This window comes from Lithobates pipiens, unplaced genomic scaffold (genome assembly GCF_037356315.1).
Source record: "Lithobates pipiens isolate NorthernLeopardFrog02 unplaced genomic scaffold, aLitPip1_a1.2 Scaffold_19, whole genome shotgun sequence".
Lineage (NCBI taxonomy): Eukaryota > Metazoa > Chordata > Amphibia > Anura > Ranidae > Lithobates > Lithobates pipiens.
The window spans coordinates 47,517,042-47,589,130 of NW_027507764.1; the positions used below are offsets into that span (position 1 = coordinate 47,517,042).

At 46.5% G+C, this 72,089-nt stretch overlaps 1 protein-coding gene across 2 annotated transcripts; it reads right to left on the bottom strand.

Moving 5' to 3' along the window:
• Nucleotides 1–12,383: 12,383 nt before the first annotated feature.
• Nucleotides 12,384–52,233, bottom strand: CUNH7orf78 (chromosome unknown C7orf78 homolog). 2 transcript variants are annotated; one of them, XM_077490716.1, is made up of 6 exons: nt 52,066–52,233; nt 46,991–47,378; nt 37,848–37,932; nt 26,058–26,200; nt 19,635–19,712; nt 12,384–13,102 (listed from the first exon to the last, which is right to left on the bottom strand). In XM_077490716.1, the coding sequence occupies exons 2-6, from the start codon at nt 47,285–47,287 to the stop codon at nt 13,049–13,051; spliced, it is 657 nt and encodes a 218-aa protein (XP_077346842.1). In that variant the 5' UTR covers nt 47,288–47,378; nt 52,066–52,233; the 3' UTR covers nt 12,384–13,048. The 2 variants fall into 2 exon arrangements, with proteins under 2 accessions (XP_077346842.1, XP_077346841.1); XM_077490715.1 differs by having other exon boundaries at nt 46,991–47,447.
• Between the last annotated feature and the right edge of the window lie 19,856 nt (nt 52,234–72,089).

A 72,089-nucleotide genomic window follows, 5' to 3' on the forward strand; every position in this document is an offset into this window, starting at 1 on the left:
GATCTCCTTCCGGCATTCCATGTTGTGGGTGAGCCCATGCCATTCTCCAGTACAAAGCAGGACTGTTGGCCCTGCATTGGACCTAATGACATCAGAGAGCTGTGACCAGTCGTGCAGCAAAGTGAAGCTGCAGGGGTGCGATCCCACAAAAAGGGGGAAGCTTTTTTATTTATTCCTATGGATTCATTTAACCCATGCAGGGGGGGGGGGGGGGCACTGTATAGGTACATATATAATTCAGCTGCTCCTTTGGGGGTAGCACTTACCCCCAAAGGAGCAGCTGAATTTTTCTGGGCTTACCGATTACCTCCACCAGCTCGTAATTTGTTGTCCTTGTCTAGGGGTTCCCAGGGTTGATGACCCAGTAACTGTAGAGACCGACACTTGGATTCCTTGTTAGGATTTTTATTTTGCATAAAACAGTTGAACAAACTCAGTCTCTAAGTTGGGAATAGAGGGTATCAGGATAAAGTTTAGCTCAGGTGCTTGGAACTGCTGACTTCAATAAAAGTCTCTCTCTGTACACAATCCAGGGAATAGCCACTCGCAACTGGATTCTTTAACTGTTGGATAAATCCTTGACCTTGGATCTAGCAGCCAACAAGTAATTCTAGCAAAGTCTCTCACACAGACTTGGTTGAAAAACTTAGTTGTAACCGGAAGGAAAGAGGTAGGAACTTTTATTACTGTACCAGAATCTTGCAGCCGGTGCGGCGATACCATAAGAAATGTGGATCCAATCAATGTCCATGGCAGCTTAGCTTCAAGGCTCTTACCGAGCAGCCAGCCTTGTGTGTGGCCCTCTTACTGAAGAGTCCTCCCCTGGTTGCATGTAGAGTTGCTGGGCCTCTCCAAACCCGGCAACGGAACACCTTAGAATCCTCCTTACAGTTACTGTCCCTTTGACTAGCCAGTTCCGAGGCTCGGAAATGGATGGATCCGCACCCCAGGCCTCTGGGGGCTGGTCAGGAGGACCAGGACCACGGAGTCAGCAACAACTTCTGGACCAGGACCCAGAACCACGTGACTTCAGCACCTTAAGTACCCCCTCCCAGAATACACAACGAGACAAACGCCCACTGAATGGCTCCGGGAGAGAGATTGGTACCCAATGCATCCAACCAGACTGCGTTCCAAGGCCTCTCACAGGTGAGAACCCCACCTATGACCAGGCAGAACCTTAATACAGCCCAGCCAAACTGATGCCAAAGCATCATTTAGAACAATTAACCCCAAAACTTAACTATAGTTTTGGACAAAATCTAAATTTCACAGACACAGCGCGTACTCATTAGGTGTACCGGCGCTACATACAGGATTTATATAGCGCCAACAGTTTGCACAGCGCTTTACAATATAAAGGAAGACAATACAATAAAATACAAGAGAGTTAGGGGGCCCCTGTTAATAAGAGCTTACAATCTAATTGATCTCATTTTGAATTTGTTACATTTGCACAACTGGTTACATGTTATAAGGAGCGCTAAACTGTCTTCTTATCTTATTTATTGGAAAGCTCTGTGATAGTGTATCTGTCCTTTCATTCATACTGCTGCCTGGGTGTGATGAGACTTTGATCTGATGTTATCTTGTTGTCTGACTATGCATATTACAGAGAATATATAGGGATAATATTGATAACCAGCTACAGTAGGAGGTTTGGGGATTTATTGTGCTACATTTTTTGGGGGTTTTCGATAGAGTGGAGAGGGATTAGATCCAGGGACATGCAATCAGGGGAGGCAGGTAAGGCAGCATTGGTGGGCACAGGGAGGCTGCATTGGTGGGCACAGGGAGGCTGCATTCATGGGCATGTTAAAGCTGCATTTGATGGGGACTGTGAGGCTGCAATGATGGGCACGGCGAGGCTGCATTGGTGGGCACAGTGAGGCTGCATTGATGGGCATGGCGAGGCTGCATTGGTGGGCTCAGGGAGGCTGCATTCATGGGCATGTTAAAGCTGCATTTGATGGGGACCGTGAGGCTGCAATGATGGGCACGCCGAAGCTGCATTGATGGGCACGGCGAGGCTGCATTGATGGGCACAGCAAAGTCGCTTTGATGGGCACTGCGAGGCTGCATTGATGGGCACAGTGAGGCTGCATTGATGGGCACAGTGAGGCTGCATTTGATGGACACTGATGAGGCTGCATTGATCTCTTGTATCATGTCTGCAGTCTCTGGCCATCTCTTGTACTATGTCTGCAGTGTCTGGCCATCTCTTGTACTATGTTTGCAGTCTCTGACCATCTTTAGTATGATGTCCTCAGTCTCTAACCTTCTCCTGTACCATTCCCGCAGCCTCCGACTCCTCCTGTATCATGTCTGCAGCCTCTTACCATCTCTGGTATCATGTCCGCAGTGTCTACCCATCTCTTGTATCATGTCCTCAGTCTCCAGCCATCTCTTGTATTCTGTCCTCAGTCTCTAAACATCTCTTGTACCATGTCCGCAACCTCTGACCATCTCTTGTCTTATTTCATGTCTGCAGTCTCTGATGGGGAGTCTGGAGAGGAGTTAAGAGTGGGAGGGCTGCCAGGATGGGGGTCATGGGAGAAGTCAGATGTGTGTGGACTGTGGAGAGGAGACTATAGGATAAAACCAGAACCATCATGCCTGTTCTACTGCGAATAGAACCAGGGGCCTTTGGCTCATCCCTACATACAGAGCGGCCAGTTTAAATACAAGCTGGCACACTCTGTTTGCAGCAGACTGAGAGGATGAGCTGACAGTGCCTCTCCTCACTTCTTGTCAGAAGCACTGAACTCAATGGATAGCTTGGAGCCTGGGCCAATGGTAAAGCACCATTGGAACAAGCTGTCCAATAAAAGAAAAAAAAAGATTCAGTGGAGGCTGTCCTAAAAGATACATGCTCCCTTCCAGCACAGCCCTCTTAACTAGAAGGAAAAAGCATGGGTTAAAGGGTATAAGATTTACCCATAATCCCATGTTTTTCTCACACAGTTAAGAGGAAGAATGAGAATGAAAATATACTGTTTTAATTAAGACAAAATAATATTTATTATGCTATATGAGGGGCGGAAGTGTAAGGGTCGCAGAAGTTGTCATTGCGACTGGGCCCCATGCTGCAGGAAGCTAGTGCGCCCCCCCTCCCCGATCGGTGGCTGCATATGGGACTCCCTGATCCTCAGCCGATGTGTAAATCAGCAGTACAGGAGCTCGCTCACGCTGTGTTTACTCTGAAAGTGAAAGCAAGGGAGAGGTGTCTATCACAGTGTGTGCTGTGCTCTCTGCCTCCCCCTACAGTGCAGTACTCGGCATGGAGAGTGAAGGAACAGCGCTGCAGCTGCCTATTTTTAAAAAGGTGATCTATATCTGTTTGTATGCATGTGTGTGTGTTTATATGTGTGTGTCTGCGTGTTTGGGTGTGTGTTTTATATGTGTGTGTATGTTTATTTGTGCACATGTGTATATGTTTATGTGTGTGTGTGTGTGTGTGTGTGTGTGTGTGTGTGTGCATTTATGTGTGTTTATGCATTTAGGTGTGTGCATGTATGTATATATGTTTGTGTGTGTGCTCATGTGTGTGTGTTTTATGTGTGTGTGTATGTGTGTGCGTTTATGTGTGTGCATGTGTGCTTATGCATTTAGGTGTGTGCATGTGTGTATGTATGTTTGTGTGTGTGCTCGTGTGTGTATGTGCATACATGTGTGTTTACATGTGTGTGTGTATGTATACACATTACTTTTAATCCTGACCCCCTTTTTATTTACGATCAGAACTGATTTTATTTTAGGGCGGGTTCATGATACCAAAAATAAAATACCATTTCACATGCAGTGAAGAGGCAATATGTTGCGCCTTGACTGGTAAAATGTTGAGAAACACTGATACAGAGAATCCGATCTCTCTATTTTCCTTGTGCAGCTGCTGAAAGCCTGCGGGAGGGAGAGGAGAAGTGGGAGAAATGGAAACATCAGTTCCTCTATATGCAGCCGCCCCCATCGCTCCTCCTATGCAGATTCTTTCTGCTGCCCTCCTGTGTGCTCTTCAGCCCCCCTGAACTTTTTCCCTGCCCCCCCAGTGCTCTCTCCTTTGTCCCCACAGCTCCGCAGAGTTTCCCTCTCCCCTCTCCTGCCGGTTGCTGCAGGGTATCTGTCAGGATGAAGCCTTTTCTGAACGGAGAGTCAGTGATCCATACCAATCACGGACTCAGTCCATTCATAACTGAAACATAGTAGACTGGATTTACTATGCTTCAATTTACGAATAAAGGGGCAGCTCCGTACAGATCTATTCCTGTCCATTCATTATGTGCAGCTGAAGCTGTGTTCTCAATTTCCTTTCTCCGTCTCAAAGGTGAAACACCAGAGGTCTGCTTAGACCCCTGATATCTCACCAAAGCCCCCCCCCCCCCCCAACGGGGCTCTTAAACTACCAGGGTCACAAACGTTGCACCTGCGACTGGGCCTTGGCGTTTCCGCCACCGGGCGAGGAGAGAAGGGCCCGTGCTGGAGGTCAGGGGGGCCCTTCATGCTTTCTTGCACCGGGGTCCTGAAGGTTCCAGTTACGCCTCTGTGCTATGTGTTATAACATATTCATTTTTATAATTATCTATTTACTGTAAAATTACTGGTTAGAAGTTATAACTTCAAACTTTAGTAATTCGTCCGTTAAGCCACCTGCTTGAGTGCAGTTTTTGAACATATAGTAAATTACCTTAAAAACAACCTTACACCTCCTCATGAATTGGTCATAACTTGGCTTCAAACCCTCATCACTTTGAGGTAGAAACCAATACTTGGGGACACTTGCCATTTATGGAGGTGCATTCATATATATATATATGCTATATTGTTTCTTTATATGTAACGCAAATTTCTTCTGTGAATGTCGTAACACTATTTAGTTGATATGTATGTTTATTTGCTCAGTAGATGAGATTCCACGTTTTTCCTGAAGAAGCCTTAGGCGAAACATGTAGAATATAAGCGTGGAAACAACAACATAACATCATAAGATGTGTCTCCTTTTACATAACTCTATGCGGATGTACTGTATGAAATGTTTTTAAGTTATTTCTATGTAATTTAATAAAATCATATATTCTTTTATATTAATTGTGTTATGTGCATTTATATTGAGTGCACCTTTAAAGTCCCATACCTCCCAATTTTGTTCCCTGCTTACATATAAGGGATGTTGGTGTCATAGATATATATTTTGATTGATTCTGGCTTTGACCACACAATCTTCCAAATACCCGGTATATAATAATTATTTGTATTACTTATGGTAAATAACCCCTTGCCACCCAGGCCAATTCTGACACTTCTCTACTACATGTAAAAATCATAATTTTTTTGCTAGAAAATTACTCAGAGCCCCCAAACTTTATATATATTTTGTTTTAGCAGACTCCCTAGGGAATAAAATGGTGGTTGTTGCAACTTTTTATGTTACACGGTAATTGCGCAGCAACTTTTCAAACACTTTTTTTTTTTTAAACTGTTTCATGAATATATATATATATATATATATAAAAAAAAAAAAAAAACACTAAAGTTATCCTGATTTGTTTGGGATAATATGAAAGATGATATTACACCAAGTAAACAGATACCTAACATGTCACGCTTTAAAATTGCGCACACTTGTTGAATGGTGCCAAACTTCGGTACTTAAAAATCTCTGTAGGCAACGCTTTAACCACTTCCCGACCAGCGCACACAGATGTACGTCGGCAGAATGGCATGGACAGGCAAATGGGCATACAGGTACGTCCCTTTAAATTTGCGCCGTGCCATCGCGCGCGTTTGCCGGTCAGGACCTCCGTGAGTCGGATCGCGGGTTCTGCGGACTTGATCGCCCTGGGGATACCCGCCATCGTCTCACAGGGTGGGAGAATGGGGAGATGCTAAAGTAAGCAAGCATCTCCCCATTCTGCCTAGCAACAGTGTCACTGATCTCTGCTCCCTGTGATTGGAGCAGAGATCAGTGATGTGTAAAACAGCCACGCTGTTAGCAACACGCCCCTAGGACACACTTAACCCCTACACTGCCACCTAGTGGTTAACCCCTTCACTGCCAGTGTCATTTACACAGGAGTCAGTGCATTTGTATAGCAGTGATTGCTGTATAAATGCAAATGGCCCCAAAAATGTCCGATGTGTCCGCCATAAAATTGACGCTCTTTTTTTGTTTATAGCGCAAAAAATAAAAAACAAAGGTAAAGGCAATGATGGGGCACTATAACTCCGACTGAAACCAATGATAGAGCTCTATTCCTCCCACTGATACCAATGATGGGGCACTGTTCCTTCCACTGAAACCAATGATGGGGCACTGTTCTTCCCACTGACACCAATGATGGGGCACTATTCCTCCCACTGACACCAATGATGGAGCTTTATTCCTCCCACTGACACCAATGATGGGGCACTATTCCTCCCACTGATACCAAAGATGGGTCACTATTCCTTTCACTGATACCAATGATGGGGCACTATCCCTCCCACTGACACCAATGATAGGGCACTGTTCCTTCCACTGACACCAACAATGGGGCACTGTTCTTCCCAATGACACCAATAATGGGGCACTATTCCTTCCACTGCCACCAAGGATGGGGCACTATTCCTCCCAATGATACCAATAATGGGGCACTATTCCTACCACTGATACCAATGATAGGGCACTGTTCCTACCACTGAAATCAGTGGTGGGGCACTGTTCTTTCCACTACCATCAAGGATGGGGCACTATATCTACCACGGATACCAATATTGGGGCACTATTCCTCTCACTGATACCAATATTGGGACACTATTCATGCCACTGACACCAATGATGGGGCATTATTCTTACCACTGATACCAATAATGGGGCACTATTCCTTCCACTGCCACCAAGGATGGGGGAACTATTCCTCCCACTGATACCAATAATGGGGTACTATTCCTCCCACCGACACCAATGATAGGGCACTGTTCCTTCCACTGAAACCAATGATGGGGCACTATTCCTTCCACTGCCACCAAGGATGGGGCACTATTCATCCCACTGACTCCAATGACGGGGCATTATTCTTCCCACTGACACCAAGTATGGGGCACTATTCCTCCTCCTATTGACCACCAAGGCTGATACATTGTCTAATCCTACTGATACTGGGGCATTTTCCACTCCTACTGGCCAAACTTCAGCCCTCCTAAACTCTGAAGGACCGTAAACTGGCCCTTTGTTAAGGGACATCTGCCATAGAGGAACATCAGACTGTAAGTTCTATTGTAGACAACAATTCATCTGAATGCAGCAGATTATGTTTACTTAAAAATAATAATAATAAATAAAATCAATTTAAATTCATATAATTGTTGTTTTTATAAAATCCTTAGCTTATACAGCTATTGCTTTCTTTGTCAATGCCTGCGGGGCTGTTTATTGAAATAACTAAGGAATGGAGTCCTATTAAGGTTTACACTTTTATTAGGGATCTTCATAACACAATAGAAGAAACAACTATCAACATACATTTTACTGTACATAACACACCAAAGTAATATACACAAACAAACAAAAAACTAAACTGACACAGATACAACACAGCCCTGATGGGCTTTCACTTTCATGATTTAAACTGTATTATCTTTGAAAAAGAAAACAATTCTAGAAACACATAAATGAAAAAGGTTGGAGTGAATTGAGATCAGATTAAAAAGATTGTAAAGGTATTTTTTTTTTCTTTTTTCAATTAACAAACATCTCTATATTTACCTGCACCAGAGTAGCCCCAAACCTCCTCTTCTCGGGTCCCCTGCCGGCCCTTCCTCTCTGTCCAGTGCCCCTATGGGAAGCCGCTCCTCATAGGGGTACTCGTGCGGGCTCGCTCTTGAGCCCCGCTGCCCCATCTATTAACCACTTGCTGACCAGCTCACAGCAGAGGGACTAGATGCACGTGGCTGGCAGCCACGATGTCCGCCGGCCACCCGCGATCACGGGAATGAGAACCACAATGGGAATCTGTGTGTGTGTATACACACAGATCCCTGTTCTGGGGAGGAGAGACAGATCTGCTGTTCCTAGTAATTAGGAACAATGATCTGTCTCCTCCTCCAGTCAGTCCCATCCCAGTATCACAGTTAGAAACACCCATGAGGGAACACATTTAACCCCGTGATCGCCCTCTAATGTTAACCCCTTCCCTGCCAGTGACATTTACACAGTAATCAGTACATTTTTATAGCACTGATCGCTGTATAAATGTCAATGGTCCCAAAAAAGTGTCAAAAGTATTTGATCTGTCTGCCACAATGACGCAGTCCCGCTAAAAATCTCAGATCGCCACCATTACTAGTAAAAAAAAATAAAAAAATAATTATAAAAATGGCATAAATCTATCCCCTATTTTGTAGACGCTATAACTTTTGCGCAAACCAATCAGTAAACGCTCATTGCGATTTTATTTACCAAAAATATGTAGAAGAATACATATCGGCCTAAACTGATGAAGAAATTAGTTTTGTTTTTTTAAACAAATTGGGGGATATTTTTATTATAGCAAAAAGCAAAAAATATTACTTTTTTTTCAAAATTGTCGCACTTTTTTGTTTATAGTGCAAAAAATAAAAAACGCAGAGGTGATCAAATACCACCAAAAGAAAGCTCTAATTGTGTGAAAAAAAAGGACGTCAATTTTGTTTGGGTACAGCGCCGCATGACTGCGCAATTGTCAGTTAAAGCGACGCAGTGCCGTATCACAAAAAAATGGCCTGGTCATTAAGGGGTCAAATCCTTTTGGGACTGAAGTGGTTAGCACAGACAGCGTGAGTCGGCCCCGCCCCCCACTCTCTCTCGTCATTGGCTTTGATTGACAGCAGCAGGAGCTAAAGGCTCCCAGTGCCCCAGCAAAGCCAGTGAAACCCGGAAGTGAAGGGTGAGAAGACATGCACAGCACTGGATCGAATAAGGGCTCTAGTCGGTAAAAGGGGGAGGTGAGGGGGGATGCCCAAACATTTTTTACCTTAATGCATGGAATGCATTAGGTTAAAAAAATGTTTACGCTTTAGAACCACTTTAAAGTTTCCCCACAGGCTCTGAGGGTGGCTCCAGAGGTGAGTACCGGAGTCATTCCAGCTAAACTGATTTGGCTGAAAAATTGGCAAAACCAAAAGGCCTCAGGCCTCATGCACACAGGACAGCAAAAACTCTCCTTTTAAAGGTATTTGGGATTTTTTACAACTCCAAATGCCCCTCTATGTTAGCTTATGTGCTCATGCACACATGTACATGTTGAGAAGCAGGAGCATTTAAAGGCAATCCCCCCCCCCCCCCACACACACACACACACACACACATGCACACTTGCATGTTCAAAAGAGGAGCATAAAAGCACATTAACACTAGATGTGTTAATACCTTCTAATGACAATAAGGCCGCGTACACACGCGCGGACTGTTTGCCCAACCTTGTTCGTCAAACAGTTTGGGCAAACAGTCCGCTCAAAATTAGCATGAGCGGACTTGCCCACACACGAGCGGACTGTTTGACGAACAAGGTTGGGCAAACAGTTCGCTCAACTTTTGAAATGAACGGACTCGCCCACGTAAGGCGGAGACAAGTCCGCCCATTTCGAGCGCGTGTACAGGTAGGCGGGGCCCGCGAAGGAGACGTCGCGGGCTCCGCCGCCTGGAATGGGCTTAAAGGGGAACCCCAACGCCGAAAAAAAATCGGCGTGGGGGTCCCCCCCAAGTCCACACCAGACCCTTGTCCGAGCACGCTACCCGGCCGGCCAGGAAAGGGGGGCGAGCGAGCGCGCCCCCCCTCCTGAGCCATACCAGGCCGCGTGCCCTCAACATGGGGGGGGGTGCCTCGGGGAAGGGGGGGCCGCGCGGCCCCCCCACCCCAAAGCACCTTGTCCCCATGTTGATGAGGACAAGGGCCTCTTCCCGACAACCCTGGCCGTTGGTTGTCGGGGTCTGCGGGCGGGGGGCTTATCGGAATCCGGGAGCCCCCTTTAAGAAGGGGGCCCCCGGATACCGGCCCCCCACCCTATGTGAATGAGTATGGGGTACAATGTACCCCTACCCATTCACCTGTGAAATAAAGTACAATAAAACACACAACACAGAGAAAAAGTATTTTATTGCACAGCCGGGGGTCTTCCGTCTTCGGGGGTCTTCTCGCCGGACTCCTCCGCTATGTGTGTGTAGCTCTTTTACTAGCGGAGGAGTCCGGCTTTCTTCCTCCCCGCCGCCGGCCTCTTCTCCCGACTTCGGGGGTCTTGTCCCCCTCTTCGGTTCTTCTGCCGGGCCACCGCGCCTGGTCCGGTGGCCCGGTCTTCTGTCGCCGTCTTCTGTCGCCGCCTTCGGTTCTTCTGCCGGGCCACCGCGCCTTCTTGTAGCTCTTTTACAGGCGGTGGCCCGGTCTTCTGTCGCCGCTGTCGTCGCCGTCGCCGCCGCCGCCGCCGCCTTCCGTTCTTGTTCTTCTTCTTGTTCTTCTTCTTCTTCTCCTGGAGATGTTGACTCGACGATCTCTCCGGCCGGAATGCCAGGGACACGCTCCGCTGCCACTTATATAGTGACAATGGGGCGGTGTCACATGGTATATGTCACATGGGTTGGTCACATGGGTTGATGTCACATGGGGACTATGACATCGTAAGGGGGCGGGGTCACCATGTGACCAACCCATGTGACATATACCATGTGACACCGCCCCATTGTCACTATATAAGTGACCGCACAGCGCGGCTCTGGCATTCCGGCCGGAGAGATCGTCGAGTCAACATCTCCAGGAGAAGAAGAAGAAGAACAAGAAGAAGAACAAGAACGGAAGGCGGCGGCGGCGGCGGCGACGGCGACGACAGCGACGACAGCGGCGACAGAAGACCGGGCCACCGCCTGTAAAAGAGCTACAAGAAGGCGCGGTGGCCCGGCAGAAGAACCGAAGGCGGCGACAGAAGACGGCGACAGAAGACCGGGCCACCGGACCAGGCGCGGTGGCCCGGCAGAAGAACCGAAGAGGGGGACAAGACCCCCGAAGTCGGGAGAAGAGGCCGGCGGCGGGGAGGAAGAAAGCCGGACTCCTCCGCTGGCAAAAGAGCTACACACACATAGCGGAGGAGTCCGGCGAGAAGACCCCCGAAGACGGAAGACCCCCGGCTGTGCAATAAAATACTTTTTCTCTGTGTTGTGTGTTTTATTGTACTTTATTTCACAGGTGAATGGGTAGGGGTACATTGTACCCCATACTCATTCACATAGGGTGGGGGGCCGGTATCCGGGGGCCCCCTTCTTAAAGGGGGCTCCCGGATTCCGATAAGCCCCCCGCCCGCAGACCCCGACAACCAACGGCCAGGGTTGTCGGGAAGAGGCCCTTGTCCTCATCAACATGGGGACAAGGTGCTTTGGGGTGGGGGGGCCGCGCGGCCCCCCCTTCCCCGAGGCACCCCCCCATGTTGAGGGCACGCGGCCTGGTACGGCTCAGGAGGGGGGGCGCGCTCGCTCGCCCCCCTTTCCTGGCCGGCCGGGTAGCGTGCTCGGACAAGGGTCTGGTGTGGACTTGGGGGGGACCCCCACGCCGATTTTTTTTCGGCGTTGGGGTTCCCCTTTAAGCCCATTCCAGGCGGCGGAGCCCGCGACGTCTCCTTCGCGGGCCCCGCCTACCTGTACACGCGCTCGAAATGGGCGGACTTTCCGAGCGGGAACAGTCCGCTCATTTCGAAAGTACAGCGGACAAGCCCACACACGGGCGGACTGTTCGCTCAAACACAGTTTCAGCGGACAGTTTTTCGGAATTTCCGAAAGACCTTGTCCGTCCAACTGTCCGCTGAAACTGTCCGCTGAAAGCCCACACACGAGCGGACTGTCCGCCCAAACACTGTTCAGCGGACAAGGTTGGGCGAACAGTCCGCCCGTGTGTACGCGGCCTAATAAATGAATATTCTGGCCATGGAATGCATTAACGCGAATGTGAACAAGCATGAACGCAAATAAGCATGCAAGCAAAATGCAGCTTTGACCTCTCTGAGTAAGCCCCTGGGGCAGGGATGAAATGCGTTGGGGCGTGGCTTAGATGGAGCTGGCTGAGGCTGCTATTAATCATGTAACTGACAGCTTTTTATGGCATGCAGCGATTGAGGTATTCTCTCATTTTCATAGTTTACAGTTTGCGTTAAGACTGACTTTCCCCCAGCCTGCACCCACAGTGGAATCTGCTGGACAGAATCACGGAGGCCTAAGCAGGGACCCAAAGCTTTATACAGGTTCAGGTGCTTTTTTTTAAGCTGCGTTTGGAGGAGCAGGCCATTCAGGAGAGGTAAAAAAAAAAAAGCCCTGTGTACCTGAGATCTCAATTTCACTTTTTGAGCTGCTTAAGAAAATATGCTTTAAAAAAAAAAAAAAAAAAAGACTAGCCTTCTTTTTCTTTTTCTAGATTTGCGTTCTGGTGCAATTAAATGTAAATTGCATGTATAATGCAGTATACTGAGAGCACCGTACCGAACCACAAACATATACAATGCATTGTGGTGCTCCGAGTTGTAAAAAATGGTCATGTGCATTTTTCTGTCTGTTGGAGTTTGTTCCTGATCCAACGAGACATTGCTTGTGCGGCCGCACACTGAAAGGGAGGATTCATACTTTTGCATCCAAGAGTAACATGCTTTGCATTAAGGAAGCCCATAAAGTGCATTAAGATGGTCAGATTGTTAGAGCGTGTGGCCACACAGTCAATGTCTTGTTGGATCAGGAACAGGTGAGCATAAAGGTGCAGGTACACTTTATGTTTTGCTGCACATAATTGGGTATCCTAAGTAATCACAGCTTTATTTTATGCTCTAAATTCATTGACTATTCTCTTCTCCTTATTATAAGGTCATTTGAGTCATTGACCACCAACACATAATCAGGCAAAGGGTTCTCACTTCAATATAAGGTTTCAAAAAAAATTTATTTAAGTGGACCATGCACCAAAGTCCTGTCCATCCATGTAATCTAAGGTCTCCTTGTATAAATTGTATTCCATGGATCCAGTGCTTGGTTACCCATGGACTGTACAGAGCTGAAGTAATATGTTCTGTCAATTCAGGAAACTTCCTTTAGTCTTGGACCAACTCTCACTGGGCTTAATGAAAAATTCTGAAAACAAAAAGTTATTGTTAGTTTGAAAATCTGAAGGGAACGCATTGAGTATCTAACAGTACAGTATCTAAAAGAGAACATGTTTGTGTAGCTTGTGGCAGCCAAAGATGACATTTTAATGGTTCATCTGGCAAGCATGGTTAGAGGCATAAGGAATGGGGTTTGAATGAATCCATACGGGTTGCTTGTCTCAAAGTCCTGATTTACAGAACACGGAGGGACACTGCAGTAGGCATATTATTCTGTTGGGCTCAACAAATATCCACCACATGCAAGTATCGGCTGGTTATATTCAAGGTTACTTTTGAATCCATTTTCAGTACTGATCTCTTCATTTCTCCAACATGCATTGAGAATATGTGTTATAAGCAACAACAAAAATTCCTCTTATGAACTAATCACAAAAAACAGGGTCCTATATTGTCTCAACCAGGGTTCCTCCAGAGGTTGCTAGCGGTTCTTGAGCAATGAGCAGTTTCTGCCTCTCAGATAAGTTTCCACTGACACCATTGATCTTTTTAGCTCTCTGTAAGGGGGTAATTCTGTAAGGACTAAGAAGCATTCTTCCAAATGACCATCAGACTAAAGTATCATGAGTTGTGGATATAGTCATTTTTAGCAGGAGTTCCCTGAGCATGTGACAAAAAATGTAGCGCTGAAATATCAAAAATATAACAAATGTAAATATCACTTAAACCCTATTAATTCGATAATGTTGTGCTACCTAGTAGGAGAGAAAACAATCTATGTGTAAACAAGTGCAAAAAGTCCAACTAAAACAAAGTGTGCAATAAGTCCAGATATTCCGTTGACGCAAGCCGTGGACAGCCTTCAGTCAATAACCAAGATTTTTGCAGAAAAAGGTGGGTACTCTTTCCGGAGGTGATGGACACAAAGTATTCTACAGTAAATGTGTCATACAGGCTTATATGCGTCACAAATGATTCGTGCACGCTGTATTATAGGTCACCAACAGAGCAGCCAGGTGTCCTCTCGGTTAGCCGACTTCTGGATCGATGTACCAAGGTATGGGATTCCACAGGACACAAAGAATTCCTCGCTGTATCTCAGAGATTTCAGTGTAAAGTAGCTCCAAACCGTTTCACCGAAAACCAAAAAGTATAAACACAATGCCTCGCATTGTGAAATTCCACCGTTTGAAGGTTTATTTATAAAAAAATCGAATTTACATAAAAAATGACATCCAAGAATCACGTGATCCAATAAAAAGTAAATGAAAAGCAATATAGGGAGCAGGAAACGCTAGCCATATTGCTTTTCATTGCTTTTCATTTACTTTTATTGGATCACGTGATTCTTGGATGTCATTTTTTATGTAAATTCGATTTTTTATAAATAAACCTTCAAACGGTGGAATTTCACTATGCGAGGCATTGTGTTTATACTTTTTGGTTTTCGGTGAAACGGTTTGGAGCTACTTTATATTTCAGCGCTACATTTTTTGTCACATATTGTTATTTGGACTTGGTTTGTTTGTATGTTAGCTGCTGGTTTGTGTGACTTCACAATTTTTACCATTTTTGTAGGGAGCGCAGTGTTTTCCCCCTTTTGCTTTGTGTTCCCTGAGCATGGAAAGTTAATTCAGTGGTTCCTCCGTATTAAAAAGGCGAATAAAGGCTGATCTAAACTAATCTGGAAGTTCTAAGTTTCCTCAGATAAAGTTAAGTGTCTAAACTTTGTGAATGTCTGACCATCGCTTTTGCTTGCTGGATTCCAAAACTACGGGCATAAATTTACATGTCCCTCCTTTGCAGATGCAACAGCTTCTACCATTCTGGGAATGTTTTCCACAAGAACCTGTGTAAATTTGTGACCATTCAGCCAAAAGAACATTTGTGAGGCTCGGTACTGATATTAGTTGAGAAGGCCTGGCTCACAATCATCATTACAATTCATCCTAAAGGTATTCAGGTTGAATTCAGGGCTTTGTGCAGGATATTGGCATTCCTCCACAGCAAACTCATCAAAATCTGCCTTTATGGAGCTGACTTTGTGTATGTGAACTCACTAGAAAAGTTCTAAAGAAACCCACTAAATAGATTTCTTGGTTGAACTGCTTGTGTCCCCAGCCTTTGATTATATATTATTCCGATGGCAGTGACAAGTACAGTAGTCCAGCTGAAAAGCCAGTGAAGGCCTTGAACTCTGTCTGCTTCAGTCCACTCAAAAAATAGTTTTGCATGTAGTCTATGCATGTTGTATTTGAGGCTCACAATGCAAACACTGCTCCTTCAAGACTGGGGAAATTTGGTTTTGTACACATAAATGAATTTTTTAAGAACATCAAAGGCTAGAGATGACTGGTATAATTTGTCACATAGTCACATTTTGCAGTAAATCTGTCCTTGGTTTATTGTGAGTTAGGGTTTGTTGGGTAGAAATCAGTCTTCATTTAAGAGCCTGTTTTCCAAAGTGAATGGCAAAGTGCTTTGATACCACCTTTTTTTCCAGTTTGCTATTACCACTGGACAAAAATAAATATTCACCCAGGAGGGTAAATAATGCAATTATAGTTGTGCTCATAAGTTTACATACCCTCACAGAATTTATGATTTCTTGGCCATTTTTCAGAGAATATGAATGATAACACAAAAACTTTTCTTTCACTCATGGTTAGTATTTGGCTGAAGCCATTTATTATCAATCAACTGTGTTTACTCTAAATAACTTTATTACTAATTACTTTAAATAATAATGGCAACAAAAACTACCCAAACAACCCTGATCAAAAGTTTACATACACCAGTTCTTAATACTGTGTATTGCCCCCTTTAACATCAATGACAGCTGGAAGTCTTTTGTGGTATTTGTGGATGAGGCTCTTTATCTTCTCAGATGGTAAAGCTGCCCATTCCTCTTGGCAAAAAGCCTCCAGTTCCTGTAAATTCTTGGGCTGTCTTGCATGAACGGCACGTTTGAGATCTCCCCAGACTGGCTCAATGCTAGACTTGTGCACAACGGAAAATTTTGTTTAGTTTCGGTTCGTTGTCATTCGTAAAATACATAATTTTGTTTTGTTATATTCGTTATGTTATGTTAATACGTTTTCGGATAATTCGTTATTATTCGTAGAGTGTCGAATTCATTCGTTCGTATTCGTTGAAATTCGCTATTTATGTATGTATAGACATTCGTGATAATGATTCGTAGTTTGGAAAGTCGTTTGTTTATTGAATTTTTTAACACACACAATGACAACGTCTCTTCTCCTCGGCTCAAATACAATACAACACCCTTCTAACTCAGTTCTCAGGAATGCACTTTGCCAGTAATCCATCCTCCGGCACAAAATTAATTAGCTGATTGGACTATAAGATTTACTTTGAGCTGACCTTTTGTTTCATTAGATCTTTAAAGAATTACCGAATCATGTCGAATTCATTCGAATTCATTTGTTAACTTTCTTTTGTATTCGTTGTAATTCGTTATTTTTTTATTCAGACATTGGGATACATCCGAATGTCCGAAAGATGCAAAATTCGGCCGAATTTCGATTCGTTACGAAACGAATTGCACAAGCCTACTCAACGATATTGAGGTCAGGAGACTGAGATGGCCCTCCAGAACCTTCACTTTATTCTGCTGTAGCCAATGACAGGTGGACTTGGCCTTGTGTTTTGGATCATTTTCATGTTGGAATGTCCAAGTAAGTCCCATCAGCTTCCTGGCTGATGAATGCAAATGTTCCTCCAGTATTTTTTGATAACATACTGCATTAATCTTGCCATCAATTTTGACCAAATTTCCTTTGTCTTTTGTAGCTCACACATCCCCAAAACATCAGTGATCCACCTCCATGTTTCACAGTAGGAATGGTGGACCTTTCATCATAGGCCTTGTTGACTCCTCTCCAAATGTAGTGTTTATGGTTGTGGCCAAAAAGCTAAATTTTGGTCACATCACTCCAAATGACTTTGTGCCAGAAGGTTTGAGGCTTGTCTCTGTGCTGTTTGGTGTATTGTAAGCGGGAAAACTTTGTGGCATTTGTGTAGTAATGGCTTTCTTCTGGCTACTTGACCATGCAGCCCATCTTTCTTCAAGTGCCTCCTTATTGTGCATCTTGAAACAGCCACACAACATGTTTTCAGAGTCCTGTATTTCACCTGAAGTTCTTTGTGGGTTTTTCCTGGCAGTTGTGGTAAAATTTTAGTTGGGCTACCAAGCCGTGGTTTGGTTTCAAAAGAACTTCTCATTTTCCACTTCTAGAGTTTAAACACTGCTGATCGACATTTTCAATTTCTTGGATATCTTTTTACATCTTTTTTTTGTTTTATACAGTTCAACTACCTTTTCCCGCAGATCCTTTGACAATTCTTTTGCTTTCCCCATGACTCAGAATCCAGAAACATCAGTGCAGCACTGGATGAAAGATGCAAGGGTCTGTCAGGAGTCCAGAAACTCATTGATCTTTTATGTACACACTAATTACAAGCAAACAGATCACAGGTGAGGATGGTTACCTTTATTAGCCATTCAAGCCTATTTGTGTCAACTTGTGTGCATGTTATCAGGCCAAAATCACCAGGGTATGTGAACTTTTGATCAGGGTCATTCGGGGAGTTTCTGTTGCCATTATGGTGTAAAAATAGTAAACACATTTGATTGATAATAAATGGCTTCAGCCAAACACTAACCATGAGTGAAAGAAAAGTTTTTTGTGTTATCATTTATATTCACTGAAAAATGGTCAAGCAATCATAAATTCTGCCAGGGTATGTAAACTTATGAGCACAACTGTATCTTTGAAGAATGATCAAATTTACTATTATCCAAGTCGTGTCTACCGAAGGTGTACTCCTGTAAGTCCTGGTGGTGCAGAAAATTTAATTTATTGGCTTAGGAACATCTTATGCCGCATACACATGATCAAACTATCCGGCGGACTTGTGGGCTCCGGCGGACTTTTTTTTCCCAAAAGTCCGGCGGACTTAGAAAGTAGTTTTGACTCAAAAATTGTCCGCCGGACTCGCCGTATGTGTGCTAGTCCGCCGGACTTTTGAAATGAACGGATTTTCCCGCACACGTAGAAAAGTCTGTTCATTTTGAATGCGGCTTCAGGTAGCCGGGACTAGCATAGGAGGTCAATGTCGGCGGCGAGATTGACACGTCGCTGGCCACGTCACCTGGTATGGGCTTAAAGGGACTTAAAGACGGAAGAAGACCCCTGGAGCTGTGCAATAAATTATTTTAAACCCTTGTGTGTTGTGTTTTTTTTTTTTTTATCACAGGTGAATGGGTAGGGGTACATTGTACCCCATACTCATTCACATAGGGTGAGGGGCCGGTATCTGGGTGCCCCCTTATTAAAGGGGGCTCCCGGATTCAGATAAGCCCCCCGCCCGCAGACCCGACAACCAACGACCAGGGTTGTCAGGAAGAGGCCCTTGTCCTCATCAACATGGGGACAAGGTGCTTTGGGGTGGGGGGGCCGCGCGGCCCCCCTTCCGCAAATAACCCCCCCATGTTGAGGGCACGCGGCCTGGTATGGCTCAGAAAGGGGCGCTCGCTCGTCCCCACCTCCTTTCTTGACCGGCCGGGCTGCGTGCTCCGATAAGGGTCTGATATGGACTCTGGGGGGGACCCCCACGCCGTTTTTTCAGCGTAGGGCTTCCCCTTTAAGTCCATACCAGGTGACGGGGCCAGCGATGTGCCAATCTCGCTGCCAAAGGCGGTGACATTGACCTCCCTCGCTAGTCCCGTCTACCTGGAGCCGCGTTCAAAATGAACAGACTTTCCTCCGTGTGTGGGCAAGTCCGTTCATTTTCAAAAGTACGGCAGACCTAGTCCGCTAGAAAAGTCCGGTTGTGTGTGGGCAGGTCTGCTCGTTCGGAAAGTCCGGCGGACCTCCGCTTCAAAGTCCGGCGGTTTGTCCGCCGGACAGTCTGATAGTGTGTACATGGCATTAGGAACATCTTAAAGGGGTTCTAAAGTTATTTTTTTTATTTATTTTTTTAATAACAAACATGTTATACTTACCTCCACTGTGCAGCTCGTTTTGCACAGAGTGGCCCTGAACCTGGTCTTCTGGGGTCCCTCGGCGGCTGTCTCTGTGCTTCCTCCCGCAAGTACTTCTCACGTTCATGCAAGCTCCCTCGCATGGTGAGAAGCACCTGCGGGTGCACTCCCGTGATACAGCCAGCGGCTATAGCCCCGGCGAGCCGCGTCATTGGATGTGATTGATAATGGCTGCGCTGCTTTCAATCCATCCACTCCAGCCAATCAGCGGCCAGGCTGAGCGGCGAAGAGGATGTTGGTGGGGCGAGCGCGGGACTTTCGAAGGGTCAGGTAAGTAAAACGGGGGGACTGAAGGTGAAAAAATATTTACCTTTACAACCCCTTTAACAAAACGATTTTCTTTGACATCTAGTGCTGAGATGGTGAAGGGTCATTAACTTTTTTTTCTTCAGGAGCCCTAAATCTTTATGGGGGGGGGGGGGGGTGCTTAGAACAACCTCTTGCTCCCTCAACAGCTGTATCCCTATAGATACATATGATGTAGACCACTTACCTCCTGGTTACTGGCGGTGAACTTTTCTTCAACTCGATCCATAAATGCGCTATAGACACCCCGATGTCGTCTATGTCTCTAAACACAACATAGTATTAAGACATTAAAGATCTGCTGCATTTAATAGGTAAATCTACCTTTATGAGAAAATCGAGAGTTGGCCAGCCCCATTCAGCCTCCATTTGCTTCTTATTAGTTATTGAGACTTCATCAAAGGCCACCATTGCAGGGGAGCATTGTGCAGCAATTTCTTCTTAAAGTGGTTGAAAACCCTTACATATACCCAGTGAAGTGACTGTCCTAAGTTATACCTGTTTATCTGCAGTCTTTTCTTCTCTACCTCCGTTCAAAGTCCAGAATTTATATAGCTTGCCTGAGCTGCCAGAAAAAGGGGATGGAGAGCTGAAGTTACACTCTGCAGAGCTCAATGAAGAAAGCTCTGAGAGCTGATTGGATGGAAGGGACACACCGCTTTTCACACAGCTCTGATGAAGAGCTTTCTTCATCAGAGCTGAGGCTGTCAATCAGCTGGAGGTCTCACCCCTGTCACCTTTTTTCTCTTGGTGTCAAGAAAACTTGTCAGAAGTGATTCATGCTGATAGCAGAGGAAGGAGGCAGCAGACAGAAATTATACTGGAATGAGACAAGTACACACTAGGGAGGGATATGCTTTGTTCATATTTCATGTCTGAGGTTTACAACCACTTTAAAGTGAACTATGCACACCTCCTACACATAGCACTTCCATGGGAAGGGGGACAACTAATTGATGTCACAATGCCCCTGTCTGGTCTGTATCTATTGCTGGCTGTGAATGGCCATGAACTTGCAGGAGGTGAGAGGGGCCAGGCTAGAAAATTTTTACATTGTGGAAAAACAGGATTTTTATAACAGCTTACCTGTAAAATCCTTTTCTTTGATGTACATCAGGGAACACAGAGCCATAGTACTTACTATGTGGGTTATAGGGCCACTGATAGCTTATGGACACTGGCACGCCGTAAGGCAAGAAGTGTACTCCCTCTATAACCCCTCCCACTACTGAGAGTCCTCAGTTTTGTAGCCAAGAAATACAAGTGTATACCAAGAAGGGAGGGACCTCCGTGTCCCCTGATGTACATCAAAGAAAAGGATTTTACAGGTAAGCTGTTATAAAAATCCAGTTTTCTTTTCTTACATCAGGGGACACAGAGTCATAGTACTTATGATGTGGGATGTCCCATAGCAATGGCAACTGAAGGGAGGGAAACACAACAAAAAAGTAGGGTAAAAGGAGGCCAGAGGACTCATACTGCAGCCTGCAGTATACTGTGCCCATGACCTTTAATATCGATTTGATAAAATCTGATAAACGTATGAACCGAAGACCTTACAGATCTGAGCCATAGAAGCCTGATGATGCACCACCCAAGAGGCACTAATCACCCTGGATGAGTGCGCTCTAACATGGCAAGAAAGAATTTTTCTTCTTTAAGCTGAAGCTTGAACAATCACTTGACGAACCCATTTGGAAAATGGTGGATTTTGACGCTGCCTGTCCACATTTTGGACCCTCTGGCAGTACAAACAAAACATGTGTTTTGTGAACCTGAGTGATCGTCTTTAAATAGACTCCGATCGCTCTTACTACATCAAGGGAATGTAGTGCCTTCTCTTCCCTAGATTGAGACTCTGGGGAGAAAGAAGGAAGAATAATATCTCGGTTTAAATGAAACCTGTTACCACTGTTGGTAGGAATTCAGGATGAGGACATAAAACTACCTCATCCTTATGCATGATCAAATATGGCTCTTTACAAGACAGAGCCGCTAGTTCCGATACTCAAGCAGAAGAAATGGCAACCAGAAAGATTATCTTTCTTGTCAAAAGAACCAAGGGAATTTCTCGTAAAGTTTCAATCGGCTGATTCAGCAAAGACAATAAGACCAAATTTAAATCCCAAGGATTTAGAGGTGTCTTGATAGGGGGAATAATCTGTGTTACCCCCTGAATAAGCTACGCAACAAGATTGGGAAGCAAGAGGCCATTGAAAAAACACTGACAAGGCTGGGATCTGGCCCTTGATAGAAGTCAAGGCCAGCTCCATTTCAGATCCCATTTGCAGGAAATCAGGGATCCTGCCTATGACATACTTCCTGGGGTGCCAACCCCGGGATCCACACCAAGAAACCTATGCCTTCCAGACTCTATAGTAAATGATTCTGGAAGCCGGATTTCTGGCATTAATCAAAGTAGCAACTACAGAAGGAGATCACCCACGATCCTTTATACAGTGGGATTCAACAGTCAAACCTGTAAAAATTTTCATCCGTAAGGTAGGATGGAATACCGAACCTTGTGTGAGAAGGTCTGGCTATAATGGCAGAGTCCGAAGGACTCCTACTGCCATCTTTATGATCTCTGTAAATCAAGGTCTTCTGGGACCCACTGGGGCCACCAGAATCACCTCCTTTCATTCCTGCTTGATCCTGCGGAGAAGACACGGAAGTAGCAGAACTGGAGGAAATGCATAGATCAGTAAAAAACTGATACCATGGGAAAACAAATGCGTCTGTTCCGCCTGCTAGCGGATCCATCGTTCTCGACACAAAGTTGTCAACTTTATTGTTGAATCTGGATGGGAATAGGTCCATGTCCGGAATACCCCATCTCTGACATATCACTAGGAAGATGTCAGAGTGAAGAGACCATTCTCCCGGAAATAATTGTTGGCGACTCAAATAATCTGCCTGACAATTCTCTATTCCTGGAATGAAAATTGCCCATAGGCAAGGAATGCTGTGTTCTGCCTAAGCTAGAACATTATTCACCTCTTTTTGGACTGCACGACTTCTCGTGCCCCCCCTGGTGATTGATCTAAGCCACAGCCGTGGCCTTGTTGGACTGAATCCTGACAGGACAGTGCTGTAGTCTGACCGTCCAAGATTATAGGGCCAGACGTAGTGCCTGAATCTTCCAAAATGTTGATAGGCAAGGTCCTCTAACCTGGACCATCTCCCCTGGACAGAATCTTCTTCCAGGGCTGCTCCCCAGCCTAGAAGTCTGGCATCTGTTGTTAACACTTTGCAGGATACAGGTAGAAAAGATTTTCCCTTTTGCTGGAACAACAACAACCAATTTAGGCTCTGACTTGCGTTGGGAGCCAAGCGTATTGGAAAAAACCAAGGCCTGAATCTTTTTATTCCAGACCGACAGGATGGTGTTTTGAAACAGTCTTGAGTGAAAACTGCGCGTAAGGGACGGCCTCGAAGGAGGCCACGATTTCCCCTAACAATCTCATGCACAGCCGAATGGAAGGATTTTTCTTTGTTTTGATAAGTTGAATTAGTCCTACAATGGAACTGATTCTTGTCTGGGGTAAGAATATTTTTCTAGGTTGAGTGTCCAACCCAGAGATTCCAGGTAGTTTACAGCTATGATCAGACTCTGGTTTAGACCTGAGACTGAATGATCTACTTAAGGTACATCATCTTAATAGGCTAGGACCGTTATGCCTTGAGCCCTTAATTTGGCTAAAGGAGGTGCCAGAATCTTTCAGAACACCCATGGTGCTGTGGCTAAACCGAATGGCAGGGCCACAACTGAAAATTATGATTTTATATTTCAAAGCGCAGAAATTTCTGGTGAGCGGGAAATATTGGCACATGGAGATATGCACCTTTGTTTTAGATTGAAGCCAAAAACTTCCCTCCTTGCAGGATGGACACAAGCGATTGGATTGACTCCATGCGAAAGGATCGGATGTTTAAGTGTCAAATCAGATCTTTGAGATCTAGAATGGGTCTTACCTCTCCATTTGCTTCTGGAACCGTGAAAGGTTTGAATCAAAACCTGTGCCCTGTTCCTCTAAGGGAACCTCTGATATCACAGACTGGGATAATAGATGATCCAGAGACAGAAAGAGAGACTTCTTTTTCTCTGGATCCTTGGGAACATTTGCCCTTAGAATAAACGAGGAGACGGAAACTCTCGGAACTCTAGTTGTAACCTAGAGAAAACTGCAGAAGCCACCCATCTGTCTTGACATTGTTTCTGACAGATCTTTGAGAAATGGGCGGCACAGTGGTGTAGTGGTTAGCACTCTCACCTGACACTAAGAAGGGTCACTGGTTCGAAACCCAACCACGACACTACCTGCCTGGAGTTTGCATGTTCTCCCTGTGCCTGCATGGGTTTCCTCCGGGTACTCCGGTTTCCTCCCACACTCCAAAGACATGCAGGTAGGTTAATTGGCTTCTGTCCAAAAAATTGGCCCTAGTATATGAATGGGGACCTTGAATTGTGGGCTCCTTGAGGGTAGGGACTGATGTGAGTGTGCAATATACAGGGATAGGGTCAATTGTAGACACTCACTCAGGTTGAACTGGATGGACTGGTGTGTTTATTCAACCTTACTAACTATGTAACTATGTAACTAAATGCAGGAGCCTTCCCCCCACCTGAGCGAGTGAGGGCGCCCCTTCATGAAGAGGCTTTAGCATCCTGCTTTGTGGGCTTTCTGCCCCAAGATCTCTTCTGACCCTGGTGCTGCCCTTGGGGTCTTCCCCTTGAACCTGATTGTTGAGGCTGTCAAGACTGCCTAGAGGCTGATGCCCCTGGCACAGAAGAGGCAGCACACTTAAAGGAGAAATATCTGAACTTCTTCTTTACTGGTAAAAGAGAGCTTTTTACAGGGTGCTTCAGCTGACCAATTTTTCAGCCATAAAACTCTGCAAGAATGCACTAGTCCAAGCATAAGCCGTGAGGCTTAAATGATAGAATCTTTCATAGCATCTACTGTGAAACATAGTGCGTTGCTGACCTGCTGATCAGGCAGAATCTTAAGTATCTGCATAAACTGCTCCTTAATGGACTGGGATACACCAATTGCAGCAAGAACCGGCTGCGCTACTGAACATGCTAAAGACATATCCCTTTTCGAAAGAAGTTCCAACTTTTCATCTGTTGGATCCTTTAACATCAGCGCATTATCCACTGGACATGTGAGATTCTTGCTCACTGAGGCGATTGCAGCATCAGTTGCTGGACCCCCCCATTTTTTTTTTCTTTCATGGAAATACTCTTCCATAGGATAAAGTGTGGAGAATTTCTTAGGAGGATAATATTGTTTATCCGGACATTCCCATTCAGAATACATAAGCCTTTTTAGCCATGCATGAATAGGAAAAAACATCCCCAGATGGGGGAGGTTCTAATGAACCTAAATTACAGGTGGGTTCCTCAACAGCCTGCGCTGCAGGCAGCAAAAAGTTTGAACGAAACCAATTTAGTAAGGGAGTGCACAAGCAACCTATCTTGTGATGCTACTCCTTCAATATTAGGATCCTCGGAAGAGGATAAATAAGTAGCTTCCAAATATTTGGGAAGATCTACCTGATCCCCAGCTTCCTCAATAACAGGGTCCTGAGCACTAGATGGGAATTTGCTATGTTTAGCCCCACTATGGAGAGATATCATAGCATTAATCTTCTTTCCAATTTACAAATGGTAGAAGAAAAAATACCAGCCACATCCCTCTCAGAGGAGGATGACATTCTTTTGGAAATGGATTTAGTTTATTGTGAAACCATTGTCATTACCACTCATAGCCTGAAGCATAAAGCAGAGGTACTACAAGCAAAAGAATGTACACTGCTAGGCTATAGTCCAGCGCTATTAGCTGCTATTAATCCTAGCCTGGTAAAGTACAATGTGTCAAAGGGAAATGCCTGTGTCACCAACCTGAAACAAGCCATCCTCCTGTGGCCGAAGGAGAGGAGAAATTAAGGCTTCTGCGCTGTTTCCAGCATCAGGTCGATGAGTGCTCAATACAGTGCCCCCAGTGGTGACACATAGGCATGACAGCATTATACAAAGAAGGAGAAATTCCTGAGAAAATCTCCCTTACCTTTCCTCGCAGCAGGGTTATCTGAGATAAACTCAATCTTCACCCTTCACGGGGGGCTCCGAAACCTTCAGGAAACCTTCAGGAACAGGGGAACCTCAGGTTACCCACAATCCTGGGCCTGCGACAGCACTCTGCCAGTAAAAAACACTTCATGGCCTCACTACCAAAAAGTACTGGATCCTAGGGTCCAGCTCTCTAAAAGAGAAGCGTTAGCGAGCAAAACCTAGTTTCTGAAATTTGGGGTTCATGAAGCGCTCAAGATGCTCAGCAGAGGTACAACATGTACATGAATCTGTCATTAACAAAAATGTGTTTCGCTTGTTTCATTTGATGGTCCATGTTAATAGTTGTGATTCTGTTGACACAGCCTTGTAATCCAGGGAACCTCTGCCACACAGCACCTCCAGGTACAGTCCAGTAAGCAGTACAGTTCATGTCGACAGCGCAGGATGGATGGAATCCTGAATGGCCGAGATTCCTTCTTCATGCTTGGAAATAAAATAATAATAATACAAATATAGATAATATACACTAACCGTATAGGAGGCAGATTTTGGTGGCCAGGGAATTTTCGGTAAAATTAGTTTTGAATCCCATGAAGGCTCTGCAGGCTTATGTAACTCAAAATGCTTCACTTTGCTTCTCTTCTTTCTTTCTTCTAATGGTGGAAGCTCATATGCTTGAAAAAGGACAGCGATACCGTATGTAAGCATGGAAAAAAAGCAAAAGAAAAACTACAAGGCATAGTAAAGTAAAGCTTTAGCTACTTACAATGCCTCTCAACAGTAACTAACAACTATGAATATATCGTACTACACTATATTGTCAAAAGTATCGGGACGCCTGCCTTTACATGCACATACATTTTAATAGCATCCCAGTATTAGTCTGTAGGGTTCAATATTGAGTTGGCCCGCCCTTTGCAGCTATAACAGCTTCAACTCTTCTGGGAAGGCCGTCCACAAGGTTTAGGAGTGTGTCTATGGGAATGTTTGAGCATTCTTCCAGAAGTGCATTTGTGAGGTCAGGCACTGATTTTGGACGAGAAGGCCTGGCTCGCAGTCTGCACTCAAATTCATTCCAAAGGTGTTCTATCAGGTTGAAATCAGGAGTGCACGTCAGTCAAAGTTCCTCCACCCCAAATTCGCTCATCCATGTCTTTATGGACCTTGCTTTGTGCACTGGTCCAAATCGTTTGGTGGAGGGGGGATTATGGTGTGGGGTTGTTTTTCAGGGGTTGGGCTTGGCCCCTTAGTTCCAGTGAAGGGAAGTCTTAAGGCGTCAGCATACCAAGACATTTTGGACAATTTCATGCTCCCATCTTTGTGGGAACAGTTTGGGGATACAACATATTTACCGGACCCTTTCCCCACTCTCAATCCTGAAGGATCCTATTGCGTGCTTGTAGCTGCCGGTGGGATGGGGGGAGGGAACCCGACAGCATTGCAAATGTAAGTGGGGCACACAGGGGGACCTGGGCAGCAGGGGGAAACATATGGTACACATGGAGGGTGATTGGTGTGGCAGGGGAGCAATTACTGGAACAGATCCTTTGTATGGCTCTCTCTGCAGCAACTAAAAGGCAACGGGAGGGAGAGGAGAAGAAGCCAGCTTTCAGCTGCTGCAGAGAGAGACATACAGGGGATAGGGTCCACTAATTGCCCCCACCACACCGATCACCCTCCCTGCCCACATCCGATTCACCCTGCTGCCTGGGCCCCCCTGCTGGCCTGGGCCCCATACAAGAGGACAGGGGGTACCCTCTTATCTACGGGTCTGGTTGATGCTACATCAGACATTTCTACTTTTATTAAGTGGTTATACAGCTGACGGATCACTTTTACAGGTGGTGGAAGAGGGTCCCCCTCCCATCGCCTTTCTAGGGCTCTCCCATCTGATCGGAGTGCCCAGGACCACTGTGACCAGCAGTATTCTGTGCACTGACATTGTTCCTCCTTCTCTGTTCTATGAGTGTGCACAATTTTAAAGCAAGACATGTTTGGTACCTTTTTACTTGGCCTAACATAATTGTTTATGTTATACCAAAAAATGGGAATTATATTGTGTTTGTTTGTACTAAAATTAATTAAAGTGTATTTTTTCACAAAACAATTTAAAAAAACGCAACGCAGCTATCGTGTGACAATTTTTTTTCTCCAGGGTCTTTGCTTAAAAATAAATAAATATATATATATATATATATATATATATAAATAAATAAATATATATATATATATATATATATATATATATATAATGCTTGGGAATTTAAAGTAATTTACTAGCAAAAAAATTCAGATTTTTACATGTATTACAGAAATGTCAGAATTGGCCTGGGGGTTAAAGAGGAACTGCAATCTGCTCACATAATTTGTAATAAAAACATCTTTGCCATTCTGAAGCTTCCCTCCAACCACTTTATATATTATTTTATATCTACTGCGATTCTGTACTTGCCAAATATGCTGCAGAAATCTCCCTCCACTGAGTCTGGCTGCAGCCATTTTAACTGTGGGCAGCTGAAGCTGCTGCCTGTTCACTTCCTGGATTTACACAGACACACAGATGCACACCTCCAGCTCTGCAGCCCTGCAGCTCTCATTGGCCCTCGTATGACTCACCCCCCCCCCCCCCCCCCTTCCTGGCAAACTCTCATGAAAGTGGGAGAGAGAGGGAGCTGTGCATGATATGATAAGCCTGGGCTAATGACCAGACAAGAAACAGGAAGTGGGCTGTATAAGGTATTTACTGACTGATAAAACAACAAGGGCAGAAGATTTAATAGATGGAAATTTGAAAAAATGACTGAAGGTCATTTAAGTAATTAAATGTTCGTAAAATGAAGATTTCATACAAAAATTATACATTGTTTACTTAGAATATCAGTTTAAAATATTACGATTGTAACAGCCATAAAATAATTCTCTTTCCAGTTAAACAGAAACAGGCTAACTATGTAGCATATACCAAAAAATGGAAATATCATTTTTGGGTAGACTGCCCCTTTAAGATCCTGCAAGCGATCCCCTCTCCTCTTTAGAATGTCATTTTGGGGAAATCTAGGTTCAGCCCCTGAGAGGCCATGGGCCCTTTCCTTGCTATGCTCCTGCATAAGCTGCGCCAGTGATTGTATAGAGGGGATTTGCACAGGAACGTCCAGTACTTCATAAAGGGGGCTAGACTCAGCTTTTCTCCTACTGCACTTACTTTATGGAAGGTGATGTTTTCATTTGTAATTTTTCAAATGAATACTGATTTTAATAAATTGTTCTCTTCTATTTTGCTAGTAAACTAATATGATTATAATCAGTGGCAACTGGTGTTTTTTTTTGGGGGGGTGGCGGCAAACAATCCACCGAGTCGCCTTCCACCCACCCTCCCCCGTTAGCGTCACAGACAGCACATAAGCCCCCCCTGGTCGTGGGGGTCACGGGCAGCACCACTCCCCCGTTGGTCAGTCAGGACTCCGCACTTACCCCATCTCGCGGGCAGCGCTATGGGCGGGGGCGGCTTCTCTCTGGGCTGCGGGCGGCTGCTGTCTCGGTTCCCTTGCATCTCCTCCCCCCTCTTCCTCCTATCGGTCAATCAGATCGGATCTCCTTTTGACCAATCAGGTGACAGATCTCACGACCCGCTTCCTGATTTTCCAGGAGAGGAATCAGTGTTGCAATAGCGAAAATTAATTAGCTATTATCACACAAATGGGTGAGCTTCGGGCGCAGTGCTCTGCTCCCCCCTAAACCCACCCTTGAAGCCTATTAGAGCCTCTGCCCACCGCCCACCCCCCCATGTGTCTGGCACCCTGCATGTAGATCAGGTGGCTAGATGCATGTATAGGGGGACGATGCCCCTGCACCCTTAATGGACGGGCCGCCATTGATTATAATCCACCATGTATAAAGCTGTTTTATTTATTTATTTTTCTTTAATTCTTTAATGTTTAATTATTTACTTAAAGCTGTTTGCTGCATATTTACCATTTCAAAAGATCTTCAAGGTTAGACCAAAGGATTAAATAAATAACCCAGTCATAAAAAATTGGTAGAGATATGAATAGTTTAAATTCCATTCAATAATCATGTTATAAACTGTTAATGAAAAATTGTTTTATGATTTCAGCCTTCTATAGAAGATGATAAACTGATAACTGTTTTAACTGCAAGCTGCTAATTGCCATGTACTTGCAGAATACGTGCAAAATAGATGCAATATGATATATACATATTTTAATTACTATTCTAAGCATAGCACCCTCTTGTGTGCTAGGTGTGAGAGCTGGCAGCCAGGCCTGCTTGTTTGTTTCCTGGGTTGGCAGAAATCCAGGGAGAGCTGGATGACTTACATGCAGCATCACTGAGACCTCCCACTTATTTCCAGAACGTGCTGGAACCTTCTGGAAAGATAGGAGGAGAGGTGTGGTAGAGCTGTCTGAAGTATTCTGAAGGCCCTGACCAATCCCCAACTTGGATTGGCAGGGGGCAGGCCTCCTCAAATACTCTGGGCCAGCCCAGCTGGAGACGTTGTTGTTAGGGTGGGAGCTGGAGATGGAGTGTTAGGCTCCCCAGTCTGCGGCAGTGACCTTGGGCCGGGGCTTGGGAGAAGCGCTCTTCCAGGGGGTTACCTTGCGGGCGTGCTCCCGAGTCCAGCATTTGCGTCCATAGCCGCCGAATGTATGACTCGGCCCGCCCCCGCACTATTGAATTTGATTGACAGCAGCGGGAGCCAATGGCTGCACTGCTATTAATCTATCCAATCAAGAGCCGAGGTCCCCAGGCAGAGGAACAGCGCATCCCTGCCGGTGTAGTGTCATATTTTGCTCCCCATCGTAGAATGCTGTGGAAGTGATGTTGCAGCCAGAAATTTCGCACTGCGCATGCGCGATCCGTTTCAAACACTTGCGCCATGCGTTCCAAAGGATTTGCAGCAATGCAGACCACTGAATTGCCGCAAATCCTTTGGAACGCATGGCGCAGGTGTTTGGAATGCATCACGCATGCGCAGTGCGAAATTTCTGCCCGCAACGTCACTTCTGGAGCATTCTACGATGGGGAGCAAAATATGACACTATAGCGGATGAAGTTCTAGGGCTCAGGTAAAAATAATAATGGGATTTTTATATACAACTTACCTGTAAAATCCTTTTCTTGAGAGTACATCACGGGACACAGGAGCTTCATTACATAGTGGGTTATATAGGCACCTCTGGTGATTGGACACTGGTTGACCCTAATTAAGGAGAATTCCTCCCCTATATAACCCCTCCCATCTGGGAGGCACCTCAGTTTTGTAGCAAAGCAATAAGAAACCACGTAAAACCCAAGAGGGGCGGGAGTCCTGTGTCCCGTGATGTACTCTCAAGAAAAGGATTTTACAGGTAAGCTGTATATAAAAATCCCATTTTCTTGATCATACATCACGGGACACAGGAGCTTCATTACATAGTGGGATGTCCCAAAGCAATGCTCAGGTTAAGGGGAGGGAGACACAGATCATAAACATAGACCGCCAGGTGATGACCAAGTCGCAGCCTTACAGATCTGAGCCAGGGAGGCCTGGTGATGCACTGCCCAAGAAGCACTGACAGCCCTAGTGGAGTGCGCTTTCACCTGAAAAGGAGGAATCTTCCCCTTTAAGCTATAGGCCTGAGAAATAACCTGTCTGATCCATCTCGAGAGAGTGGACTTTGACACTGCCTGACCCCTTCTAGGGCCTTCTGGCAGAATAAATAAGCAGTCAGTTTTTCTTATCTGAGCAGTCGCTTGAAGATAAAGACTGATTGCTCTAACCACATCCAAAGTGTGTAAGGACTCTTCCTCTATGGACTGAGGATTTGGAAAAAAGGATGGTAGGATTATATCTTGATTCAGATGAAAACCTGAAACCACCTTAGGTAGAAAGGACCTATTGGGGCGCATAACCACCCGGTCCTTATGGATAATTAAATAGGGCTCTTTACAAGAAAGAGCTGCCAATTCTGATACCCTTCTAGCCGTGGATATGGCTACTAGGAAGACTAGCTTCTTTGTCAAGAGGACTAACGAAGCAAGATGCAAAGGTTCAAATGGTTGGGCTACTAAGGCCGAGAGAACCAAATTCAGATCCCATGGGCATACCGGAGGTCTGACTGGCGGTCTCATCCGCATAGCCCCCTGGATAAAGGCCCGTACCAGGGAATGTGATGCAAGCGGTCTTTGAAAAAAGACCGACAGGGCCGAAATCTGCACCTTGATGGTGCTTATGGCCAAATTCAATTCAAGGCCTGATTGGAGAAAGGCCAAGATTCTGTTAATGACATACCTTCTGGGATGCCATCTCCTGGGTTCACACCAGGAAACATATGCCTTCCAGATTTTGTAATAGATACGCCTGGAGGCCGGCTTTCTGGCATTGACCAGAGTGGAAAGGACTGGCCCCGAAAGCCCACGGCCTTTTAAAATGTGGGTCTCAGCAGCCAGACCGTCAAATTCAGACTGCGTAAAGCAGGATGGTAAATTGGGCCCTGCGAGAGCAGATCTGGCCGGAGAGGGAGGGTCCATGGCCTGCCCACTGCTAGCTTCATGATTTCTGCGAACCATGGTCGCCTGGGCCAAGCCGGGGCCACTAGAAGGACCGCCTTCGCCTCCCTCTTGACCCTTCCCAGGAACCGTGACAGTAGCGGGTTCGGGGGGAAGGCATAGATCAGATTGTACTGATTCCAGGGAACCGTCAGAGCATCTGATCCCTGAGCAAGTGCATCTCTTGTCCTTGACACAAAGTTGTCCAGTTTCCTGTTGAATCTGGACGCAAACAGATCCACGTCTGGAGTGCCCCACCTGTAACATATGTCTCGAAACACATCGGGGTGCAGAGCCCATTCTCCTGGGCACAACTGCTGGCGGCTGAGATAATCCGCCTGCCAATTCTCCACTCCTGGGATGAAGACTGCAGAGAGGCACGGAACATGCTCTTCTGCCCAGACAAGTATGCGATTCACCTCGTTTTGGGCCACCAGACTTCTGGTACCGCCCTGGTGATTGATATAAGCCACCGCGGTGGCATTGTCGGACTGAATCCGAACCGGGAAGCCTCGCAGTCTGTGAGACCACTCTCTGAGTGCCATGTAAACTGCCCGAATCTCTAGGATATTTATGGGCAACAGACTTTCGGTCGCAGACCATTTTCCCTGCAAGCATGTTCCCTCTAATACGGCTCCCCAGCCTGTCAGGCTGGCATCCGTTGTGACAATCTTCCATGAGAGGGGAAGAAAGGTTTTGCCTTTTAGCAAATTTCTGGTTTGTAACCACCAAACAAGACTCTTGCGTGCCCGGGGGGATAAACGCATAGGAAGATCCAGAAATTGGGGCTTCCTGTTCCAAATCGCAAGGATGCATTTTTGCAGGGGCCTTGAGTGGAACTGGGCAAATGGGACAGCCTCGAATGAGGCGACCATCTTTCCCAACAGTCTCATACATAGGCGAATAGAGGGAGATCTTCTGCCCAGAACTAGGCGCACCAGATCTCCAATGGCCAAGGCCTTTGGCCCTGGAAGGAACACCCTGCCCTGAGCGGTGTCGATAATGAGACCCAGGTAATCCAACCTGGTGGTCGGTTGCAGAGACGACTTTTCTAGGTTTATAATCCAACCTAGGCGGCCCAGATGTTCTAGCGTTTTGGTGACGCTGCGACTTAGGCTCGTTATAGTTCTCTCTACGAGAAGCAAGTCGTCTAGGTAAGCCATGACGGCTATGCCCTGAACTCTTAAAGTTGCTAAGAGAGGGTCTAGAATCTTCGTGAAGACTCGGGGGGCCGTAGCTAGGCCGAATGGCAGGGCCACAAATTGAAAGTGGCGCTGCTCTACCGCGAACCTTAGAAACTTCTGGTGTGCGGGAAATATTGGCACATGGAGATATGCATCTCTGATATCTATTGATGCCATGAATTCTCCTCCCTGCAGGGAGGAAACCACAGTGCGTATAGACTGCATCCGGAAGGTCTGGATGTGTAGAAACCGGTTTAAGTCTCTCAGATCCAAGATAGGTCTGACACTTTCGTTTGGTTTTGAAACGGTGAAGAGATTCGAATAAAAACCTGAACCCTGATCTTTCGGGCTCACCTCTACTATCACTCCTTGGGATAGTAACTGATCTAAGGCCAGGAGTAGCGATTTCCGCTCTATCGGATCCTTGGGGATCCTTGACCTTAGAAAACGAGAGGGTGGAATCTTCTGAAATTCTAGCCTGTAGCCCAGAGATACCGAAGAGATCACCCATTTGTCCTGAATCTCCTCCCGCCAGGCGCCTGCAAACCGCAGGAGCCTTCCCCCCACTCGGCCGAGCGGGGGCGCCCCTTCACAAGGAGGTCTTGGAGGTTTGCTTGGCAGGCTTCCGCCCCCAAGTCCTCTTCTGTCCCTGGGCTCGGCCCTGAGGCTTTCTAGCAGCGGAGGGCTGGGAAGGCCGTCGCCACTGTTTAGAGCTTGACGCTTCGGGAGAAAGAGTACGCCTGAATGAGGGACGCTTACTCTTCTTGACTGGAAGGAGTGTAGATTTACCTCCTGAGATATTTTGGACGAATTTATCTAGTTCTTCTCCAAACAAACGTTCCCCTTTAAATGGGAACCCAGCCAAATGCTTCTTGCATGACATCTCAGCGGCCCAATTTTTTAGCCATAGAGCCCTACGCATGTGTACCAACATGAGGGACAAACGTGATGCTTGTTGGACAGAATCCAAAATCGCATCAATTATGAAACATAAGATGTGAGGCATCTCTGCATATTTCACTACTTCCTCGCTGGGGAGGAGTTCAAACATTTGTTTGACCTGTTCCTTAAGGAACTGACACAACCCCACGGCTGCGACTGTAGGTTGCACCACAGCGCCGGCCATGGAAAAGGAGGCTTTTAACAAGGTTTCCAGCCTTTTGTCAGCTGGATCCTTAAATACCTGCGCATTATCCAAAGGACAAGTTAGGTTTTTATTCACACAAGAGATAGCCGCATCGACAGATGGGGCCCCCCATTTCTTGGTGAAACTTTCCTCCACGGGATAATTCATAGAAAACCTCTTGGGAGGAGTAAACAGTTTATCGGGATGTCCCCAGTCCTCATACATCAAGTCAGCCATTAAAGGATGAATTGGGAAGGAACAAGCAGTCTGTGGGGCTTTCCTGACTCCCAGGGAAGAGACAGAGGATGTAGCGACTTCAGCAGGCGGCATTCTGAACGTGGTACGCACCAATTCAGTGTAATACTGCACCTGCTTCCTGAGTGCCTGGGAGGAGGGGACTAACTCCTCATCCTCTGACTGATCCGACTGCTCATGATCCCTTTCTAAAGATAGGGATCTCTCCTCATTTTCAGAGCAACTGTCTGAGAGAGGGATTTCAGCAGAGGGAGGGGATCTACCCCTTTTTCTGCTATCTTTTAGGGAAGCAGAAATAAAATTCATTATCCTCCCTTCAAAACTCTCCAATGAAGCCCTAAGGGAGTCCTCAGTGACATAGACCGGGGCTGCGACATTAGGAGAGGCTGCAAAGCCTGAAAGGGGCACTGACTCGTCTTGAGATGCAGGCTCCACTCTTGCAGAGGGGGATGGTAATCTGCATGCACTTTTGGAACCCCTGGACCTAGGCGGTGATTTGCCAGTGCTTTTGTTACCTGCCCCTGAAACCCTCTTACGAGGAGACATAGTACTGAGCTACAAAGCAGAGTTACTAATGTAAAATGCAATCACTTGTTTGTGCTTAAAGTCTCACAATAAATCAATATTAGCTTAACTGCACAATATGATGCCTGAGTAGGTGTCTTAGGGTTCGCCTGGATCCAATCCCACGGATGCTTACAGCCCACAGCTCCTGTGTCTCACCTTACAGTCCCCTGACGCTCTGGGCTTTTAAATCGGCCGTTTTGGCGCCTGCATTGCAGCATAGAGCACCTGATTGTGCACAGCTGGCAACCACACCCCCCCCCTCCCCATTAGGCCGGGAGCGCGCCCGGCGCGCGTGCACGCGCCCGCGCGCGTGCACGAGGACCGCGGGATCCGGGGGGGGGGGGAGGAGAACCCAAAGGGAGTGACATGGGACCCCCTGATCTGCGTGGGACCCCTTTTTTACCTTTATTGTGGCAGGGACTGCAAGGAGACGTGAGTAGCTGGAGAACCAGGCATTTCACTGAGCGTGTTTGTATTGAAAGGCATGTAAGTATGCATCAGGCTGCTCTTACTCCCTCAAGTGGTGGAAACCAGGTAAGACATACAACTACTCACAATGAAGAAATCCATTCATATATTAAATATATAGGATGACTTCCCATACCTGTTCCCCGCCGCAGGAATTGCTGTGTTCAGACCAATTCCAGCCTTCACCCATCACGGCGGGTATTGTTAGCCAACCTTCAGGCGTATCTGGGGTTCTTACGAAAAGATCCTCCTACCTGGGCCTTGTAAAAAACTCTGCCAGAAACTTACGGGCGCCCTGAGTCAACAGTACCCCAAGTCTGGTTGTCCCAGAGTCCAGTCTTCCAATGGAGAGGACTTACAGGCAAAACCTCGTGTCTTCGGCAGACGAGGCCCGGGTACCATACCATCTTGGGAGTCAAATATCGGCCCGAGGTATGGATCCGGTTTGTTGTAGCCACTATGGCCCTCGCCGGGACCCGCATAGAGCTAAGTTTTACGTGACCATCGACCAGACACTGGCGAAAAAACTGAGGTGCCTCCCGGATGGGAGGGGTTATATAGGGGAGGAATTCTCCTTAATTAGGGTCAACCAGTGTCCAATCACCAGAGGTGCCTATATAACCCACTATGTAATGAAGCTCCTGTGTCCCGTGATGTATGATCAAGAAAAGCATGTTCTGGCATTGCACAGAGTATCCCCGATCCTCCTCTTCGGGGGTCTCCCGCTGCTTGCTATATGGGGCACACATACGGTCACACTCCCAAGCTGGTCTGTGTGCATCCATAGACAACCCGCTCCCGCCTCATGGAAGTTGACTGACAGCCGCAGGAGCCGATAGCTGCTGCCTCTGTGTCCTGTGAGAAGAGGGAGAGAGAGCTGCGCTGCGCAGATGGACACATCGAATCGAAAATGGATCTAGGTAAATATTTACGGGGAAGGGGAGCTGATCATGGCAGGCCTTTTTCCTAAATGCAGAGATTGTATTATGGTAAAAAAAAAACAAAGTATGCTTTTATAACCAATTTAAACCAGCTAAATGCATTCCAGCTGTGGAAACGCTTACAGATTTTTTTTCATTAAGTCTGACCCCTGCCAGCATGCTGCAAAGTGGGACCCTCCCTCTCTGTGTGGAAGCAGTGTTCTCCCTGCAGAGGCCAGGGGGCCGGACGCTTTGATGGGGGGGGGGGGGGGGTGGCCTGTGTGCCCCTAATGGACGAGCCGCCACGGGGTCAGACACACCCTTTGCTGAGTCAGAGTTAGAGCACTCTCTATAGAACAACTCAAGCTTCCTGCTGATTGGAGAGCTCTAGCTCTGATTTAGCAGGGAGTGTTTCAGACTTCTGCAGAGAGACCACTGCTTCCACATAGAGGGCTAGAGTCAGCATGCTGGCAAGGGACAGGTTTTTCTGCTGTTTTATTTTTATAGAAAACAAACTGTAAGCAGACAAATGAGCAGCAAAGCTCATGCTACCCATTGAATAGAAAACTGACTCAGCGGTAGCGTGTTATGCCGTGTACACACGATCGGAATTCTCGTTGGAAAAAGCTCTGATGGTTTTCCCGACAGAATTCCGACAGAATTTGGCTCAAGCTGTCTTGCCTACACACGGTCACACCAAATTCCGATCGTTTATAACACGGTGAAGTACAACACGTACGACGCGACTAGAAAAAGGAAGTTCAGTAGCCAGTAGCCAATAGCTTCCGTCTCGTAGTTGAATCTGAGCATGCGTGATTTTTGGCGTGTCGGAAATTGCATACACACGGTCGGAATTACCAATAGAAAGTTTTTCCGTCGGGAAAATTGAGAACATGCTATAAATTTTTGGCTGGCGGGAATTCGGACCGCTAAATTCCGATGGAGCATACACATCGGTCTTTTTCTGGCCGGAATTCCGATCGTGTGTACGCGGCATTAGACCTCCGCAGAGAGACTATGGTTTCCACACAAAGAGCAAGGGTCCCACCCTGCAGCCTGCTGACAAGGGACAGGCTTTTCTACTCAGGCTGTAGCTGCTTTCTAAAAAAAAAAAAAACATGAACTGCCAGACTTTACACAGCTTTTTCATGCATATGGCTGATTTAAATTGAAAGCTCAATTGGATTGTAAGTGATGGTTTCAGGAGCTCCACATCATTCAAACTAAGTAATTTATACCTAGAGATACTTACAGGAGCTTAAGCTTTGCAATTTGAACTTCAGGTTGAATGGATCCCGGGGATAGTTGGTAGCAAAATCAAGGATTCCTGTTTCATACTGTGAAGGAGAAAAATACACACAATTAATATGTTTCCTTTTTTTAATTATACATTTTCAAACTGATTGCATGTTAAAATCGATTGTACTAAAAAGTACTGGAGTGTTAATGTAAATATCCAGATTCAAAAAGAGTGAGGAAGAGTTACCAAAACTGCTTACCAGTCACTAGAGCAGGGGTCTCAAACTGGCATTGCAAGGCTGACAGTTACAAGCATGACTCCCACAGACAGAGGCATGATGGGACTTGTAGTTTCGCAACAGCAGGAGGGCCGCCAGTTTGAGACCCCTGCTCTAGAGAGACGAAAAACTGGCCCCATACCTGGAGGTGCTACAAGACCCCAAAGACAGACCCGGAACCTGTACAGACTGAGTGCACACAACCTGGAAGTCAAGACAGACCAACCTATAACCCCAAGGAGGGAAGACTTTGCCAGAAAAGTGACCAATGGGCCCTGGATTATGAGGACCACTTCCCACTATGGGGTTTCAATCACTGCCGTAACATCAGGGGTTGTAATTGCGACCCGGCCCATGCCCAATAGGGTCCATGCGGTTTCCCTGCCACATTAGGTTGTAGAGTGTTGTGGAAAATTGCAGGCATGTTGCATTTTTTTGCACCACTCTGCAGGTGAACACAGGGAGCACCCACAGCAGGGAGAATCCATGGACAGGAGGGGGTAATCAGTGTGGAGAGGGGGTTTACAAGTATCAATGCCCTGAATGGCTCTCCATGAAAGCCGCTTCTCCTCTGGTGTGACCCCCCCTCCCCCCCAGCGCTGCTGTCTTTCTTTCACTACTCTCCAACTGGCTGCTGCGGAAAATCTTCAGAATGGAGAGCGGGGTGAAGGGGCCTGTAAGTATGTAATTTGCCAGCCCCTTCCTTTTCTATGTTCATTCACTGTGTTCATTCATAACTGAAGCATAGTAAACTGTGTTTACTACGCTTCCATTTATGAATGAACAGGAGCCTCTGTACAGCGCTCTTTATTTATTCATCTTCAGTGCAACTGAGGCTGCAGAGAAAAGAATGGAAGAATCTGTGTCCTCAATTCTTTTCTCTGTCTCAAAAGTGAAACATCAGGGGTATTTCAGACAGTGGCGGCAGGCGTTGTGATTGAGGATGGATCTGCGTCAGGGGACATTGTTTTTTTTATTTTTAATATAAGGAATTATCAAAAACTGTGTGCTTGTTTTTATTTCTTTTTGACACTTTTTGGTGAATGGGTATGTACCCCATACTCATTCACATGTGGGGGCTGGGATCTGGGGGCCCCCTTGTGAAAGGGATCTTCCAGATTCCAATATGCCCCCTGCCGGTAGACCATTACAAACAAAGCCCAGGGTTGTTGGAAAGAGGCCCTTGTCCCCATCAACATGGGGACAAGGTGCTTTGGAGTGGGGTTGAGCCCCTCATCCCAAAGCACCCTTCACATGTTGAGGGTATGTTGCCTGGCATGGTTCAGGAGGGGGGGGGGGCCTGCTTGTCCCCTCCCTTTCCTAACCTGCCAGGCTGCATGCTCAGATATGGGTCTGGAATTGATTTTGGGGGGGGGGGGGCAGTACACGTTTTTTTTTTCTAATTTGGCATGAGGTTCCCCCCAAAAAAAGGGCCTGTTATGGATTGGGGGGACCCCCATCACTGCTTCTGTAAAAACAATCTTTTTTTAAATCAATTTTTGCATTGATACATGTCCCCCAGGGAGATACCCAGCCCCCATACCATTTTTATTGCCAATAACCTGCATATAAGCCTTCAAAATGGGGACTTTTGAATTTTAAAGTTCGGGTCCCGTAGACTTTAACCGGTTCCAGTCCAGCGCACGCCGATGTACGTCGGCAGAATGGCACGGGCAGGCATATTGGCGTACAGGTACGTCCAATCTTCAATGCCACCCTGCCATCGCGAGCGCACCGCCAGTGGCGCGCTCTCGTGCCGGTCGGGACCCCCGTGAGTCCGATCGCGGGACCCGCGGACTCGATCGCTGCGGGGGTCCCCGCGATCGTCTCACGGGACAGCTGAATGGAGGAAATGCCGTGTAAACAGCGTTTCTCCATTCTGCCCAGCAACTAGTGACACTGATCTCTGCTCCATGTGATTGGAGCAGAGATCAGTGTTCACTAAATGAAAGCCCAACCCCCCCACAGTTAGCAACACACCCCTAGGAACACTTAACCCCTACACTGCCACCCACTGGTTAACCCCTTCACTGCCAGTGTCATTTACACACGAATCACTGCATTTATATAGCAGTGATTACTGTAGAAATGACAATAGTCCCAAAAATGTGTCAAAAATGTCCGATGGGTCCCCCACAATGTCGCAGTCACAATAAAAATCGCTGATCGCCTCCATTACTAGTAAAAAAAAAAAAAAAAATTATTAATAAAAATGCCATAAAACTATCCCTATTTTGTAAACGCTATAAATTTTGCGCAAACCAATCAATAATCGCTTATTGCGATTTTTTTTTTACCAAAAATATTTAGAAGAATACGTATCGGCCTAAACTGAGGGAAAAAAATGTTTCTTTATATATTTTTGGGGGATATTTATTATAACAAAAAGTAAAAAATAATGCGTTTTTTTCAAAATTGTCGCTCTATTTTTGTTTATAGCGCAAAAAATAAAAACCGCAGAGGTGATCAAATACCACCAAAAGAAAGCTCTATTTGTGGGAAAAAAAGGATGTCAATTTTGTTTGGGAGCCACGTCGCACGACCGCGCAATTGTCAGTTAAAGCGACGCAGTGCCGAATCGCAAAAAGGGGTCTGGTCTTTGACCAGCAAAATGGTCCGGTCTGTAAGTGGTTCATCGAGTTTGCGGAGTTCTGATGCAAACCAAACCAAAGGGTGTTCGCCCCATCACTACATGAGACTGATAAGGACATGAGAAACTGAGGACTTTTTAAATCCCCTACATGGACTCACCTCCTATCTTCTATCTAATCCATACAAACTACTTAAAGCGGTAGTAAACCCGCACATTTTTTTTTTTTTAAACCTGCAAAGCAAAAGGCATAATGAGCTAGTATGCACCGCATTCTAGCTCATTATGAAATACTTACCTTAGAACGAGGCCCCGACATCTGGCCCGATCCACGCCGAGGGAGCTGACATGCTCCCTCAGCGTTTCTTCCGTGTATCGCGGCTCCGGCGCTGTGAGTGGCCGGAGCCGCGATATCGTCACTCCCGCGCATGCGCGCGGGAGATTTCAGTCCGGCCGCTGCGGGATTTTGACGGCGAGAAACCCCTTGTGCGCATGCGCCGCTGCAGTCAGCGGCGCATACCGAGGGGAATATCTCCTAAACCGTACAGGTTTAGGAGATTTTTTTTTTTACCTACAGGTAAGCCTTATTATAGGCTTTCCTGTAGGTAAAAGTTAAAAATGTGGGTATACAACCACTTTAACTCTCCAGAGAGAAAAGGGGAAAGAGAGGGGGGGGGGGGGCAGGGAGAGAGAGAGATAAATAGAGAGAGGAGGAGAGAGAGAGAGAAATAGAGAGAGAGAGAGGAGAGAGAGAGAAAGAGAGAGAAATAGACAGAGGAGAGAGAGAGAAATAGAGAGAGAGGAGAGAGAGAGAGAAAGAGAGAGAAATAGACAGAGGAAAGAGAGAGAAATAGAGAGAGAGAGAGAGAGAGAGAAATAGAGAGAGCGGAGAGAGAGAGAAATAGACAGAGGAGAGAGAGAGAAATAGAGAGAGGGGAGAGAGAGAGAGAGAGAAATAGAGAGAGGGGAGAGAGAGAGAGAGAAATAGACAGAGGAAAGAGAGAGAAATAGAGAGAGAGGAGAGAGAGAGAGAGAGAAATAGAGAGAGAGGAGAGAGAGAGAGAAAGAGAGAGAAATAGACAGAGGAAAGAGAGAGAAATAGAGAGAGGGGAGAGAGAGAGAGAGAAATAGACAGAGGAAAGAGAGATAAATAGAGAGAGAGGAGAGAGAGAGAGAGAAATAGAGAGAGAGGAGAGAGAGAGAGAAAGAGAGAGAAATAGACAGAGGAAAGAGAGAGAAATAGAGAGAGAGAGAGAGAGAGAGAGAGAGAGAGAGAAATAGAGAGAGCGGAGAGAGAGAGAAATAGACAGAGGAGAGAGAGAGAAATAGAGAGAGAGGAGAGAGAGAGAGAGAAAGAGAGAGAAATAGACAGAGGAAAGAGAGAGAAATAGAGAGAGAGGAGAGAGAGAGAGAAATAGAGAGAGAGGAGAGAGAGAGAGAGAGAAATAGACAGAGGAGAGAGAGAGAGAGAGAGAAATAGAGAGAGAGGAGAGAGAGAGAGAGAAATAGACAGAAGAGAGAGAGAGAAATAGAGAGAGAGGAGAGAGAGAGAGAAAGAGAGAGAAATAGACAGAGGAAAGAGAGAGAAATAGAGAGAGAGGAGAGAGAGAGAGAGAAATAGAGAGAGAGAGAGAGAGAGAGAGAGAAATAGACAGAGGAGAGAGAGAGAGAGAAATAGAGAGAGAGGAGAGAGAGAGAGAGAGAAATAGACAGAGGAGAGAGAGAGAGAGAAATAGACAGAGGAGAGAGAGAGAGAGAGAAATAGAGAGAGAGGAGAGAGAGAGAGAAATAGACAGAGGAGAGAGAGAGAAATAGAGAGAGAGGAGAGAGAGAGAGAGAAATAGACAGAGGTGAGAGAGAGAAATAGAGAGAGAGGAGAGAGAGAGAGAGAGAGAGAGGAGAGAGAGAGAGGAGAGAGAGAGAGGAGAGAGAGAGAGGAGAGAGAGAGAGGAGAGAGAGAGAGAGGAGAGAGAGAGAGATGAGAGAGAGAGGGGAGAGAGAGAGGAGAGAGAGAAATGGAGAGAGGAGGAGAGATAGATAAATAGAGAGAGAGAGGGGGGAGAGAGAGAAATAGACAGAGGAGAGAGAGAGAGAGAGAGAGAGAGAGAGCGAGAGAGAGAGAGAGAGAGAGAGAGAAATAGAGAGAGAGAAATAGAGAGAGAGGAGAGAGAGAGAGAAAGAGAGAGGAGAGAGAGGAGAGAGAGAAATGGAGAGAGGAGGAGAGATAGATAAATAGAGAGAGAGAGGGGGGAGAGAGAGAAATAGAGAGAGGAGAGAGAGGAGAGAGACAGAGAAATAGAGAGAGGAGAGAGAGGAGAGAGACAGAGAAATAGAGAGAGGAGAGAGACAGAGAAATAGAGAGAGGAGAGAGACAGAGAAATAGAGAGAGGAGAGAGAGGAGAGAGACAGAGAAATAGAGAGAGGAGAGAGAGAGAAATAGAGAGAGGAGAGAGAGAGAAATAGAGAGAGGAGAGAGACAGAGAAATAGAGAGAGGAGGAGGAGAGAGAGGCAGGGGAGGTAGATAGAGGGGAATATAGAGAGAGAAAGGCGAGGGAGGGAAAGAAAAAAAGAGAACTAGAGATAGAGGAGGAGAGAGAGAAGAGAGATAAATAGTGAAAGAGAGATAGATAGAGATGGGAGGCAGGAGAAAGTGAGAGGGAGGGATAGAGATGGATGAAGGTGGAACGTGGTAAAGAGCGAGGGGGAAGTGAGGGGCTTATAAATCCTCTACATGGATACACCCCCTCCCCCCTTAGCCCCAAAAATGTATCATAGGAGGTATTCCTACATCCCCCCACCCATCCTCTCAGGCCCACAAACTCTTCATCGCTTTGGCAATGGTAACATGTATTTGTTTCTGCCAATAAAGCTTTTTTGATTTGAGAGAGAAAAAGTGAAAGAGATAGGCAGCGAGGGAGAGACATGCAGTAAAACTCTACAATATGATTTATATCAGACAAGCTGCATATACCGTATATGAGGAGGTGAAAGGTAACATGAAAGAAGCCGCTATCAGGAAACTATATAAGCACATTTTTGAGGTTTATGTTTCACATGTCATCTTGAGGAATGTCACATTTTCAGGACATCAATAAAAAATATATGATGTTTACCAGCAGCTCATACATTGTAACCCTCAATACTGAGCTGTAATCGAGTTTGCGGCTCGGGTCCAAACTTTTTACATATTCTGTAGTTCTGATGCGAACCGAACGGAAGGGTGTTCTGCCCATCACTACACAAGACTGATAAGGACATGAGAAACTGAGGACTTATTAAATCCCCCACATGGACTCACCTCCTGCAGCTTCATGAGGCACAGCAGACACCCAGCCCCTCCACAACTGATCCCACCAATCACAAGCTGATCCGGGGAAAAGGCTGCATACTTATAGGAGCGTGAGTGGTGGGCGTGAGTCAGTGTGACCCCGGGGGGGCATGGGACCGCTGAAGCTGCGCCATTGGTGTCACCCGGGGGCAGTCCACACCCCCATGGCGACGTCTGTGACAAAGCCTATTTTTCAGGATTTTGCCCGTGACAGGCCCAGACCAGGACATCAGTCTGATTTCCGTGAATGTCCTGGGCAAATTGGGACTGTTGGCAATGTTGTAGTGACACCAGCGAATGGCACCATGCAGAAAGTTAAAGCAGAACTAAACTCTCTCAATCAACGTGAACTATTTGTAATCCTTATGCTGCCAGCATTAGTAAATAGATAGGAAGGTACAGTATATTTTATTTACTTGTTTTAAACTTTTTATTTTAAAATTTCTTCAGTTACTTCCTGGTTTCTGGCCTAGGCCAAAATGATGCCACACATGCCAGGAGTCTTTAGGAGTCCCATCTAAGCACACCCACCTGTTTGTGGGAGGGGTCCACTGCCCTGTCCATGTGGGGTAACCCCTCGCCCAAAGGCATGCTCATCCATGTCTGGGACCAGGCAGAGGCTGTGGTCATGTGAAGAATCAGACATTAAGGCAATCCCTGTGCAATAATGTGCAGAGTTTCCCTGTAAGGTGTTTCGTCCCAAGTAACTACACACTTGTAACTGATGTACGCTTGCTTTTGGAGGGACAAGCAGAGCCTTGGCCCACACCACCAGTCCAACGTACAGTGGCGGCTGGTGGTATATTTTTGGGGGAGAGTGGCAAACATTCCACCCGTCACCAACCCCCCCCCCCCCCCCCGGTGGGTCGGTCAGTCACCAGCCTCACCCTTCCCCCATCTAGGTCGCAGGCAGTGCTTCACCCTGCATCTCCTTCCTCCTCCACCTTGGCAGTGTTTCAGGCCCCTTTTCCTGATTGGCCAGGAGGAGAATCAGGAAGACAGTAAGACAGTAGTGAGTATAAATTTGATATTGTCACACAACTGGGTGGGCTCAGGGCGCAGTGCCCCTGTGCCCCATATGGACGGACCGCCACTGCCAGCCTACCTCTGTTACCTCCCTCCCAGTAACTGAATGGAGTCTCGTCAAGCACATAGCGGGCCCCATGCTTGCTCCTTAATTCTTTATTTTCCATACCTAGTGATCAAGCCTTTAATCTCCGTAATGCTAATCTGATCCCGGTGACTGGAGGGGGGGCAGGACAGCTGGGGAAGGAGTCAGGGCCCCGACTTCCTCACTACCAGGGGACCTGTCACCTAACCAAGTACCATTCCAAATGACTGAGTGCTACAGCTGTTATTCCTTACGATTACCCATGGCAACTACTTCCTCTTCTTTACCTTGCCAAGTTCACCTTTTCTAGAAGTGTTACACAACCTCATAGTGCGATTACAGACCCAGGTTCTTTAGGAATACAACAGACCCCAACATGCACCCCTTTAGGATAACTTCAGACCAGGCTCAAAGGATCTAAACAATTTCACAGAAAATTCAACATAACTTGTACAACAGGGTAAAACATCCTTTCCCTAACTACCTTAAGTAGGGGCTGCCCCAGCGTGCCTGCACAGATAAAGTCCTTTTGGTTGAAGTTAATAGTTGGAGAATCTTGAGTGGAGGAGTCCATTGTTACGGGGATCCCGATGAGCCGATGCTCCTAAGGTGGACCACAGGTCCAAGGATGTTTCTGCAAATTTCCCGTTCTCTTGACGGCTCCGCTCCTGGGATCTGGACTTTTTCCCTTTTATATATCACAGGAATGTAGGCCAGATCCCAGAAAGCCTGTAGACATGATCAGTGAAGGCTGCAAGAGAAATTAGCCCCTTCCCACTGACCTAAGCATCTGAGTAACCATGTAAACATAGTGGGCAAACCTGCCTATATGCCTGCATGCCTGAGCTAAGGGCAGATGGATTCCAGAAGATAACGGCTACAAGAATCATCTGCCCTTACTCAAGATGGCCACAGCTAGAAATGCTAGGAGATGTTTTACAAAATGATATCGCAACAAAATACAGCATGGAGACATGGAGTGAGTTTGCTCTGAATATTAAAAATGAATTAAATTGTGTTTTCAGTTTGTAGTGCTCAGATACAGTTTAGTTCTGCTAAAACATCACCAGTATATAATTTATACTTATATCCCTCATGGGTAGCCAATGTTTCAGACCATGTAGGACCCCTACCCCAAGGTCATATAATGATGCGATTGTGGAAGGAACCCTGCATGGCCCCAAAACTGTGGTTAAAGGGGTTGTAAACCTTCTGTTTTTTTCACCATAATGCATCCTAAGCATTAAGGTGAATAAACATCTGATAGCTACAGGCCCCCCCTTCCCCCGGTTTACTTACCTGAGCCCTCGAAAGTCCTGGGTGGAGGACGCGTTGGCATCACGGCTCTTCACTATAACGGTCTTCTCGGCTCTTCATTGGATAGATTGATAGCAGCGCAGTCATTGGCTCGCACTGCTGTCAATCAAATCCAAATGATGCGGCCGCCGGGGGGGGGGGGGGGTGGGACAGAGACATACACTCTGTGTCTATGGACGCAGAGTGTATGAGATGGGAGCACGCCCGCAAGGTAACCCTCCTTGGCAGAGAGCTTCCCAAAGGGGTTAGCTATTGCGGGGAGGAGCCAAGAGAGCCGCCGTGGGACCCCAGAACAGGAGGATCGGGGGCACTTTGTGCAAAATGAGCTGAACAGTGGAGGTAAGTATGACATGTGTGTTATTTTAAAAAAATGAAAAATTAACCTTTACAACCCCTTTAAACATGATGTATGTAAGCTTTGCACCAATAAAAGTGTATACTATTCACACCAGAATGCTGGTGATGTTTCAACCTCCTACTCAGTTTATACTTCACATTATGTGTATTGTCTTTGTAACTAAATTGACTTACCTGTCTAAAGTCATGTGGCTTTGGATCTTGGTATTTATCCTTTGGGTAACAGCCTTCTTTAACACACACGAGGCTGGCCTCGAAGGGACCAATATGTCTAAACTTTGTTAAGAACTTTGTAGGTGGTTTTGTAGGGCGCTGTATGGGGTTCAGGGGACCTGAAATCACTTCCAGCTTATTCCACTGCTTGGTGTCCTTGGTCACATTTTTCTTCTCTTCAATATCGAAGTCCTCAGACCTCCTTGGCAATGCCAGTGACTTGTACAGCTTGACGCTGAAGTCAGGAGGCTTCCTCATCCAGATATTATATTCTGGGATCGGTTTTGGATTTGTGACATGTTCACTTCTTTCCACTGCTAGTCTTCTATTGGCGCTAAATTTCACTTGTCTGGTAAAGAAATAACGATGGTCATATTCAGATGGAGGTCTCATCTGGGCAGACATCATAGATGATCCCCTAAACAAATAGTTATAAAACAAAAAGAAACCACCAAAAATATTATTTCCCAATCATCATATAACATTTTGTGGTGTGTATAAATGAATCTCAACCTCTTTACAACTGCCCAACACATACAGTGGGGGAAATAATGATTTGATCCCCTGCAGATTTTGTAAGTTTGCCAACTTACAAAGAAATGAAGGGTCTATCATTTTTATCATAGGATTTGATATGATAGAGACAGAATATCAACCAAAAATCCAGAAAAAACACATGATACAAATGTTATAAATTGAGTTGCAGTTCAGTAAAATAAGTATTTGATCCCCAAGCAAAACATGGCTTAGTACTTGGTGGAGAAAACCCTTGTTGGCGATCACAGAGGTCAGATGTTTCTTGTAGTTGGTTACCAGGTTTGCATATAATATCAGGTCTTCTCTAAATCCTTAAGGTTACTTGGCTGTCGCTTGGCAACTCAAAGTTTCAGCTCCCTTCATAAATTTTCTATAGGATTAAGGTCTGGAGACTGGCTAGGCCACTCCATGATCTTAATTTGCTTCTTCTTGAGCCACTCCTTTGTTTCCTTGGCGGCGTGTTTTGAGTGATTATCATGCTGGAAGACTCATCCATGGCCCATCTTCAGTGTTCTGGCTGAGGGAAGAAGGTTTTACAATACGTGGCCCCGGTCATTGGCCCCTCAATGCAGCAAAGTCGGCCTGTACCTTTAGCAGAGATACAGCCCCAAATGATAATGTTATGATGAATGCCATAGTCAGCATTTTTCTTCCTCCAAACATTTGCGAGTCGAGTTAATGCCAAAGATTTCAATTTTGGTCTCATGTGACCACAGCACTTTCTCCCAATCCTTCTCTGAATCATTTAGATGTTCATTGGCAAACTTCACCTGGGCCTGTACACGTGACTTCTTGACAAGGGGGACCTTGCGGGCACTACTGAATTTCAATCCATGGTGGCGTATTTTATTACCAATGGTTTGTTTGGTGACTGTGGTCCCAGATGTCTTGAGATCATTCACAAGCTCCTCCCGTGTAGTTCTGGGCTGATCCCTCATTTTTATCATGATCATCCTCACCCCATGGGGAAAAATGTTGCATGGAGCTCCAGACCGAGGGCGATTGATGGTTATTTTGTATTTTTTCTATTTGCAAATGGAGTTGTCACCTTCTCACCAAGCTTCTTGCTGATGGTCTTGTAGCTCATTCCAACCAGGTGTACAATCTTGTCCCTGATGTCTTGTGACAGCTCTTTGGCCTTGCCCATGATGGTGAGGGTTTAAATGGAAGAAAGAGATTCTGTGGACAGATGTCCTTTATACGCATAACGAGTTGTCATTAGGAGCACCTTCTTAAATTGACAGGACTGATCTGTGTACCACATGAGCACCTACTGTAGCCAGTCTGTGGGAGCCAGAATTATTGTTGGTTGGTAGGGGATCAAATACTTATTTTACTCACTGAACTGCAACCCAGTTTATAACATTTGTATCTTGTGTTTTCTCTGGATTTTTGCTTGATCTTCTGTCTCCATCATTTAAAATGCACCTATGATAAAAACTATAGACCCTTCATTTCTTTGTAAGTGGACAAACTTACAAAATCTGCAGGGGATCAAATATTTATTTTCCCCACTGTATGTGCAGTAGCAAAAATGTGGGCTTCATGATTAGGTGGCACTGATGAGGAGGCACTAATATGCTGCACTTATGGGTACTGATAGGTGCCACTGGTGAGCACTTATGGGTGGCACTGGTGGGCACTTATGAGCGGCACTGGTGGGCACGGATATGTGGTACTGGTGGGTGGCACTGATGGGCATTGATGGGCAGCAATGATGGAGGTGGTGTTAGATGGACTAGTAGATTTAGATACACTAACAGGCTGTAGCCAAACTCCAGCTCACACTTAATAAGCAGTTGCAGCAGTTTTATCCTTTTGGGATAAAGGTTTTACATGTTTCAATAAAAGATGATCATTGTAAGCACCCCTGTCCATGTTGAATGGTTTGTCTCATCCATGAAAACTGATACATTCTGCTGGAGAGCGTGTGCTTTTGAAAAACAACAGACAGATATAAATAAATAAAGGCTGATCATTGTAAGCACCCATGTCAGTGGTAAATGATTTGCCTCATCCCTTTAACTGCTACATCTGCAAGAGAGCATATTCTGTTTAAAAAAAAGCAAAAAAAAAAACAACAGACCCTATTGGCTGGATCACCAGGTTGAAAAAAAGGGAAAGACAGACTAACTCGTCGTTCACATTGACTGCAGCTTTGGAGTTGTGCGACTTCATCTGAAATTGCACCATTTCAAAGCTGCACGTCAGTGCGACTTGGAAGACATCTGTGCGGCTTCATGCACAGATGTCTATACAAGTCGCACCCGAAATCGCTAAAAGTAATGCAGGAGATACTTTTTCAAACCGGTACGACCCCTGCAAAGTTGGCGTTACACTGATTTAAACAGTGCGATTGCTGGTAGCAGGGTGCAGCTTGTCATGTGATTTGACCTGTCAAATCACATGACAAATCGCTCTAATGCGACTGAGAGGTAAATAAAGAAAACGAAAGCAGACATCACATCCAAGAATTGGTAAGTTGCAATATTATACATGTTTGCTTTTGGGTTTAATACCGCTTAAATAATCCTTCAAATGTTTGATCAATTCATGTCATCTCATGAAAATTAAATGTATTATATTTTAGGATTGTTTATTTCATTACTGAATTCTGTTACAGTCTGAAGCCCCATACACACTATTAGATTTCCTGCAGATTTTTGGCTTCAGATTTACCAAGACCGTGGAGTGGAAGGGCCTGTCTGATTGCATACAAATTGAAACTCTTATGCCCTGTACACACGGTCGGACTTTCTGACGGAAAATGTGCGATCGGACTGTGTTGTTGGAAATTCCGATCGTGTGTGTGGGCTCCATCTGACTTTTTCCGTGTGAATTTCCGACACACAAAGTTTGAGATCTGGATCTAAAATTTTCCAACAACAAAATCCGATTGTTTGAATTCCGACCGTAAATTACGAGCCCGGTCGTACATGGTTTACGTCACCGTGTTCTGAACGATCGGATTTTCTGACAACTTTGTGCGACCGTGTGTATGCAAGACGAGTTTGAGCCAAAATCTGTCAGAAAAAATCAAACAGATTTTGTCGTCAGAATGTCCGAGCGTGTGTACAGGGCATTATGCTGCGTACACACGACCGGACTTTCCGTCAGAATAAACTCTTATGCCGTGTACACATGACCGGACTTTTCGACGGACTAGGTCCGACGGTCTTCCCAATGGACTTTCGGCAGTCTTCCAACGGACTTTCCAAACGAACCATCTTGGCCACACACAATCACACCAAAGTCCAATGGATTCGAACGTGATGACGTACGACCGGACTAGAATAAGGAAGTTCATAGCCAGTAGCCAATAGCTGCCCTGGCGTCGATTTTCGTCCGTCGGACTAGCACACAGACAAACTGATTTTTCGACCGAGTCAGTTGGAGAGATTTAATCTAAATCTAATTGATTTTTAGACAGCAAAGGTCCAATGAAGCCCCTCACACGATTGAATTGTCCGGCGGATTCGTTCCGTCGGACCTTTGCTGACCAAAAGTCCGGTCGTGTGTATGCGGTATTATGCTGCATACACGCGACCGGACTTTCCATCAGAATAAACTCTGACGGTCTTTCTGACTGAGTTTACGACGGAGTTCTGCCTGAGCGGACTTGCCTACGCACGATCACACCAAAGTCCGTTCGTTTAGAACGCAATGACGTACGACGGGACTAGAAAAGGAAGTTCAATAGCCAGTAGCCAATAGCTGCCCTTGCGTCGTATTTGGTCCTTCGGAATAGAATACAGACGAACGGTTTTCCTGATAGGAATTGATTCCGACGGAAAGATTTGAAACATGTTTTATTTCTAGGTCCGTCAGACTTTTTAAAAAAAAAAAGGTCAGCTGAAGCCCCACACACGATTGGAATATCCGATTAAATGATTCCGTCTGACCTTTTCTGCCGCAAAGTCCGGTCGTGTGTACGTGGCATTAAGGTTTAACCTCATATTATATGGTTTTGGTAAATCTGAAGACAACAATCTGCTGAAAATCTAATGGCGCGTACACACGTCCGGACTTTTCGGGGGACTAGGTCCGACGGTCTTCCCCGATGGACTTTTGGCGGAGGTCCAACGGACTTTCTGAATGAAACAGACTTGGCCACATACGACCGGACTAAATCCGTTCCAAAGTCGTTTTGAACTTGATGATGTAAACGGGACTAAACAAGGAAGTTCAATAGCCAATAGCTGCTCTTGTGTCGTATCTGGTCCGTCGGACCAGCACACAGACAAACGTTTTTTTTTAGTCCGTCGGACTTGAGACTGTCGCATAGATTTGAAACGTTCTATTTCTAGGTCCGTCTGACTTTTGGGGGAAAAAAAAGTCAGTTGGAGCCCACACACAATTGAATTGTCCGTCGGATTTCGGTCCGCCTGACCAAGTCTGCCGGAAAGTCCGATCGGGTGTACGCAGCATTACAGTGTGTATGGGGCCTTAGGGTGAAATATATTGAATTCAAGCTTTACATATGTGGAGAAATCTCTTACCTCCCGGGGAAATGAATTATTTATCGATATCTGGGCTTCATTTAGGATGCAGTCAGGTACACATAGAATTCTGATCTGCTGTCAGCCGCCCCGGAGACACCACCGGAGCTCTGCACCAAACGGAGTTACCAGGAGACGGAATAATAAGAACTCCTTTCCTTCATTGACAAAAAGAGCCATTGCTGGGTTGCTTGTGAAAAGAGCATTGACCGGCACTTAGCAACTATGTAACTACTATTGTTCTAGATAGAATGTGAAGTGCCCAATCAGGATCAGCAAGTCCGGACAGGACTGGAGGAACCTTCTATATAATCTACTGGAAAGGCCACCTCTATGTACAGAAGGCAGAGCTGCTGGAAAATAACTGCAGGCTATAAGTTGGGCTCCGTTGGGATCAGATTAAAGATATACACTGCTTTGAAAAAGTATTCATACCCCTTGAGATTTTCCACATTTTGTCATGTTGCATCCAAAAAGCGTAAATGTATTTTATTGGCACTTTATGTGATAGACCAACACAAAGTGGCACATAATTGTGATGTTGAAGGACAATGATAAATAGTTTTCCAAATAAATATGTGAAAAGTGCGTGAGGGGCATTTGTATTGCGCCCCCCGGTGTCAATACTTTGTAGAGACGCCTTTCACTGCAATTACAGCTGCAAGAGAAGCTCACAGTGTGCAGTAAAATCAGAGTAAGCCATCTCAGTCCAGAAGAGGTGCCGGTGTAGTGTCATATTTTGCTCCCCATGGTAGAATGCTCCGGAAGTGAAGTTGCGGGCAGAAATTTCGGACACTGCACATGCGCGATGCATTCCCAACACTTGCGCCATGTGCTCCAGAGAATTTCCGACAATGCAGTTCAGTGAAACCATCAGATAATGTCACGGGAGTGAGGGGGGTAATCGTGACGTTAACTTTAGACGGAGCGGAGAGCGGCGGAGAGAGAGCGGGTAACCGTAGCTCGGGGAGGGGATTGCCTCCCCTCACTTCCGTGACATTATCTGATGGTTTCATGGGTCTGCATTGTCGCAAATCACTCTGGAACGCATGACGCAAGTGTTTGGAACGTGTCGCGCATGCGCAGTGTGAAATTCCTGGCCGCAATGTCACTTCCCGGAGCATTCTATGATGGGGAGCAAAATATGAAACTACACCGATATAACTGTGCAAGACTGAAGGGAAGGCCGGAGGTCAGCTTTAAGGTGAGTAGTACCTGTTATTTCATACAATTATAAGCTGGGGGACACAATTAAAGTGGTTGTAAACCCTTAAAGTGTTACTAAACCCACAGCAGTAAAATCAGTCTGTATATGCAGTAAAGCATTCTTGTTATACTCACTGTGGAACCTAAGGGGTTAATCCTTTCACATTGTGTAAAAAAGGCTGTTTGATCCTGTCTTCTCGGATCCTCCCCTTTTTCCACTGTCCCCAATCCATCTCCTGATTGTACAGAGCCTTGTGGGGCACTCTGCACATGCTCAGTGTGGTGTGTATTGCTAGAGAGTTTTTTTCTTGGGAGAGTGCATATGATGATCGGCACAGGGCCAATTAGCACTGTCCAGACAGAGGGTCAGGCAGTGGTGGTTGGTGGTAACATCCCTGCCGCTGTAATTCAGGCACCCTGAAAGGGGCCGGACACCGGAATAGGGGGTGGTTGCGGTGGCCGTGGATAGATTCCTGCTATGCGTGAATCTATCCATTATACATATAGGGGGTGGCGTGCAAAGAGGGGGGCAGCGCCCGTACGCACCTAATGGACAGGCAGCCACTGGGGTCATGCAGTCTAATAGGACACATGCACCGTGATAGAGGCATCTGACAAGAGCACCGTGATAGAGGGCACTGACATCAGCAGCGTGACATAAAGCATTAACACCAGCACCGTGACATACAGCATTGACAGCAACACCGTGATAGAGAGTACTGACATCAGAAGCGTGACATTAAGCACTGACAGCAACACCGTGATAGAGAGTACTGACATCAGAAGCGTGACATTAAGCACTGACATCAGCACCTTGATATACAGCACTGACAGCAGCACCGTGATAGAGAGTACTGACATCAGAAGCGTGACATAAAGCATTAACACCAGCACCGTGACATACAGCATTGACAGCAACACCGTGATAGAGAGTACTGACATCAGAAGCGTGACATTAAGCACTGACATCAGCACCGTGATATACTGCACTGACAGCAGCACCGTGATAGAGGGCACTGACATCAGAAGCGTGACATACAGCACTGACATCAGCACAGTGATATACAGCACTGACAGCAGCACCGTGATAGAGAGTACTGACATCAGAAGCGTGACATAAAGCATTAACACCAGCACAGTGATATACAGCACTGACAGCAGCACCGTGGTAGAGAGTACTGACATCAGAAGCGTGACATTAAGCACTGACATCAGCACCGTGATATACAGCACTGACAGCAGCACCGTGATAGAGGGCACTGACATCAGAAGCGTGACATACAGCACTGACATCAGCACAGTGATATACAGCACTGACAGCAGCACCGTGATAGAGAGTACTGACATCAGAAGCGTGACATTAAGCATTAACACCAGCACCGTGACATACAGCATTGACAGCAACACCGTGATAGAGAGTACTGACATCAGAAGCGTGACATTAAGCACTGACATCAGCACCGTGATATACAGCACTGACAGCAGCACCGTGATAGAGAGCACTGACATCAGCAGCGTGACATACAGCACTGACAGCAACACCGTGATAGAGAGTACTGACATCAGAAGCGTGACATTAAGCACTGACATCAGCACCGTGATATACAGCACTGACAGCAGCACCGTGATAGAGAGCACTGACATCAGCAGCGTGATATACAACACTGACAGCAGCACCGTGATAGAGAGTACTGACATCAGAAGCGTGACATAAAGCATTAACACCAGCACAGTGATATACAGCACTGACAGCAGCACCGTGACATTAAGCACTCACACCAGCACCGTGATAGAGAGTACTGACATCAGAAGCGTGACATTAAGCACTGACATCAGCACCGTGACATACAGCACTGACAGCAGCACCGTGATAGAGAGTACTGACATCAGAAGCGTGACATTAAGCACTGACATCAGCACCGTGATATACAGCACTGACAGCAGCACCGTGACATTAAGCACTCACACCAGCACCGTGATATACAGCACTGACAGCAGCACCGTAAGCAGCCCCAGGAGTAAGTCAGCACAGCACAGGGATGGTGTGATCCCCTCATAATAAGAACCCCCGGGAGGAAGTCAGCAGAGCACAGGGATGGTGTGATCCCCTCATAGTAAGCAGGCCCAGGAGAAACTCAGCACAGCACAGGGATGGTGTGATCCCCTCATAAGAAGAACCCCCAGGAGGAAGTCAGCACAGCACAGGGATGGTGTGATCCCCTCATAGTAAGCAGGCCCAGGAGAAACTCAGCACAGCACAGGGATGGTGTGATCCCCTCATAAGAAGAACCCCCAGGAGGAAGTCAGCACAGCACAGGGATGGTGTGATCCCCTCATAGTAAGCAGGCCCAGGAGAAACTCAGCACAGCACAGGGATGGTGTGATCCCCTCATAATAAGAACCCCCAAGAGGAAGTCAGCACAGCACAGGGATGGTGTGATCCCCTCATAGTAAGCAGGCCCAGGAGAAACTCAGCACAGCACAGGGATGGTGTGATCCCCTCATAAGAAGAACCCCCAGGAGGAAGTCAGCACAGCACAGGGATGGTGTGATCCCCTCATAGTAAGCAGGCCCAGGAGAAACTCAGCACAGCACAGGGATGGTGTGATCCCCTCATAATAAGAACCCCCAGGAGGAAGTCAGCACAGCACAGGGATATCATAAGCAGCCCCAGTAGAAGAAATATGACACCACTCAACCTCTTCAAAGAGGAGGGTAGGGGCATATAGTACGGTGTGCTTTTTTGGGACAAGGAAGTGAGCCAAATGAAGAAAGAAGGTCTGTGTGCTTGATTAAAAAAATTGTTTATAGACATATACATGGTCTACTGGTCACATGTGTTGAATTCCTCCGAGATCCATGCCTCATTCATTTTTATAAATGTGAGGTAGTTAACACTGTCGTGAGCTAGGCGAGTACGCTTATCGGTCACGATCCCCCCTGCTGCGCTGAACGTCCTTTCGGACAGGACACTGGATGAGGGGCAAGCCAACAGTTCGATTGCAAATTGGGCAAGCTCTGGCCAGAGGTCAAGCCTGCCCACCCAGTAGTCCAGGGGTTCATCTCTCCTCAGAGCGTCCACATCGGCCGTTAACCCAATGTAGTCGGACACCTGACGGTCTAGGCGTTCCCTGATGCTGGATCCGGATGACACCTGTCGATGGGCCAGCTGAAAGAATGACCTCATATCCGAAGTCACCAACACATCTTCAAACCGGCCTCTTCTTGCAGGCGCTGTTGGATTGGTACCCGCAACTCCTTCTCTGGGAGTGGGAATTGCTCCTCTGCCAGCGCACGCAAAAGCAGAATGCAGCATTTCTCGAAGCAAGGCCTGGAAGTGCTGCATTCTGACAGCCCTCTGCGACGGCGGTAACATTTCCGCCATTTTGTGTTTGTACCGGGGGTCTAAGTACGTTGCCACCCAGTACTGGTCCTTGACCCTTATGCTTTTTATACGGGGGTCCCTATTAAAACACTGGAGCATGAAGGCCCCCATTTGCACTAAAGTGGAAGCGGTGCGGTGGCCTGGCTCCTGCTCATCATCCAGGATAATGTCGTCCTCTTCATTCTCCCCATCCACGCACAACAGGAATCCCAGAAAGGTTTAAAGCATGCTCTTCTTGCTCCTCCTCATCCACCCCGGCACCATCCTCCTCTGACTCCTCTTCAGACTCCTGTTGTTGACTTTTTCAGATAGAGTAGCCCCCCCTGGGAATTCATCCAGCATTGCGACTTCCTCATCTTCCCGCTCCTGCTCCTCCACAGCCTGATCAATGACACGACGCAATGCACGCTCCATAAAGAAGGCATAAGGTACCATGTCACTGATGGCGCCATGGCTGCGACTGACCAGTTTGGTGATCTCCTCAAATGGCCGCAGAAGTCTGCATGCGTCGTGCATGAGCAGCCACTGGCGCGGTGAAAAAAACCCCAGCTCCCCAGAACCGTTTCTTTCGCAGAGTTCATACAGGTAGACGTTAACTGCACGTTTCTGCTGGAGCAGCCTATCAAGCATATAGAAGGTTGAGTTCCATCGCGTCGGGCAATCGCAAATAAGACGTCTGACCGGCAGATGGTGTCGCCGCTGAATGTCAGCAAGGCGAGCCATGGCCGTGTAAGATCTTCTGAAATGGGCCGAGATTTTCCTTGCCTGCCGCAAGATGTCCTGGACCCCAGGGTATTTGACAAGGAATCGCTGCACGACCAAGTTTAAGACGTGTGCCATGCATGGCACGTGCGTGATTTTGCCCTGTTTCAATGCGCTAAGCAGATTGGCACCGTTGTCACACACCACTTTACCAACTGTCAAATTGAGCGGTGTTAGCCACTGATCTGCCTGTGAACGCAAAGCTGAAAGGAGTGCCGGGCCAGTGTGGCTCTTGGCTTCCAGGCACAACAGACGCAGCACGGCATGGCAACGTCTCACCTGGCATGTGGAATAGGTTCTGGGGAGCTTGGGCGGTGCAGCGGAAGAGACGCTAGCAGCGTAAAAGGAGGAGGCAGCTGAGGAAGAGAGGGAGGAGGATGGAGTAGGAGGAGGAGGAGAAGAAGAGTCAGGCCTGCATGCAATCCGTGGCGGTAAAACCAAATCTACACGGGTGCCACGGGTTACATGCTTGACGGCCATCAGAAGGTTCACCCAGTGGGCAGTAAAAGTGATATACCTTCCCTGCCCGTGTTTGCTAGACCACGTGTCTGTGGTCAGATGTATCTTGGCACCGACACTGTGTGCCAGAGATACATTCACTTGCTGCTGAACATGGCCATATAGCTCTGGGATGCCCTTCTCTGAGAAATACTTCCTTCCTGGGACCTTCCATTGTGGTGTTCCAATGGCCACAAATTTGCGAAAGGCCTCCGAGTCCACCAGTTTATATGGCAGTAGTTGGCGGGCTATCAGTTCTGACAAGCCAGCCGTCAACCGTTGGGCAAGAGGGTTATCCGGCGTCATCATTTTTTTACGCTCGAACATTAGGCCCACGGAAGCCTGCCTTTTTGCAGAAAAACGTGAGCTTGGCGTGATGGAAGGTGGAGTGGAGGACAATTGTGAGGAGAGAGGAGAAGGAGAAGTAGAAGACGAGGCTGGACGGTGAGAGCCTGCAGTGTGGCTTTGTGTGTTCCGTTGCTCCCACTGGGCTCGGTGATGGCTGCTCATGTGCCTTCTTAAGGCGGTCGTCCCTAGGTGAGTGTTGGGCTTACCGCGACTAATGCGTTGACTGCAAAGATTGCAGATGGCAAAGCTATTGTCAGCAGCGGACACGTTAAAAAAAGCCCACACTGCGGAGCCATGTGCCGGTGTCCTGGGAGCGCCAGATGTGACGGTACATGGTCGATGACTCGCTCCTGATACATTTGCAGTCTGCTTTGTCCCTCCTGTGCAATGTAAGTTATTCCTGCTTCTCCTCCCTATCTGCTGGTCCATATCTCCCTCTGAACTCCCCTCCTCTTCCTCTCTTGTGGGCACCCACGTGACATCACTAGACATGTCATCATCAACGTCACCTTCCCCACCCCTATAAGTAGAGATCTCGGAGTAGGCAGCAACACCGGGGACCAACCTCCTTCTTGGGCTGATCTGGGTACTGTCGTCAGACTGCTGAGTAGTGGTTGTTGCTACCTCCTCTTCCTGATCCAATACCAAGAGTGGCTGCGCATCAGAAATGTCCTCTTGATATGTATCGGAAAATAATTCCTGTGACTCAAGCGGAAGGTATGTGGTGGTGGTGGTGTTGTTGGTGGTAGTGTCTTTGGGGGTGCACATAGCAGAGAGTGAAGAAGAGGGTGCAGATCGAGAGGATGAGGAGGGTGCAGAAGAGTAAGGCTGAGTGAGCCACTCAACCAAGTCTGGTTCGTCCTTTAAAGTAATTGAACGCACCTTCTGCAACTTCCCACTTTGGCTCAAGCCTGTTGCTCCTGCCCTACCCCTACCACCCCTGCGGAAGGGCCTGCCTCTTCCTCTGCCTGTCATTTTTTAAATCACCCTGTGACAAAACTCTTAGTCCCTATACCAATGAAGGACTGCTGCAGTATAGGGCAGCGGTCAGCAGTGGTGCACCTCAACCCTATCTATTGTGGACCGATAGCGGTCCTTACAGAACAGCAGACTGTACCGCAATCAACCCTATGTACTGTAGCACCCTAGACCAAGTTACCAGTCCTTATAAGAACTTTTGTGGACCAAGCAGGTTGTGTGTTAGTGATTAGCAGACTGTGCGTCAGTCCCTATACCAATGAAGGACTGCTGCAGTATAGGGCAGCGGTCAGCAGTAGTGCACCTCAACCCTATCTATTGTGGACCGATAGCGGTCCTTACAGAACAGCAGACTGTACCGCACTCAACCCTATGTACTGTAGCACCCTAGACCAAGTTACCAGTCCTTATAGGAACTTTTGTGGACCAAGCAGGTTGTGTGTTAGTGATTAGCAGACTGTACGTCAGTCCCTATACCAATGAAGGACTGCTGCAGTATAGGGCAGCGGTCAGCAGTGGTGCACCTCAACCCTATCTATTGTGGACCGATAGCGGTCCTTACAGAACAGCAGACTGTACCGCACTCAACCCTATGTACTGTAGCACCCTAGACCAAGTTACCAGTCCTTATAGGAACTTTTGTGGACCAAGCAGGTTGTGTGTTAGTGATTAGCAGACTGTACGTCAGTCCCTATACTGCTGAAGGACTGCTGCAGTATAGGGCAGCGGTCAGCAGTGGTGCACCTCAACCCTATCTATTGTGGACTGATAGCGGTCCTTACAGAACAGCAGACTGTACCGCACTCAACCCTATGTACTGTAGCACCCTAGACCAAGTTACCAGTCCTTATAGGAACTTTTGTGGACCAAGCAGGTTGTGTGTTCCTCAACCCTATCTATTGTGGACCGATAGCGGTCCTTACAGAACAGCAGACTGTACCGCACTCAACCCTATGTACTGTAGCACCCTAGACCAAGTTACCAGTCCTTATAGGAACTTTTGTGGACCAAGCAGGTTGTGTGTTAGTGATTAGCAGACTGTACGTCAGTCCCTATACCAATGAAGGACTGCTGCAGTATAGGGCAGCGGTCAGCAGTGGTGCACCTCAACCCTATCTATTGTGGACCGATAGCGGTCCTTACAGAACAGCAGACTGTACCGCACTCAACCCTATGTACTGTAGCACCCTAGACCAAGTTACCAGTCCTTATAGGAACTTTTGTGGACCAAGCAGGTTGTGTGTTAGTGATTAGCAGACTGTACGTCAGTCCCTTTACCAATGAAGGACTGCTGCAGTATAGGGCAGCGGTCAGCAGTGGTGCACCTCAACCTTATCTATTGTGGACCGATAGCAGTCCTTACAGAACAGCAGACTGTACCGCACTCAACCCTATGTACTGTAGCACCCTAGACCAAGTTACCAGTCCTTATAGGAACTTTTGTGGACCAAGCAGGTTGTGTGTTAGTGATTAGCAGACTGTACGTCAGTCCCTATACTGCTGAAGGACTGCTGCAGTATAGGGCAGCGGTCAGCAGTGGTGCACCTCACCCCAACTATCGATTGTGGACTGATAGCGGTCCTTACAGAACAGCAGACTGTACCGCACTCAACCCTATGTACTGTAGCACCCTAGACCAAGTTACCAGTCCTTATAGGAACTTTTGTGGACCAAGCAGGTTGTGTGTTAGTGATTAGCAGACTGTACGTCAGTCCCTATACCAATGAAGGACTGCTGCAGTATAGGGCAGCGGTCAGCAGTGGTGCACCTCAACCCTATCTATTGTGGACCGATAGCGGTCCTTACAGAACAGCAGACTGTACTGCACTCAACCCTATGTACTGTAGCACCCTAGACCAAGTTACCAGTCCTTATAGCAACTTTTGTGGACCAAGCAGGTTGTGTGTTAGTGATTAGCAGACTGTACGTCAGTCCCTATACTGCTGAAGGACTGCTGTAGTATAGGGCAGCGGTCAGCAGTGGTGCACCTCAACCCTATCTATTGTGGACCGATAGCGGTCCTTACAGAACAGCAGACTGTACTGCACTCAACCCTATGTACTGTAGCACCCTAGACCAAGTTACCAGTCCTTATAGGAACTTTTGTGGACCAAGCAGGTTGTGTGTTAGTGATTAGCAGACTGTACGTCAGTCCCTATACCAATGAAGGACTGCTGCAGTATAGGGCAGCGATCAGCAGTGGTGCACCTTAACCCTATCTATTGTGGACCGATAGCGGTCCTTACAGAACAGCAGACTGTACCGCACTCAACCCTATGTACTGTAGCACCCTAGACCAAGTTACCAGTCCTTATAGGAACTTTTGTGGACCAAGCAGGTTGTGTGTTAGTGATTAGCAGACTGTACGTCAGTCCCTATACCAATGAAGGACTGCTGCAGTATAGGGCAGCGGTCAGCAGTGGTGCACCTCAACCCTATCTATTGTGGACCGATAGCGGTCCTTACAGAACAGCAGACTGTACCGCACTCAACCCTATGTACTGTAGCACCCTAGACCAAGTTACCAGTCCTTATAGGAACTTTTGTGGACCAAGCAGGTTGTGTGTTAGTGATTAGCAGACTGTACGTCAGTCCCTATACCAATGAAGGACTGCTGCAGTATAGGGCAGCGGTCAGCAGTGGTGCACCTCAACCCTATCTATTGTGGACCGATAGCGGTCCTTACAGAACAGCAGACTGTACTGCACTCAACCCTATGTACTGTAGCACCCTAGACCAAGTTACCAGTCCTTATAGGAACTTTTGTGGACCAAGCAGGTTGTGTGTTAGTGATTAGCAGACTGTACGTCAGTCCCTATACCAATGAAGGACTGCTGCAGTATAGGGCAGCGATCAGCAGTGGTGCACCTTAACCCTATCTATTGTGGACCGATAGCGGTCCTTACAGAACAGCAGACTGTACCGCACTCAACCCTATGTACTGTAGCACCCTAGACCAAGTTACCAGTCCTTTTAGGAACTTTTGTGGACCAAGCAGGTTGTGTGTTAGTGATTAGCAGACTGTACGTCAGTCCCTATACCAATGAAGGACTGCTGCAGTATAGGGCAGCGGTCAGCAGTGGTGCACCTCAACCCTATCTATTGTGGACCGATAGCGGTCCTTACAGAACAGCAGACTGTACCGCACTCAACCCTATGTACTGTAGCACCCTAGACCAAGTTACCAGTCCTTATAGGAACTTTTGTGGACCAAGCAGGTTGTGTGTTAGTGATTAGCAGACTGTACGTCAGTCCCTATACCAATGAAGGACTGCTGCAGTATAGGGCAGCGGTCAGCAGTGGTGCACCTCAACCCTATCTATTGTGGACCGATAGCGGTCCTTACAGAACAGCAGACTGTACCGCACTCAACCCTATGTACTGTAGCACCTTAGACCAAGTTACCAGTCCTTATAGGAACTTTTGTGGACCAAGCAGGTTGTGTGTTAGTGATTAGCAGACTGTATGTCAGTCCCTATACCAATGAAGGACTGCTGCAGTATAGGGCAGCGGTCAGCAGTGGTGCACCTCAACCCTATCTATTGTGGACCGATAGCGGTCCTTACAGAACAGCAGACTGTACCGCACTCAACCCTATGTACTGTAGCACCCTAGACCAAGTTACCAGTCCTTATAGGAACTTTTGTGGACCAAGCAGGTTGTGTGTTAGTGATTAGCAGACTGTACGTCAGTCCCTATACCAATGAAGGACTGCTGCAGTATAGGGCAGCGGTCAGCAGTGGTGCACCTCAACCCTATCTATTGTGGACCGATAGCGGTCCTTACAGAACAGCAGACTGTACCGCACTCAACCCTATGTACTGTAGCACCTTAGACCAAGTTACCAGTCCTTATAGGAACTTTTGTGGACCAAGCAGGTTGTGTGTTAGTGATTAGCAGACTGTATGTCAGTCCCTATACCAATGAAGGACTGCTGCAGTATAGGGCAGCGGTCAGCAGTGGTGCACCTCAACCCTATCTATTGTGGACCGATAGCGGTCCTTACAGAACAGCAGACTGTACCGCACTCAACCCTATGTACTGTAGCACCCTAGACCAAGTTACCAGTCCTTATAGCAACTTTTGTGGACCAAGCAGGTTGTGTGTTAGTGATTAGCAGACTGTACGTCAGTCCCTATACTGCTGAAGGACTGCTGCAGTATAGGGCAGCGGTCAGCAGTGGTGCACCTCAACCCTATCTATTGTGGACCGATAGCGGTCCTTACAGAACAGCAGACTGTACTGCACTCAACCCTATGTACTGTAGCACCCTAGACCAAGTTACCAGTCCTTATAAGAACTTTTGTGGACCAAGCAGGTTGTGTGTTAGTGATTAGCAGACTGTGCGTCAGTCCCTATACCAATGAAGGACTGCTGCAGTATAGGGCAGCGGTCAGCAGTAGTGCACCTCAACCCTATCTATTGTGGACCGATAGCGGTCCTTACAGAACAGCAGACTGTACTGCACTCAACCCTATGTACTGTAGCACCCTACACAGACCAAGTTACCAGTCCTGATAAAGAGCTTTGTGGAACAAGTGAGTTGTGAATGATTAGCAGACTGCAGCAGAAGGGCAGCAGTCAAGTATAATATTCTTTCTATATTTGGAAGAAAGAATATTATACGTGTACAAGCCTATTACCGTACCACTGATACCAGTCCTGAAAAGAACCTTTGTGGAACTAATAGTAACAGCAAGTCTTTAAACTGACCCTTACTGCCTGACAACACTGCTTCCTTCCTGTCCCTATACAAAGTGGCAAAAAAGAGTACACTGGAACGATTAGTGGTTACTGGAACAGCTCTTTTGTGGACCTGATAGTAACAGCTAATGATGATGATGATGATGATGATGATGAAAGACTAATCTGGCTGTCCCTGTAGCACACACCGTCCTTTCCCTTTCTCTAAACTGACAAAAGACACTCAGGCTGCTGCAAGAATCAGTAGCACAGCAAACCTATATACACCTAACACCTATACCAGTCCTGAAAAGAACTTTTGTGTACCAAATAGCTAGCGTTTTATCTGTCCCTACTACACACAGCAACCTTTCCCTATAGTGACAGAAGAAAGAATGTAAAATGGCCACCGGATCGGGTGTATTTATAGGTTAGGGAGAATGTCCAAGTGTCCATGTGCTGTCATGTCTCAATTGGCTGTCCTGTACCCCATGATAGACGTGTCATCATAGGTCAAAGTTCTTTTACACATTAAACACGTAAGTCCGCCGGGGCGAACGACGGGAAAAGGCGAGCGAACGAGCGGACCGCGAACGACCGAAATTCGCCGCGAAACGACCGCCGGGCGAACCGTTCGGCCATCACTATTTAGCCATTTATATTTACTAAAATAATTGCATTTCCATGTTCTGTGTACTGTGGGAGACCAGATATAGTGAGTGCAGGGCCCTGGGTTTAGTAACACTTTAAATATACCTAGTGAAGGGACCGTCCTCAGGTGATACACAGATCATCCTATATAAGTTGTACCTGTTTATCTGCAGCCTTCTCTACATCCGTTCAAAGTGCTGAATTTATAAGCTTGTCTGAGAGTTCAGAAAAAAAGGGGGATGGAGAGATGAAGTTACACTCTGCAGAGCTCAGTGAGGAGCGCTCTGAGAGCTGAATGGAGGGATAGGACACACCCCCCTCCACACAGCACACAGGATGAGAACTGAGGCTGTCAATCACAGTTCCCTCCCGTTCACCATTTTTCTCTTGGTGTCAGGAAAACTTGTGAAACACGACTCATGCTGATAGCAACAAAAATGAAGCAGCAGATAGAAATGGCACTTAGTGTTCTGGACTGAGACAAGTACACACTATAGTGGGATATGCTTTGTTCATATTTCATGTCTGTGCTTTACAACCGCTTTAATTTTTCATCCCTGCTGGAGTTCCGCTTAAGGTTCAGTAAATCTGTGTTGGGATAGTTCGGTATAGAAGACGTATGTTGTGTGTCCTGTGAACTCTGTATATATGACAGCACCATATGGGGAAGGTTGTATAAACACTTGCAGCATGCTCCCAGCTGCACCCCCAGCTCTATGCCGCATCTGCAGAGAGAATGGTCTATGAACTGATGTCTGTAATCTTCACCAGGATTGTGAAACGCGTGTCTAACCCATGGCGGGTCGATGGATAAAATAGCAGAAAAGCCTTTCATTGACTTTCCGGCCATGTTTGTAATCAGTGCGACCTGCTGTCCATCGATCAGGACCAGCCCCCCCCCCCCCCAACCCAACAAACAACCCTTTAATATATTTCCCAATTTATCTAATGTTTACAATGTGTGTCTGGAAACGTTCAGCTCTACATAGGAGGATTATTGTCTGTGCTGAGCACTTGCAGGAATTACGCCTGTGATTGCTGAAAATGGCCACCAGATGGCAGACTACTGCCAACAATGGAATCATAATGTACAATACAACTAAAGCCATTTAAACACTGAAGTCCGGGATTAGCAAATGTGGCCTAAAGCCTCAAACGCACGATTGGATTGTTGGCCAACAAAACCGTGGAATTTTGTCTGTAGGGCGTTGGCCCAAACTTGTCTTGCATACAAATGGCCACACAATTGTTGGCCAACAATCACTAACGTAGTGATAAGCCCTAGTTAAAGTCCTTGTAGGTCTTATTTTCAGGGTAGGGCTTATTTGGGGGGGGGGGGGGAGTAGGGCTTACATTGCAGCCATCACCGACAATCATGCTAGGTTTTATTTTCGGGGAAACAGGGTATGTGTTTTTTCCGCTCTTTAGCGCCACCCTTTGGGCTCCTTCTGCTAATTTCATGTTAGTAGAAGTTTGATTAGTGTTGATTCGCGCTTTTCATTTTGTGCTTTTCATTTCACGCTTTTCAGTATGTTTCTGAACGGCCGTTCGTCAATGTTGCGAATCCGGAGGAGATAAAGTGTATTATTGGCATTGGCCTTGGATTTATTGCTTTGGCATTATTATTTTGGTTGAATAATGATTTGATTTGTTATATTTTCTATATTTTAGAGAAAAGATGCCATCTGCACATGGCACGTTAATATGTAAGTACTGGTTTTATAGCACATCTACTTTAACCACTTCAATACTTTTGCCCCTTCCTGCCCAGACCAAGTTTCAGCTTTCAGCGCTATCGCATTTTGAATGACAATTGCGCGGTCATGCTACACTGTACCCAAACAAAATTTTTTATCATTTTGTTCCCACAAATAGAGCTTTCTTTTGGTGGTATTCGATCACCTCTGGGGTTTTTAATTTTTTTATAAACAAATAAAAAAAGACCGAAAATTTTGAAAAAAAATGATGAGGCTGCACTGACAGGTACTAATAAGGTGGTACCGATGGGCCCCAATGAGGTGGCACTGATGAGGTGGCACTGATGATGGGCACTGATATGCGACACTGATGGGCACTGATAGCCCACACTGATAGGTGGCACTGATATACAGCACTGATGGGCACTCATAGGTGGCACAGATGGGCACTCATAGGTGGCACTGATGGGCACTGATAGGCGACACTGATGGGCACTGAAAGGCTGCACTGATGGGTACTTATGGGTGGCACTGATGGGCATTGATAGGAGGCACTGATGGGTACTGATATGTGGGCATGGATGGGCACTTAAAGGTGGCACTGATGGACACTGATGGATAGCACTGATGGGCATAACTGATAAGGAGGCACTGACAGGCAATAGTGATGGGCACTGATTGGCACCATTTATGGGTAGGTATTGGCACCATTTGTGGGCACAGATTGGCATCCCTGTTGGCCATGGGTGGGATATCTGGTGGTCATCAGTGGTGGCCATCCCTGGTGGTCATGGGTAGCATATCTGGTGGTCATCAGTGGTGGCCATCCCTGGTGGTCATGGGTAGCATATCTGGTGGTCATCAGTGGTGGCCATCCCTGTTGGTCATGGGTGGGCATCCTTGGGGCTGCCAGGAGACCAGCTGATCAGCTCTCCTCTACTCACGTCTCTCAGACGCGAGTGAGCTCTTCCTGTTTACATCGTGATGAGATGTGATTAGACAAGGCTGATCACGTGGTAAAGAGTCTCCCTCAGAGACTCTTTACCTAGATCGGAGTTCCGGTGTCTCAAACTGACACACCACACCACCGATCGCCGCACTGCACCATATGACGTCCAGTCAGGATAACAGAATCATTTTTTGCACAGAGTGGCCCCAATCCTCCTCTTCTGGGGTCCCTCAGAGGCACTGATGGCTCTTCTTCTTCTCAAGTGCCCCGTTGGTGAAGCGCTCTCCTTCAGGACACCTGTACGGGCACGCTCCCGAGTCCTGCTGCTGCGTCCATTGACACAGACAGCAGGACTCGGCCCCGGCACCCAGCGCCCGCGTCATTGGATTTGATAGCAGCAGGAGCCAATGGCTGCGCTGCTATAAATCTATCCAATCAGGACACGAGATACTGGGTGGAGCTGGTGTGCTCGTTCCCGTTGCAGGAATTATGGGGCTCAGGTAAGTAAAAGGGGGGCTCGGGGGCTGCTGAATTACAGGAGGTTTTTCACTTTAATGAATTCTGTGCCCCATAAACCACTTGTTGACCATCCACCGCAGTACTGCTGCAGAATGGCACGGCTGGGCGAAACGATGTTATGTAACGTCGCTTTGCCCTGTGGCTGCCAGGGGGACGCGCACGCCCCCCCCCCCCCCACTCGCCCCCTGAGCCGATACGAGTGCCCAGCGGTATTGATCACCACGGGCTCCCGCAATTGCCGCTGAGGGGAGAAGTGACAGATCGTTTGTTCATACAGAGTATGAACAGCGATCTGTTATCTTCCCTGCACAGTCCCCTCTCCCCTTCAGTTAGAACACACAATAGAACACACTTAACCCCTTCACTGCCCCCTAGTGTTAACCTTTTTACAGTAATCAATGCATTTTTAATCGCACTGATCGCTGTATTAATGACAATGGTCCCAAAAATTTGTCAAAATTGTCCAACGTGTCCGCCATAATGACGAAGTCCCGATAAAAATCGCAGATCACCGCCATTACTAGTAAAAAAAAAATTTGAATAAAAATGCTATAAAACTATCCCCTATTTTGTAGATGCTATAACTTTTGCACAAACCAATCAATATACGCTTATTGCGATTTTGTTTTACCAAAAATATGTAGAAGAATACGTATCGGCCTAAACTGAGGAAAAAAATCTTTTTTTTTATATATTTTTGGGGGATATTTATTATAGCAAAAAGTAAAAAAAATATTGTGTTTTTTTTCAAAATTGTTGCTCTTTTTTTTTTTGCTTATAGCGGAAAAAATTAAAACAGCTCTATTTGTGGGGAAAAAAAAGGATGTCAATTTTGTTTGGGTGCCATGTTGCACGACCACGCAATTTGCAGCTAAAGTGACGCAGTGCAAAATCAAAGTGCCCTGGTCAGGAAGGGGGTAAAATCTTCTGGGGCTGAAGCAGTTAAGATTTTGGGAAGATGGAATGGGTAAATTTTGATTCGGTTTTATGGATTGATTTACCTACATGGTTTTAAATGTTTTGCACACATAGTAATGTGTGAGGAAGGAGGACGGTGCATTTGTTGTACCACTACACTTACGTTTATTGTTTTTTTTTTTTTTTTTTTTTTTTTTTTAGATAACATTACAGTTGTGTTAGATGTGAGTTGATATACTAGGGCTTAGCAGAATAAAGTTCCATAGACATCTCCAAGCCCTTACAGTCACAGGCACTAAACAAGTGTGTACTGTTACATTAATATTCAATCTCCTTTCAGCTGAGCCAATAACACATTATCACCCACTAGATGTATCTAGACACACCCACAGAGGCCCCCGACCCCAAGGTTGTACCGATGCCAAAGCGGTGTTAGGTGAACCCTTTGAAGACACATCTGTCTTTAGTAACAGATATTTTAAAAGATGTATGCGTCAGATCTGAGTTCCTTCGCTAAACTCCAATTCTTTTTATGTGCGTGTGGACCTGCTGTGGCTTATCCAAGGTGGGGGTACCTATCGGGGAAGTAGAGGGGTGCTCAGATGTTGTGTTGTTATATAACGCAGATCCAATACATCCTTCGTGTACGCAAGAGAAAGGAACAGTTTAAAATTCTTTACTTTTTATTGATGACTTTCACATCTAAGGAAGCTTTCTTTTGTCATTCTCCCATGAGAGATAATTATCCTGCTTTCTTACAATTGACTTATTTCCCACAATAGTGACAAATGTTGGAGCCAGAAGTGTAATGAAAGGATGCCACCTGCAATAAAGGGTGGCCAAATATATAAGAATGATTGGGCTTAGTGATGGACGAACTTCCGACGGGACGTTTCGCGAGCGCAAAATGCGAACGCGGCCAAAAGTTCGCAAATCGCAAAGTTCACGGCGGGCCCCATTGACTTTAATGGCAGGCGAACCTTAAAAACCTACAGGTCATATTTTCAGCCACAAAATACTTACTAGATGTGCACACATAGTCCCACCACATGGACACTGACATAACACATGTATGAAGTCAATCTAGGATCGACAACGACAAGCATTCTTTTTTTATCTGTGAAATTTTGACAATTCAGGAGTGCATGAAGGCCATGGAGGAGAGAAAAGGTCAGGGTAGGCTATGAAGATGGTGCAGGAGATGATCACCCGAACCGTGATAGAGAGCACTGACACCAGCACCATGATAGAGAGCACTGACACCAGCACCGAGATAGAGAGCAATGACACCACACCAGCACCGTGATAGAGAGCACTGAGACCCCACCAGCACCGTGATAGAGAGCACTGACACCAGCACCGTGATAGAGAGCACTGACACCAGCACCGAGATAGAGAGCAATGACACCACACCAGCACCGTGATAGAGAGCACTGACACCAGCACCGAGTTAGAGAGCACTGACACCACACCAGCACCGTGATAGAGAGCACTGACACCAGCACCGAGATAGAGAGCACTGACACCACACCAGCACCCTGATAGAGAGCACTGACACCAGCACAGAGTTAGAGAGCACTGACACCACACCAGCACCGTGATAGAGAGCACTGAGACCACACCAACACCGAGATAGAGAGCACTGACACCAGCACCGTGATAGAGAGCACTGGCACCAGCACCATGATAGAGAGCACCAGCACCATGATAGAGACTGTCCCTCAGTCCCTACACTGATAAAAGACAGCTGCAGAATCGGGCAGCAGTCAAGTATAATATTATTTCTATATTTGAAAGAAAGTAGATTAAAAGTGTAGAACCCTATATACTGTACACCTATACCAGTCCTTAAAAGGACCTTTGTGGACCTAGTAGCTAGTGATTTGCAGACTGTCCCTCAGTCCCTACACTGATAAAAGATAGCTGCAGAATCGGGCAGCAATCAGCAGCACAGCAGTCAGCAGCAGTGCACCATAACCCTATATATTGTACACCTATACCAGTCCTTAAAAGGACCTTTGTGGACCTAGTAGCTAGTGATTTGCAGACTGTCCCTCAGTCCCTACACTAATAAAAGACAGCTGCAGAATCGGGCAGCAGTCAAGTATAATATTCTTTCTATATTTGGAAGAAAGTATATTATACGTGTACAACCCTATACACTGTACACCTATACCAGTGTACTAGGTCCACAAAGGACCTTTGTGGACCTAGTAGATAGTGATTTGCAGACTGATATGCAAAATCGGGCAGCAGTGCACTCAGCAATCACCAGCACCCTATATACTGTACACCTATACCAGTCCTTAAAAGGACCTTTGTGGACCTAATAGTAATAGCTAGTGATTAAACTGACTGTCCCTGCTCCACACAGCGTCCTGTCCCTACACTGACAAAAGACAGCTGCAGAATCAGTCAGCAGTGCACTCAGCAATCACCAGCACAGCAGTGCACCAGAACCCTATATACTGTACACCTATACCAGTCCTTAAAAGGACCTTTGTGGACCTATTAGCTAGTGATTTGCAGACTGTCCCTCAGTCCCTACACTGATAAAAGACAGCTGCAGAATCGGGCAGCAGTCAAGTATAATATTCTTTCTATATTTGAAAGAAAGTAGATTATACGTGTACAACCCTATATACTGTACACCTATACCAGTCTTTAAAAGGACCTTTGTGGACCTAGTAGCTAGTGATTTGCAGACTGTCCCTCAGTCCCTACACTGACAAAAGACAGCTGCAGAATCGGGCACTAGTGCACTCAGCAATCACCAGCACCCTATATACTGTACACCTATACCAGTCCTTAAAAGGAGCTTTGTGGACCTAATAGTAATAGCTAGTGATTAAAGTGACTGTCCCTGCTGCACACAGCGTCCTGTCCCTACACTGACAAAAGACAGCTGCAGAATCAGTCAGCAGGGCACTCAGCAATCACCAGCACAGCAGTGCACCAGAACCCTATATACTGTACACCTATACCAGTCCTTAAAAGGACCTTTGTGGACCTATTAGCTAGTGATTTGCAGACTGTCCCTCAGTCCCTACACTGACAAAAGACAGCTGCAGAATCGGGCACTAGTGCACTCAGCAATTACCAGCACCCTATATACTGTACACCTATACCAGTCCTTAAAAGGAGCTTTGTGGACCTAATTGTAATAGCTAGTGATTAAACTGACTGTCCCTGCTGCACACAGCGTCCTGTCCCTACACTGACAAAAGACAGCTGCAGAATCAGTCAGCAGGGCACTCAGCAATCACCAGCACAGCAGTGCACCAGAACCCTATTTACTGTACACCTATACCAGTCCTTAAAAGGACTTTTGTGGACCTAATAGCTAGCGATTTGTGTCACTACAGTCTGTCCCTGCTCCACACAGCATCCTGTCCCTACACTGACATAAGACAGAATGTAAAATGGCCGC

Excerpts from the sequence above, each read along its gene's own strand:
- CUNH7orf78 (XM_077490715.1), bottom strand. The coding sequence starts at position 47,437 with ATGATGTCTGCCCAGATGAGACCTCCATCTGAATATGACCATCGTTAT. Across the intron at positions 37,933-46,990 it reads AGCCACATGACTTTAGACAG|TATGAAACAGGAATCCTTGA; the intron begins GTAAGTCAATTT and ends TCTCCTTCACAG. Across the intron at positions 26,201-37,847 it reads ATTGCAAAGCTTAAGCTCCT|CATATGAGCTTCCACCATTA; the intron begins GTAAGTATCTCT and ends TCCTTTTTCAAG.